The sequence below is a fragment of the Panicum hallii genome, chromosome 8, assembly GCF_002211085.1.
Source record: "Panicum hallii strain FIL2 chromosome 8, PHallii_v3.1, whole genome shotgun sequence".
NCBI lineage: Eukaryota > Viridiplantae > Streptophyta > Magnoliopsida > Poales > Poaceae > Panicum > Panicum hallii.
The window spans coordinates 44,844,623-44,913,651 of record NC_038049.1 but is presented as its reverse complement, the minus strand read 5'-3'; the positions used below and the strand labels follow the sequence as shown (position 1 = coordinate 44,913,651).

General features: G+C 46.9%; 8 protein-coding genes and 1 long non-coding RNA gene across 10 annotated transcripts in view; 4 read left to right on the top strand and 5 right to left on the bottom strand.

The window, feature by feature from the left end:
- Positions 1 to 3,772, bottom strand: part of LOC112901891 (GDSL esterase/lipase CPRD49) — a 6,335-nt gene extending 2,563 nt beyond the window's left edge. Inside the window, exons 1-2 of one of the 2 annotated variants that reach the window (XM_025970755.1) lie at positions 3,337 to 3,772; positions 2,016 to 2,093 (exon numbers count right to left, since the gene is read on the bottom strand). In XM_025970755.1, the coding sequence (XP_025826540.1) occupies positions 2,016 to 2,093; positions 3,337 to 3,444 (186 nt within the window). In that variant the 5' untranslated portion in view covers positions 3,445 to 3,772. The remainder of the gene's footprint in view (positions 1 to 2,015; positions 2,094 to 3,336) is intronic. The other variant, XM_025970754.1, reaches the window with a different exon arrangement.
- Positions 3,773 to 15,763: 11,991 nt separating this feature from the next.
- On the bottom strand, positions 15,764 to 16,502 carry LOC112901892. Its single transcript, XR_003230416.1, has 3 exons — positions 16,467 to 16,502; positions 16,044 to 16,085; positions 15,764 to 15,948 (listed from the first exon to the last, which is right to left on the bottom strand). It is a non-coding gene; the product is annotated as an uncharacterized LOC112901892 (long non-coding RNA).
- Positions 16,503 to 25,007: 8,505 nt separating this feature from the next.
- LOC112872432 (laccase-22-like) lies at positions 25,008 to 38,539 on the bottom strand. The gene is given in 11 exon segments (XM_025935501.1): positions 25,008 to 25,070; positions 25,415 to 25,595; positions 26,115 to 26,223; positions 36,377 to 36,440; positions 36,442 to 36,678; positions 36,680 to 36,794; positions 36,796 to 37,162; positions 37,442 to 37,573; positions 37,687 to 37,931; positions 38,127 to 38,278; positions 38,459 to 38,539. Coding segments are annotated over 11 exon segments (1,731 nt in total). The 5' UTR covers positions 38,525 to 38,539.
- Positions 38,540 to 53,092: 14,553 nt separating this feature from the next.
- LOC112872431 lies at positions 53,093 to 54,478 on the top strand. The gene has a single exon (XM_025935500.1). The coding sequence runs from the start codon at positions 53,093 to 53,095 to the stop codon at positions 54,476 to 54,478; it is 1,386 nt and encodes a 461-aa protein (XP_025791285.1).
- Positions 54,479 to 55,655: 1,177 nt separating this feature from the next.
- LOC112903001 (acyl-coenzyme A thioesterase 13-like) lies at positions 55,656 to 56,415 on the top strand. The gene has a single exon (XM_025972207.1). It carries the CDS (start codon positions 55,741 to 55,743, stop codon positions 56,269 to 56,271), a length of 531 nt encoding a protein of 176 aa, XP_025827992.1. The 5' UTR covers positions 55,656 to 55,740; the 3' UTR covers positions 56,272 to 56,415.
- A 48-nt stretch (positions 56,416 to 56,463) lies between these two features.
- LOC112902999 (mitochondrial uncoupling protein 1) lies at positions 56,464 to 59,446 on the bottom strand. Its single transcript, XM_025972205.1, has 9 exons — positions 59,236 to 59,446; positions 58,840 to 59,064; positions 58,683 to 58,761; positions 58,441 to 58,574; positions 58,249 to 58,347; positions 58,048 to 58,152; positions 57,661 to 57,735; positions 57,013 to 57,099; positions 56,464 to 56,874 (listed from the first exon to the last, which is right to left on the bottom strand). The coding sequence occupies exons 1-9, from the start codon at positions 59,314 to 59,316 to the stop codon at positions 56,839 to 56,841; spliced, it is 921 nt and encodes a 306-aa protein (XP_025827990.1). The 5' UTR covers positions 59,317 to 59,446; the 3' UTR covers positions 56,464 to 56,838.
- A 572-nt stretch (positions 59,447 to 60,018) lies between these two features.
- Positions 60,019 to 62,403, top strand: LOC112903003 (elongin-C-like). The gene is made up of 3 exons (XM_025972208.1): positions 60,019 to 60,301; positions 60,396 to 60,501; positions 61,981 to 62,403. The coding sequence occupies exons 1-3, from the start codon at positions 60,139 to 60,141 to the stop codon at positions 62,060 to 62,062; spliced, it is 351 nt and encodes a 116-aa protein (XP_025827993.1). The 5' UTR covers positions 60,019 to 60,138; the 3' UTR covers positions 62,063 to 62,403.
- A 330-nt stretch (positions 62,404 to 62,733) lies between these two features.
- On the top strand, positions 62,734 to 65,609 carry LOC112903000 (methylsterol monooxygenase 2-2-like). The gene is made up of 7 exons (XM_025972206.1): positions 62,734 to 62,879; positions 62,979 to 63,116; positions 64,239 to 64,384; positions 64,498 to 64,617; positions 64,723 to 64,935; positions 65,073 to 65,153; positions 65,258 to 65,609. The coding sequence occupies exons 1-7, from the start codon at positions 62,850 to 62,852 to the stop codon at positions 65,331 to 65,333; spliced, it is 804 nt and encodes a 267-aa protein (XP_025827991.1). The 5' UTR covers positions 62,734 to 62,849; the 3' UTR covers positions 65,334 to 65,609.
- A 120-nt stretch (positions 65,610 to 65,729) lies between these two features.
- On the bottom strand, positions 65,730 to 66,773 carry LOC112903004 (tropinone reductase homolog At5g06060-like). Its single transcript, XM_025972209.1, has 2 exons — positions 66,603 to 66,773; positions 65,730 to 66,487 (listed from the first exon to the last, which is right to left on the bottom strand). Exons 1-2 carry the CDS (start codon positions 66,767 to 66,769, stop codon positions 65,752 to 65,754), a joined length of 903 nt encoding a protein of 300 aa, XP_025827994.1. The 5' UTR covers positions 66,770 to 66,773; the 3' UTR covers positions 65,730 to 65,751.
- Positions 66,774 to 69,029: the final 2,256 nt, after the last annotated feature.

Below are 69,029 nucleotides of genomic sequence, written 5' to 3'. Positions count from 1 at the left end.
ATGACCTTTATCAACGGCTAGGTACGAAGGAAGGAGAGAAGGACATTTATAGGATCGCTAGGACCCGCGAGAGGAAGACAAGGGACATAAACCAAATCAAATGCATCAAGGATAGGACATATCGACTTCTGGTGAAGGATGAGGAGATCAAGGACAGATGGCGAGAATACTTCGACAAGTTGTTTAATAGGGAAAATGAGGGTCCTACCTTCAAGTTGGATGACTCATTTGATGATATCAACAAACGCTTTGTGAGGAGGATTCAGGAGACAGAAATCGGGGAGGCTTTGAAGAGGATGAAGGGAGGTAAAACGATGGGTCTTGATGGCATCCCCATTGAGGTGTGGAGATGCCTAGGCGAGAGGGCGGTAGTATGATTAACTAAGCTTTTTAACCTAATTTTCCGGTCAAACAAGATGCCGAAGGAATGGAGGAGAAGTATATTAGTACCGATATTCAAGAACAAGGGAGATGTTCAAAGTTGTACTAACTACCGGGGGATTAAGCTGATGAGCCATACGATGAAGCTTTGGGAGAGGGTTATCGAGCATCGCCTAAGAAGATTGCCAAGAGTGACCCAAAACCAGTTTGGGTTCATTCCTGGGAGGTCGACCATGGAGGCGATTTTCTTAGTACGACAGTTGATGGAGAGATATAGAGAGGAGGAGAAGGACTTACACATGGTCTTTATTGACCTAGAAAAGACGTATGACAAAGTACCGAGAGACGTCATGTGATGGGCCTTGGAAAAACACAAAGTCCCAACTAAGTATATTACCCTCATCAAGGATATGTACAAGGATGCGATGACTTGTGTTCGAACGTGTGATGGCGATACCAGTGACTTTCCAATTAAAATAGGACTACATCAGGGGTCAGCATTGAGCCCTTATCTATTTGCTTTGGTGATGGATGAGGTCACAAGGGACATACAGGGTGATATCCCTTGGTGTATGCTCTTTGCTGATGATGTGGTGCTAGTTGACGAGAGTAGGGCAGAGGTTAATACGAAGTTAGAGCTGTGGAGGCACACGTTAGAGTCGAGGGGGTTCAGACTGAGTAGGACCAAGACCGAGTATATGATGTGCGACTTTAGCCCAACTAGGCATGAGGATGGGGACGTTAGCCTCGAAGGTCAAGTGGTGGCCAAGAGGGATACTTTTCGGTATCTAGAATCAATGCTTCAGAATGATGGAGACATTGATGAAGATGTTAGGCATAGAATTTCAGCCGGTTGGTTGAAGTGGCGGCAGGCTTCTGACGTCCTCTGTGACAAGAATGTGCCACAGAGGCTAAAAGGTAAGTTCTATAGGATGGCGATTCGCCCGGCGATGCTATACGGTGCTGAATGTTGACCTACAAAAAGGCGACATGTCCAGCAACTGAGTGTAGCAGAGATGCGTATGCTGCGTTGGTTCTGCGGGCATACGAGAAGGGATAGAGTCCGGAACGAAGAGATTCGAGATAGGGTCGGGGTGGCACCTATCGAGGAGAAGTTGATTCAACATCGGTTGAGATGGTTTGGACATGTACAACGGAGGCCTCCCGAGGCGCCGGTGCGTAGTGGAGTTTTAAAGCGGGGCGATAATGTAAAGAGAGATAGAGGTAGACCTAGACTAACTTGGGACGAGACAGTTAAGAGAGACCTTAAGGAGTGGAATATCGCTAAGGAATTAGCTATGGATAGGAGCGCTCGTACCTGAACCGTGATCTTTGTTACTTTTTGTCTAACCCCTAACTCTTCCTTTGGCTTGTGCCCTTTTTGTGTTTTTTGTGTTTCTTATTCTTGTTTTCTGTGGGTTTCATCTCTAGCCTACCCCAACTTGCTTGGGACAAAAGGCTAAGTTGTTGTTGTTGTTGGATGGTACTGCTTAAGTCCAAACGGCAGAAGAGTCACAGGGGAGAAACAGAAACGATATAAGATAATGCACTAAGTCCACGCATTCCATGGATTCTCTACCACTTCATCCATCCGATCTTAAGGAGGCCATGGGGATTCCAGAAAACGGCCATACCTTAGGAAACACTTTGTCCATGACTTGAAGGGCCCGCCTTGTGTTCCAGCCGATATATCCTCTAAGCAAGATATCAGCCTGAATGATTGGCAGACAGACACAAGTGTTAGTGAAGTAAAAATGTTGCCAGGTAGTTTCATAAACCAACAAATAAATTGACCCAAAATCTCAATCTGACCTATGTTCCTCAAGTCTCATGTCACAGGAAAACACACCAGAATGATACCACATATTAAAGTTCCATGAACCAATAAGTTAACCAAGAGCTTAAGCTACTGGAAAAAAAATGAAAAATAGTGCAATATACTCATATATTTTTTGTCCATTGTATGCTTCCAGTTTAAGTCGTTTTCTTTTGCTTCTTTTTACAAAGTGTTCTAGGCTGTTCTATAAAAATAAAAAATAGAGGACCACCGAGTTTATCAGTTGCCCGCCCTAGTAGCATGTGCTTTGCAGCTTTGTTGCCTATAAAAACCAAGACACAATTGTAATTATATCATGACAGATAGTATTTATCCAAAATTTGCAGCACACAAACAAGAGTATGCTAGCCAGGACCCATTCCAATTTCATTTCCATGCATAAACTAGTTGGTTAAAGATTTACATAGATTTTCCTTGTCTGGATATTTTGATTAAATTTCCATTGTATGCTTCCAAATATATGTTTCAATAATGTTTGGTCCTTGACTTTGATGCCAAGTGTGACGATTTGTGGATACTCCAAGATTTGCTTTGCAACTTTTGCTGATGATTCCATCTCAATCATTCCTAGTCTTAAAACATCACATCCCACATTAAAAACAAACCAATTGACACTATTATGAATAGTTCTGAAAGTAGACATAAATAGTGATAAAAAATTACTTGCTGAACGCCACAGGTATTTAATTGCCTGGTTCTAATATGGCAGGTCCCATATTAAAATGGGAATGGACAGTATAGAGTAAACATAATAACATATTGGGATAAATCTTGATATGTCACAGCACATTCATACATGTTGTCAATATTCTGACTTAGTTGTAGGCCACTGGAGCAGGCCAACAGATAGAAAGTGATCTAGCGCAGCAAACTGTGTTTCAAATATGTGTGTTTGCCCCCAAAGGTAACTTAGCCTTGTGATGTTTATTCAATTTCTATATACCCAGATCAAAGTCCTATGAGCACTATCCGTAAAATCTGCAGAAAATCATAGCTAGATTCCTCTTCAAAGAAAGAAAATGAACAGAAGAAACAAACCAAGCCATTGCAACTGCATAGGAGAGGAACTACTACTCCTGAATAGGCGGGCCGAGCTTGAAATCACAAATCATGCGTACCTTGCGGGCGTAGATGTCGGCGAGCGCGGCGCCCCATCCGCCGTTGCTGAAGCTGTACTGCACGATGGAGGAGCCGAACAGCACGAACACCGGCCGGCCTCCGAGCATCCTCCGATCCGGACGCCTTGGTTTGGTTTGATTCCTTGGTCTTCCTCCTCCGCTCCTCAGGCGCCTCTCGATCTGCCCTGCTCTCTCTCCGCTGCTATGCCTATGCTACCTGCCTGATCCAAGTGAAGAAGAAGAAGAAGAGAAAGTAGCTGGGGAAGTGCAGTGGCTAGCTGCTACTCGCCTACTCCATTCGCTTGCTTTATTGCAGCCGGGGCCGGGGCCGTCGGCTAGTGAATGGATGTGCATTGGAGCTCCCTGCAGCCTCCTAGGAAACTTAACCACCACAGATCGAGCCGCGGCCGAATGGGGGCCGCCGCCGCTGGCACGGCTGGCCGCTCGTACAGCATAGCTCTAGGCCGGCGGCCACTAGCGCGCAGCAGTTGGTTGTCTCGCCCCCGTATTGATTCCCCTGCCAAACTTGGCCAACGGCCTCATTACTCCACACCAGAGAGCGAACAAGGAAAACGTACGCAGCAGTACAAGACGTCAAAGCCTTGCCGGTGGCCCCGCTCCCGACTCCAATTTTACGTATTCAAAATATACTTAATAAATACAGTGCTTCCTCAGTTTCAATTCATATATCTATATACTTTTTGCAAAACAAGACATTCACACATGCCTTAATATAGTACTACAATCAGCGGTCAGCGGTATTATCATCATCTCATACAGGACCACGTATGAATGGAGAAAAGAATAATGCGAGATGAGAGAACGAGGTGATTGTTTTACGAAGAAACTACCTCATAAGTTAAAATATATAGAAGTATGAGATCACTTTCTTAGCATTTTCTTAGCATTGTATGAACTATTATTGCTGTGATGCTCATAATCTTTCTCGTTTTCTATTACACAAATTAAGAGATTGCGCAATCTCTACGAGATAACTTAAAATACAAACTATTATAACTTAAAATACAAATTATTATAAGAGTTGTCTGCTACATTATCAAAAGGTTATATATCAATGCATGAGATCATCTATTAGGCAACATCAACGTACTTGTCTTGATTAGTTGGAGAACCATGCAAAATATTTAGGGATACACTTAGGCTAGTCTCGATGGAAGTTTTATGAAGAGTTTCGTGGCATTATATTCTATGCTAGTTCATCAATCTTGCTGACATGACGAGAAGAGAGAAAGAGTGAGTTTCATAGGATGGAACATATGGTACATAGTTTTTAGTCTTGATAATTCTGCTATGAAATTATACGCTGAAACTGGTCTTAACCATCTATTACTGTTTTAACAAAAATTGCCAACAAAAAGCTAGCTCCAAATAAATCGGCCAATGCAACCACTCCGTCGTCAGCCCATCACTCATCAGTGCTTGTGCTTCATCGCCATGCATTCAATTCCAAACATACTAGTAGTTGCAGCTGCTTCACCATTACCTACTCTGCTACCGTACCTCTGCCACGCATGCATCCTCACCATGTATCAAATTTAATTCACCAATTCATTGCACCGATTCAATTGCACTGATGGCCGGGAACTGTGGGGTTCGATGTATGCATCTCCAATTCTCTCTCCCTCTCCCCGTGTCTCTTGAATAATAAACATCTTCCCATTATCCAATTTTCTGAGGCTTATTTTAAGTCCTATCACATCGAATATATCACATCGAACGTTTCAGTGCCAATTAGAAAAAGTAAACATAATGAAACTAACTGCAAAAGCCTAGAGCTTATTCATAAGACGAATCTATTAAGCCTAATTAATTCATGATTAGCACATGTTTACTGTAGCATCACATGGGTTAATCACGGACTAATTAGGTTTAATAGATTCATCTCGCGAATAAACCTAGAGGTTATGGAATTTATTTTATCATTAGTCTATGTTTAATACTCGTAATTGACATCCAAACATCCGATGTGATGGGGCTTAAAATAAGCTTAGGGGAAGCAAACACCCCCTTATTCCTTGATATTGTAGGAAGTGTACTGAGTTCTTTCTTAATGCACATCTTGTTGGGGCCTTCTATGTATAGATGGCCAGATGGGCGGCATGGCCCAACAAGGCACGAGCCCCTATGGGCAAGGCACGGTTTTGGCCCAGCATGATGAGGCATGGCCGGCTAACCGTGCCGGCACGCCGCGTGCCGCGGCCGTGGCCCAGGCATGGTATGCGCGTAGTCGTGCTATGCCGGCACGATGGGCACAGCGCTCGGCGGCGGCAGCGGCGGCGCCGAGCAATGTGGGGTGGCCGGTGGTGGCGACGGCAGTGGCCGCAGTGTCGGTGAGGGGAGGCCGCGCGTGGCGCCGTGGGTGAGGGAAGGCCACACGCGGTTGTACTGTCGGTGAGGGAAGGCCGCGCGCGGCGGTGGCGGTGACCGGGGAGGTGAGGGCGTGGCGCGCAGGTGTAGGATTAAGGATACCGACTAGAAAGCGGTGAATAGGCGGTTTTAACTAAAATCACATACACTTTTCAAATTGAATTAGTAACACAAGTGAGCTCTTATTTCTACCAAAATCTATCACTAGCGAGGGTTTGCAATTTAGGGTGATAAGAAGCAATTCAATCTCTAAGAACGTAAAGTGCTCAAAATAAATTGCAAGAATGAAATTGAGCAAAGAAATAACCAGGCACATGATACGAATTTTTCCCGTTGTTGATGAAAAAACCTGCTATCGGCTTTCTACGTGGCCACACGCGAGAACCTAGGAGATTTGCCTTACTCCGGCGCAGGCTCCAAAATAACTTCGCGTAGGTGCTAGACTTGCCGGTCAAATTGATTTGCAATTGACAACGAATAAGATAAAGTCAAATACTAGAATGTATTTGCTGGTGTTCCAAATCGTTCCACAAAGAGTATCAGCCAAAACGTCCGATACAAACCAATAGGCAATCGGCTAGAATCAGGCGATTTCAGAAAGCAAGCAGTATTAATGTTACTTAATAATGCTTGTGAGAACACTTAGATGTAGATCCAATCAGCTAAACTTAATAGATTGAAACAGTAAAAACTGCAGTAAAAACCGATAGATAACTTGGATCTAAGCTGGATAACTGTGATAAAAGATAAGCTAAGCGAGATTAAACAAGTCAATCTAACAAAGACTAGCAAATATCAATATCCGGTGAGTAAACAGATCGAGAAAAAAGTGATGCGCCGTCAATCAAAGATCTAATTTTCTCAGTAAACACAGAACTTACCAGCAAGCCAAAGATCGAAGCGATGCAGCCCTGCTAACCGGAAGAACTCACTGAAGGAAAAGAGAAAAATCTACAAAACTAGGGTTTGGCAAAGTCGCCGATAAATAAGAAAAGGTATTTTGTTGTTGTATTGATGATTGAGGTTTGATTACAGGCCCGTAGGTCAATATTTATAGCCTAAGCTAACAAACCCTAGTCGATCACTACACAATATAACTTGACCAAAAAGAAAACAGACTTTCTATAACTAATCAACTAGTACACGACTCGGACTCTACATGACATCTTGCTGACGTAAACCATCAGCGCCAACTCTGCCCCATCGGCTGCCACATCACATCGGCCAGATGGCCCTGCATCCATCGGCTATCTTCCTTGCCTCAGTATCGACCAGACATGTGTCAAAAAAGGTGTCAACACATGCCCCCTAATTTTGGAATAAAATATTTTTTGCTCCAAAATTCTCTCCGGTCATGATTGCCTTTCTGATTCCGCGCGTGCACACACAGTGTTCAAACACCCCCCTTGCTCTCCGTGCGGGCGGCGCTTCAATTTCCATTTCTACCCCTGAGTGCAGAAACTATATAGTCTCATCCGCCGCGATCCTTCTTCTTCCTAGCCAACTCCTCTCGAGCATTCTCTCTCCTCAAGAACAAATCTCCATTTTTCCTCCGCGAGCGACTCACAGACGGCTACCCCCATCAAATCTTCAGCACCTACTGTGCCGGTGGAGTCCATCCTCAACAACCGGGGCACAGATCTGATCTGCATTAATGGCTTCTCTCTCCAATATCCCCACGGTACTAGATCTAATTGTTCCGTTGTATCTTTCGCTCCATCTCATAGATTTTCCTTTACGCTTGTAGAATGTTAGAGATAGAATCACCATAGCCATGGAAGATAAACCAGGACTATCTGTTTGGGTCCAATGGGAAATTCGGATCCTACAGATTTGATCAACATGGAAATAGTTTGCATCGCACTCAAACACTCTAACATGAATGTGCAAGATTGGAACGACGTCTTTAGATCCTGGCCAAATGTAACCCCTAGGTGGAGAAATTGGTACCTCAGAATGGCTGCTTCTAAAAGAACAATCTGGGATGAGTATGACATCGTCCAGTGCACTAATCTTTCCTTATCAAATATAGCCATAAATGAATCCATACTCATTACAACCTCACATTTTTGGTCAGACTCCCTTAATGCATTCCTATTTGGTCACGGTCCGATGACCCCTACCCTAGCTGATGTCCTCATGCTGATAGGCCTTAACATTTCGGCCCCAGACTTAGCTTATAATCTTTTGCCCAAGACCACACACAAATTAGAGACGAAGAATATCGGCGGCTGGAAAGGTTATATTGATCACCATGCACGAAAAGGGGTGATAAGCGACAGGGAGCATATGGCCTTTTTAAACATGTGGCTAGAGAAATTCATATTTTGGAGAAAGACCATCGGGCCGACCACAAACATGCAAGCCATAGCCGAGTCTTTAGCTACAGGACATCTGATCCCTTTTGGCAAGCATCCTCTGGGTCCAGTTTTCTCCCTGCTGCACCAAATCTCTGTTAGACTATTAGCTGGACAGCCAATTGGGAATCTCGGCGGCCCTTGATGATTTAACAATTTATGGTTGAACTTGTATATGCATAAAGTCCTGGGCCATAAACTCCATAAAATGAGTTTCCCATCGGACCACATAGAAGAGGAAAAACCCAGAACACGCTGATGCATGTCATATGGTGAAGCAGCATCGGCATCCCCTTGTGACAGGTTGGCTCTTTCAGAAGTGGCCACCTTTTTCAGATGTTTCTACAATGGCTTTACCCAGGAAAAAACAATATGGTATGCTTATCACGATGAAAACAATGCGTTCAAACTGCCCATCAAATTTACCTTTGAATCCATCAACACCGATGCCAAAAGCATGGAGAGTTTCGGGGAGGCAACTATCCCAAGAATCCTCCCTGTTAACTTCTTCACCGGCCGAAGTCAAAAACCATCATACGAATTCTATTATCCATCTGTGGCAGCCCGCCAGCTTGGTTTTGGTCAAGTACCAGTTCATCTCTTCTTCGCCGACTGAGTAAAACCAAGAGAAACTGTTAATAGTTGCGTGGAATATGATCGGCTAAAGAACCTGATACTCGATGCTGAAAATGTTGACCTGGAGGGTTGGATTATCTGTTCTTTCACTACCAGGCCTTTCAAACAATGGTGGTCAGAGTGGAGTCTTCATCTCTTCTGCGCATCGGCCAAAATATACTGCCATAAGTTTGATCCCTCCTCTGTGCCAAATGATGAGGTGATATACCCTTTGTTGTCTTATCAATTCCATTTTAGAATATTACTTGACATTCTTTTCTATTATGGATCCATGATGTTGGTACTACTCCTCCAGAGATCAGTAATACCAACCGGCCGATTAACTACGCCCCTCCTTCAGAGACACCATACATCAGCCGCGTCGTACCATTTCTCAAGGATGTGGCTGAAGGCTGACTCCCTAAGCGCAAGGCAACGAGCACCAAGAAGCTTGCGCGTAAGAGGCTGGCCAAGGGAATATTCTCATCGGCTCATCCGGTTGATCCCGTAGAGGCACCGCGACTGCTAGCATCGTCTTTCCAGGTAAGTTAATCTGATTATAATTGAGCAATTAATCGTGATATCCCTACTAAGAGAATTCATCTTTGTCAACACAGGTTCCACCAACATGGGCATCAACTCCACCATCTACTGATCTGTAGACAATCAATCCCCTACCAACAACATTGATCACTCCAGCAGTGGAAGTCTTGTCTGATTCATCATCCCCATCTGAACCACCTCCTCAGGTAACACAATTCTTCGAAAAATCTCAAGGCAATCATTGATACTTATAATTTCCCCGATGTTTCACCAGACACCAGCCACTATCATCCAAGCACAACCACGAGATGCTACTGCGTTAGTTCAACCGAGCGCCCTCCCAGAAGAACTAGAAACTCAATCGCAAAGGGCCGATGCACTTATTATTCCAACAACTGTCCCGACATCGGTTGGGCTAACAGGGGAGCAACTTTCTTCGATGCCCACTCAATTTAATGAGATCAACTTGAAATAGGTAAACACCTTGCAACTTAGTCAACTTATTTATTATACCACCATTATTGACTTGGTTCATCCATGTAGGCTCAAGATAATCCAGATAATAGCCTCTTTTCATATCAAATTGGAGACCTTACAGAAGATGAGGAAGTAAGATCAAGAACCGTAGCACTGGGAGAAGCTTCTGATGAAGTAAAAGCCAAGCTACAAGACATTCTCTAGCTCCTGAATCAAGACATCGGTTCACTAGTTCAAGATGCGAAAGGAATAAGGAGGATATTCCGCCATCTGAAGGGCCAATTACCGGTCGATGTCGAAGCCGTCTTGCTCCCAGCTTGCTCAGCAGCGTTTGTCTTACCGTGCCATGCAAGAACAACTGATCCATCAAAAGGAAACCAACCGATCAAGAGCGAAAGACATTAGGGCTAGGGTGGAAATCCTTGAGAATTCTCGACCTACCATCGTAGGTGAAATCAATCGGCTGAAGGCCAGAAGGGCTATGCTAAGGAAGGAACTAGAGGCAGTCAATCTTGCTTTGGCTGAAGAGGAAAACTAGCTTGAACAACTCCTCAATGTCATCGAGAAAATGAGAGAAGACATGAAAGCGCCGGTTCGTGAAGCCATCCACCTCCACAAATCAATCAAGCCGATCCCAGGGTCGGCTGAGGATGATCAAAAAGAAATCAACAAAAAGAAATCGACGAGGTTGACCAAATTCGTCTGTGCGCAATTCAGGCAATCCAGAACTTCCTTGGATCGATGTAATGAACTCGATTTCTATCTGCTGTCTCATACCTTGAAGTTGTCATGATGATGTAAATACTCTTTTGTTGTAAAATATTTTTGCACTAAGGGTAACACATGGCGTGTCGGCCATGAAGTAACCGATAATAGCTAATCACCATCGGTTAAAAATACATCTAGTTTGTGTATTCCTCTTTCTGATCATACGTTTTATGCTAAAGGCGATACCTCTTGTATCGGCTGTAACCTTGTCCGACTTAACTCTTGTTTACATTCCAGATCCAACTTAAACTGATGAACACGTCAGCCTTGATTTGTTACTGTCAACATGTTTTTATTCATAGGCCGATGTAAATCTGTGCCTCAGCTCGCTTCCAACATCTAGCAGGAAGTCATTCATTAGGATGACTCTTCTGAGCCGACTTCTTGGATCGGCTTTAGCCCGAAATTGGATATCTTCAGGAAATCATGTTCCCAGACCTTACCCGAGATGCATCCATGCCATCATACCCGCAGATTTGAGGATCGGTTGTTGCATTACTGAGTGACGAATCCGCAGGTACTACTTTGACAGTATCCTCCAGCCACTAGATGAGACATTGATGCATAGTGGATTGAATGCAGCAGTTGGCATGGATCCAATCATGTCCTAAGAGAAAATTATATGAACCTTTGCCATTGATGACGAAGGAAGTAGTAGAGAGTCTTACTTCCGATCGTCAGTTCAACGTTGATTGCCCCCCCGAGCTGGTGAGGTCTTGCCTTCAAAGTCCTTGAGCACCATATCGGTCTTGATCAGATCTTCTTCACCTTTCCTAAGCTTCCGATATGTTGCATATGGCATTACATTAACAGCTGACCCACCATCGACCATTATTTTGGTCATCGGCCGGCAGTCAACGTGACCCTTGATGTACAAAGGCCTCAGATGTTGGCGCTCTTTCTCTTTTGGCTTGTCAAACGTGGCTTGCACTGGATCTAGCGTCAATTGCGCCGTCGCCGGTTGCTCTACTTCTTCATCATCGGCTGGGGCCTTGAACTCCATCGGCAGGATGAAAACCATGTTAACCGAAGCTGACGGGGTAGCAGTCTCATCGGTCGTTTGCCTAACACGCCACACCTGGAATTTCACTTGTTTCTCCCCTCGAGCATGTTCTTCTTCCTGCTCCCGGTGGCGCAACCTCTAAACCCTCCTTCTCTGAGACTTGGTCAACCCTCCGGGCACCACTAGGGATAAGTCTCTGGATCATAGCTATAGTTGCGCTAATGTTCAATCTCACGATTAAAGGGCTCTTCGTCTGGTACCCTATCGTTGGCCTCATCTTCCAGCTGATCTTGGGTACTAACTCTTCCTCCTAGACGATCATGAATGGAAACACGCCTCTTCATGGGCCTGTTCCTGCTAATCGGCTGATGATCATGGTCATCGTGGCACTACCTCTTGAACGAGCGGTGATCTTCTCGCGACCCGCTGCACTCAGGACAGTTGTCAGTCGACGGCAGTCTCAACCCTTCGTTCCATCAAAAAATGAAGAAGAGGCATCGCCAATGATCTTCATCGCGTCGGCACCTTTCCTCCTGCAGGCGCCTTTCCCTATCTTGTTGACGTTGGTATTTGGCCAACAACATCTAGGACGTAGCAACTCTTTGTGGACCTCTGGAACTTTGGCCTTGTTCGCATCAGCTCTGATTCTTCAACTCATCAGCCGACACTTGCACCTTAGGATCTACAGTTCCTGTCTGCTTGGCTCGTTTTGAAGTCAACACTTTTTATTTTCCCTTGATGTCTTGGCCGTTGACTTCCACCATGTTGGTAGGGAAAGGGTGCCTGTCAATCTTCATTGGCTTTGTAGGATTTTTGAATTTAATTCTCCGCTGCTCAACACCTTACGCTTGTTGGTGTTATGGGACACATGCTGTGCCACTTGCAATATTCGCAATTCTTCAATTCTTCGGCTGTCAGGGTTGTGTGATAGCGAGACAATTTGATTTGCCCCTCCTATATCAGCAGATCAAAGATCTTGTCGACCTTGTTGATGTCAAACCCGTACTTCTCAGTATCCTTTTTAGCGAACAAGCATGAAACCGGTTCTTTCTTCTTAGTCCACTCTGCCAAGCCGATTTCAGCCTCTCCTTCAGAATCAAAAGAGTACTCGACGTTGTTAATCTTCTTCTAAAAGGTACTTCCCCTAGGATTGTGCACGCAAACCTCAGCATTTGACAACCTCTGTGCAAGATGACTTAAGCTGTCAAACTCTTGCTTGGAGAACCTCTCCTTGAACTGAGGTAGTAACCCCTGAAAAGCCAATTTAGCTAACTGGCTATCATTGAGCGTCAAGCTGTTGCAACGGCTCTTGATGTTTCTGAACCTTTGGACGAAATCAAGGACTGGTTCATCGTTTCTCTGCTTCACAGCCGTCAGATCTGTGAGCTTCATCTCTTGGACTCTAGCAAAGAAGTATTTGTGGAATAGCTTTTCTAGATTGGCCCAAGTGATGATGGAGTTAGCAGGCAGCAAAGAAAACCATGCGAAAGCCAATCCAGAAAGAGAGAGCGGAAACAACCGAATCTTCAAAGCATCATTGCCGGATGCTTCTCCACACTGGAATAAGAATTTACTGATGTGTTCAATTGTTGTTATATTATGTTGCCCAGAGAATTTGGAGAAATCTGGCACGGTATCGATGAGGCAAAGCAATCTGATCATAAGCTTCAGGGTAAGGTCTTCGATACATATAAGTTGGCTCTTTGGGCTTCAAGCCAAACTGATTTCTGATCACATCGGCTATTTTGCTGGCCCAATCAATGTTCTGGAGGCCACTATCTTGTTGCTAGACCACTTGTTGCGTCTGCTGCACCAATGGTTGAGGTTGGTATACCATGTGCGGCTGAACAGGTACTATTGATGATAGGATAGCTATGGCAGAACCAACCTGAATTACACCGGCTCAAGTGCACCGATCCTTTTACGGAAGTCAGTAAAGGCTCGACTGCACTTCAAACGGTATAATTCCGTGGTCTGTCGGGTAAAGTCCTGATAAAACCACCTAACTCAGGATCAAAACAAGGTACCTCGCACGAAGGCGAGTCCAGAGATACAAACGCCAACCATTTTTACATCACAGATATAATATTACATGGTATACATCCATAGTATAAAAACTTAACTAGTATGAATTTATACAAAACTATTAAGTTTTAATTATCTGCAGCGGAAAGTAGAACGCGACACTACCAAACGTCACGCAATTGATGTTGAGCAAAGCCCAAGCTCAACATCACTCGGAGGGACCTGTGTTTGCCGGGGACGGATCCCACTCCACGGACCAACCATCGGGAAGAGCATAAGGCCATGGTACAGGTAGAGCAGAGTCCTCAGGGGGATTACCTGAACAAAAGTCATAATGCAAGGCTGAGTATCCTAATACTCAGCAAGGCTTACCCGTTTCATGGTATACTTAGCCATGTAGCTAAACTTATGAAGGCTTTTAACGGTTCTGGGTATAGTTTCAGCTGAAAAGCAACAAAGAGTAGATTCTTAATTTCAAATTTTAGCTTTCAAGTTCTAGTTGATTATCCATTCTAGGTAAGCAACTATAACTATTCAAGCATGGTAGAATCTTTTAAACAAACATTATCTTTGATAACCATAAGGTTGCTCTTGTTACTCTATGTGGCAAAGGGATCAAATAGTCTCAATCTCTATGAGAAACGGACGATTCTGAATCGAATTTCACAGCCTTGCAAGGCAAACCTAACTCATACGCTTGGAACATCCAACGATTGTTCCGAAGCAACCGTTTGCCTTTCATTCTGACTCGTGGATCAGATCCACCACAAGCGACTGCAGGACCATACGCACATCCAACGTGCAGGACGATAGACTTCGGCATACTTCTTAGCAATATAAGTTGTATGCACGGTAAGAAAATGAGCGGTTTTGGTAAGTCTATCAACGATTACCCAAATAGAGTCATGTTTTTGAGATGTGTTGGGAAGACCAACGATGAAATCCATACTAATGTCTTCCCACTTCCACGATGGGATAGACAGGGGTTGGAGTGTACCATATATCTTTAGATGACTGGCTTTGACTCTCTGGCATGTATCACATTCGGATACATCCTTAGCAATTTCTCTTTTCATCCTGATCCACCAAAAGTTTTGTCTAAGATCTTGATACATTTTAGTACTACCAGGATGAATAGAAAACTTGGATAGATGTGCTTCATCAAGGATTTGTTTACGAAGTTGATGATTCTTAGGTACAATAATACGATTGTTGAACCATAGAATTCCTTGATGATCAGTGTGGAAACATCTATATTTGGCTTCTCCTTGAGATAGCTTCTATTTGATAATTTTGATACCTTCATCATGTAATTGCGACATGATGATTCTATCTTGAAGAGTAGATTCGATAGATATGAGATTCAGGCTACCTTGAGGAATGATCTCCAAATTGAGTTTCCTTATTTGATAACAGAGAGTTTCACTGAAGATTTCTATGGATAAGCAATGACAATATGCCTTGCGGCTTAGGGTCCGTTTGGTTGGGGAACCGCGTTGAATGGAACGGTTCCATTCCAGTTTCTGAGGATGGAGCCGTTCCATTCTACGTTTGGTAAGGAGAACGGAGCCGTTCCATTTTCTGTTTGGTTGGAGAGTGCGCTAGAGTAGAACCGTTCCATTCTGTGTTTGTTTGGAGAGTCAGGTGAGTGAGGTTACCTCCTCCTTTATTGGGGGTGAGGTTACCACCATACACAAAAAATGGAATATAAACTGAGTTTCAACATGACATAATATGCAATATAATTAACTGAGTTTCAACATAACATAATATGCAATATAATTAACTGAGTTTAGGAACAGAGGCCCGCACGTGTGTGCCATCTATTGCTCCAATACAATCCTATTATACAATTAGAATGGAAATAATATCAGAAATTACAATCTGAACTCCACCCTTAAAATGAAGGGGAGATAGGCTTCACACCTTAAAGTAAGGATCCCATCTTGGGTTTCCTGCAATTTTAGCTGGAGTTGAGGTCGACGGTGGTGTAATGAAGTCGTTTTGTAGCTCTCCAATAGCATGCATTACTTTGTTGAAATACCGACTAACAGTTTCACCGGACCTATCAAAATTGGTGCCAACTAACCTATTTCAAATATTGTGACCTACTGTGTTTAAAAACATTGCAACCTGCTGCTCAACACACAAATGTATGGTGTCTTGCAAAAGGCCCCGGTCCCTAAAAAGCTTACAAAATCGGAAAAAAGATGCTCTATTAAGTCTAAGCATATTGACACAAATTACATCATTCTTCCATATCTTATTATTCAGATACTCAATTCTCATTCTATCCCTCTCCTCAATTGGAGCATAGGTAATTGGTTCTACAGGTTCACGGCGTTTTCTTTTTCTAGATTGAATAATCATGGCCATCATCGAAAGTAACGTATACGCTGCAGCTGTGTAAATGAAAAGTTGCTGCTTCTTATCCATCTAAATTATACAGAAACAAGATAAAATCAATAAATTTTTAAGGCTTAACAAGTAATCACACAAAAGCATATATTCAGTAAGACGTAACGTTCTACCTTCCGAGGCGTGCACGCTGCCTTCCAAATTTCTCCTGCGAGCTGCCAAAATCAGAGACAAAGATCAAGACTGTGCACACATAATGCAAGCTTTGAATCAGAAAAGAATACAGCAAGCTATCAGGAAGAAACATCTATGACCAAGAACCAGGACAGGGCGCGGGGGGGGGGGGGGGGGCTCCAGGCCGGCCGGCGGCAGATCCACCAGGGCGCGTGCCGGGGGAGGGGGCCTCCAGCGGCGGCGCGCGGGGGCTCCAGGCCGGCGCGGCAGATCTGCCCGGGCGCGCGACGGGGGGGGGGGGGCTCCAGGGGCGGCGCGCGGGGGCCTCCAGGGCGCGCGCGGGGGGGGGGGGGGAGGGGGGGCCTCCAGCGGCGGCGGCGCCGCCCGGGGGGGGGCGGGGGGGCTCCAGGGGCGGCGCTCACCTGCGTGCGGATGGGAGACGAGCGGGCGGTGACGGGCAGCAGGACTCCAGCGCGCGTGGGAGGCGAGCGCTCGCGTCCGCTCGTTTTCACAGAGCGAGCTTGTTCCGAATCTACACCGAATATTCCTACGCGGGAGCGCTCCCGCTCCACTCCGCTCCACCGTCCTCCAACCAAACGCGTGCAAAAATGGAACCGCTCCGCTCCGCTCCCCCTCGTTCTGCCAACCAAACACACCCTTAGAGCATCCGTAACCACATTGGCCTTGCCGGGATGGTAGTGTGCCTCAAGATCATAATCCTTGATTAGTTCTAACCAACGCCTTTGCCTTATATTCAGGTCAGCTTGAGTAAAAATGTATTTGAGGCTCTTATGGTCAGTGTAAATGTTACACTTGGTGCCCATAAGATGATGTCTCCAAATCTTGAGAGCGTGAATAACAACTGCTAACTCAAGATCATGGGTTGATAGTTTTATTCATGATTCCGGAGTGCTTTGGAAGCATAAGCAATAACTCGGTTGTTTTGCATAAGCACACAACCAAGTCCGGTTCCAGAAGCATCACAATAGACATCAAAAGGCTTGGTACTATCTGGCTGAGCTAGCACTGGAGCAGTCGTTAGAAGCTTTCTCAATGTGTGAAATTCTTCTTCACACTTATCATTCCAATGGAATTTAACCTCTTTCTTGAGTAGCTCAGTCATGGGTTTGGCTATTTTGGAGAAGTCTGGAATGAATCGGCGATAATATCCTGCCAATCCAGAAAAACTACGGATTTGATGGACTGAAGTTGGAGGCTTCCAATCCATAACTTCCTGAACTTTGGTTGGATCAACCGATATGCCTTCACTGGAGATACTATGTCCCAAAAATTTCACACTATCAAGCTAGAATTCACATTTAGAGAATTTGGCATAAAGACGGTGATCACGTAGTCGTTGAAGAACGACACGTATATGATTAGCATGATCTTCTTCAGTCTTAGAGTATATCAAAATATCATCAATGAAAACCACGACGAATTTATCAAGCTCCGGCATGAAGACTGAATTCATGAGATACATAAAGTATGCCGGTGCATTAGTGAGTCCAAAAGACATAACCAGATATTCATATAGTCCATATCTGGTCGAGAAAGCCATTTTTGGAATATCACTAGGCTTGATTTTGATCTGATGATAACCAGAGCATAGATCGATCTTAGAGAAGACTTTGGCTCCAGCTAGTTGGTCGCATAAGATATCAATGCGGGGAAAAGGGTACTTATTTTTTATAGTGACCGCATTGAGTGGACGATAATCGACACATAGCCTTAAGCTATTGTACTTTTTCTTTAAAAAAGAGCGGGGCATCCCAAAGGTGAAGCACTTGGGCGTATAAAATCCTTGTCCAGAAGATCTTGAAGTTGGATTTTTAGCTCGGCCAGTTCATTGGGCGAGTGTAGTCGAATCTACATGATATGCAATGATTTGATTTAGATGGTTCTTGAGTTAAAAGTTTTACTTCACAATAAAGTTGCAATCCAACAATTTGAGGAACACAATGTCACAAAATAAGAAAGTTGCATTCAAACCTATCATTTGTATCTCAATTCAATTATCCTAACCAATGGGATTAATTGAATGAAATTAACAAGATGGATTTTTATTCTAAAATTTATAAAAGTTATGGTCTTGAATTTTTGTGGGTAAACTTGTTTCTAACAGAGGTGTTTACTATGAATTTTTCATAATTTTCTAAAAACAAACACTAAAGCATATGAATTTAGTTCAAATGTTAAGTTTAAATTCAAACATTAGGTAAAATAGTGCCATAAATTCTTGAAATATTTATTATGAACTACTTAAATACAGAACACTACATGATAAAAAGATCTAGGCATGAAAACCTTAATATCATGTTTAAATGAACTTTAACCAATTCAAGCTTGATTTGTATAAATTTAAATTTGTTCAAGCTAGAGTGCATAAATTAAGGTGAAATTTTTACACAATCTTTCATATACCTTAAACATGCTGCATAACAAAAATCACATGAAAGTAAGCTAAAATGCACAAGTTACATACAAGATACCCCTTTTGCTTATCATTAGAATAATACAAAAGGTGTTTGGTTTTAAACTGAACTCTAGTAACAAAAGTTGTACAATTTTGTTCAAGGATTTCAGCAAAACTGTTTTGATATTTTCTACAAATTTCTACAAATTTCTAAAGATCACTGATTTTGAAATGAGGGGAGGGACTGGAATCTTGCAGCCAGGCCCTTGGGAAGATTCAAATCAACGCAATCGGGCCCTTGCTCATCGGGACAGAGAAGTTGCAACTCGCCAGCCGAATTCTGGCGACGGCGATCGCCGGCGGCGAGGGGGAACCGGCCGGGGAGGATCAGGGGACTAAGGCGGTCCTTTCTAGGGGTGATGTGTAGGTCGGGGGTGACCGGAGGGGGCAGAACAGCGGTGAACCGAGGCGGTGGCGATGGAGCTCAACCACGGCGACGATGTTCCGGCGTGATGGCTCATCGGCGGTGGGTTAGAGGTGGGGAAAAAGCTCCAGGGAAGCAGGATGGTTCGGTTAAGCACCTTGGCGAGGGTCAGGATGGTCGGGAAGGTAGATCTCCACGGTAGACCGAGGCAGCAGCGGAGAGGTCAGCGGCAACGGTGATGTTCCAGTGATTGACGGCGGCAAAGGTCCTGCGCATGAGCATCAGTGAGCCATGAGGGATGCATTGCCGCATACGATCGAAGCTAACCGCTACGGGCCGAAGGTGATCGACGGCAATTGTGACGACGATAGAAGAGAAGCTCACCGGCGATTGTTGGGGCAGCTAAATTGGAGCTCAAGGAAGTCAATTGAAGGGTGGGTGAGCTTCACAGGATCCAGGCGAAACTATTGTGGGGGCTGTTGTGGTCTGAGAAGGAGCGGAGCGAGCTGAAGATGGCGCGATGGTCGGCGGCAGAAGGTGGGCGCGGCGGTGATCCAGTGGGAAAGAAGTCAAGCAAAGCGAAAAACGGCCGTGCGAGCGGGTATAAGTAGTCAATGTGAGTTTCTGGGCATGCTGTGGAACTTAGTAAGAGGTGCGGTGAGCAATAGCTGCTGCTGGCAGTCGGTGGAGCATCGTGGCGGCCTGGCGGCGCTCGGGCAGAGGCGAGGCGGCGTGGCACGCGCGGGGGAAGAGCCAGAGGGGAGGAGCTAGAGCGGTGGCCGGTCTAGAGGCGACATAGAGGAGCTATTGAAGTAGAGAATTGTGCCGGCAGAGCGGCAGCGACGGCGAGCAGCGGCGGCCTGCAGTGGCAGAGAGGAGGCAGCTCGGGCGGACGGTAGGGCATCGTGGCATGCTCGGGGAGGGCCAGCAGAGAGGAGCTAAGGCGGCGGGCGAGCTCAGGGGCGACGCGTGGAGCGGCGCTGGGGCAGTAACGGGCCTTGGGCGGCGCGGCAACGGCAGCGAGCGGCGGCGCTGTCGCGCGGCAGAGGAGGCAGAGGAGGAAGAAGAAGGGGAGGGGGTGCCAGGGACTGATTTGTGAACTTCAAAAGCTCCAGGGACTTCTCTGTTAATCAAAATTCCCCACTGCTCTAAAGCTCAAATGAAAAGATGGTCAACATGAAAGTTGTAGAACTTTTCAAACCCTACCTCTTTTATTTAGGGTTCATATTCAAAAACTCAAAGAATAGAACTTTATTTAAAAACTTTGGTCTCAAATCAAACTTTCCAAAGTATTTGTCCTTAGTTAGATAAATTTCATATAACTTTGGACTTAAGTGCAAGTTCAGGTAATGTAATTTAAACATTTTACACAAAAGGACTCATATTTTTGAACTAATTACACACAAGTCCTTATTTTCACATATGCACCCAAATTCACACATTCATCCAATTTTATTTAATTCAATGTATTTACATTTCAGATTCTTTCTAATATTTTACAATTTTGACACCTAGGGTGTCACAATAGCCTCCTTAATCAGTCGTTTGATTCGCCATTGGCTAGTGATCCGATGAGCCTTGCTGATAACCATTCGCCTATGTCTGGTACGGAACCATCTGCTGTGAAGCCGATGCTGGCGAAAGGGGTCCACCGGTCTGTACTGGGGAAACAAGCAGTTGATTGGAGTGTGCTTGTGGCTGCGGCCTCATAGCTATGGTGTACATACCCTGGACTGAGCCCTCTGCACTTGGAATCCGATGAGTCTGCGCAGGTGCCTCCGTGCCAGTTGGAACCACGAATTCAGGAGGCATTCCTAGCGACGGGTTGTGGATGAAACCAGCAGGGATGCTGAATGCGCCACCGCGTGCTGATGATGCTATCATCGGCGAGGTAGGTATGAACACCAGTGCCTTTTTGGACTGGAGACATCATCTACTGATACATCTACTTCTGGAACATGTACAGCGGCATTGGGTATCCCTCAACGGTCGGCATCACCATGCTGAGTGGTGGTGGTTGGGTGCCAAATCCTGCCATAGCAGCGCTCCCCGCTCCTGATGCTGCTGCAGCCGATGACTCTGGCTGAGAGTAACACGACCCTTTGTAATCCATTTGCAAGACGCTGGCCATAGTTTCCCTGACAACATTTTGAATCGAATTCATCATGACGTTCAACTAGTTTATCGTTGCGTGGTGCATAGCCTAGTCGAACATCTCTTGAAACTTGACCACATCTTCAGTGATCGCGTTTCACACAGCTTAGGGAAGGCATTCTTCTGTATGGCCTCTCCTCTCTTGGTGACACTGTAAGTTCCAAGGCAGGCCTTCTTGTAATCTTCCACTACCTTTTCCAGTAGCTGCTTCTGGGCGACGTTGAGATCTTCCTCGGTGACCCTAAGGATGTTGGCACCGTCCACCTCCTCCGGTATCGGGATGGACATGGTAAAGTCGTTCTCTTATCCCACCGGGCGTGCCAAAAGCATGTTGACGTAAAAAACAAGTTATCGGCTTTCTACGCCACACGCGAGGACTTGTGAGATTTGCTTCATTCTTGTGCCGGCTCCAAAATAGCTTCGCGTAGGTGCTAGGCGTGCCAGTCAATTTGACCTGCAATTGACAAGGAATAAGACAAAGTCAAATACCGGAACGTATCGGCTGGTGTTCCGAATCATTCCATAGAGAGTATCGATCAAAACGTCCGATACAAACCAACAAGCAATCGGCTAGAATGAGGTGATTTCAAAAAGCAAGCAGTATTAATGTTACTTAATAATGCTTGTGAGAACACTTAGATCTAGGTCCAATCGGCTAAACTTAATATAGTAGATTGAAACAGTAAAAACTGCAGTAAAAACCGATAGATAACTTGGATCCAAGCTGGATAACCATGATAAAGGTAAGCTAAGCGACATTAAACTACTCAATCTAACAAAGACTAGCAAATATCGATAACTGGTGAGTAAACAGATTGAGAAAGAAGCGATGCGCCATCAATCAAAGATCTAATTCGGTAAACATAGAACTTACCAACAAGCCGAAGATCAAAGCAATGCAGCCCTACGAACAGGAAGAACTTATTGAAGGAAAAGAGAAAAAAGCCACGAAACTAGGGTTTGGCAAAGTCGCCGACAAATAAGAAAAGGGTTTTGTTGTTGTATTGATAATTGATGTTTGATTACAGGTCCGTAGGTCAATATTTGTACCCTAAGCTAACAAATCCTAGTCGATCAGGACACAATATAACTTGACCAAAAAGAAAAGAGACTTCCTATAACTAATCAACTAGTATACAACTCGGACTCTACGTGACATCTTGATGACGTAAACCATCAGCGCCAACTCCACCCCATCGACTGCGACATCACATCGCCCAAATGGCACTGCTTCCATCGGCTATCTTCCTTGCCTCAATATCAGCCAAACACATGTCAAAAAATGGTATCAACACCCGTGATGTCAATGACTTTCCCGTCGGCTCTAATCAACGTTGAGGTGGATTCAAAGCTTCAACTGCTGCTCTATCAAGAAACTCTCTTGATCTTGAGCCGGCTCGAATCAATGAACCTCTCCAAACCTCAATTCCACTAGAGTTGCTCTTCACCACTCCAGCGAGGTGAGCACAAGAACCTCTCACAAACCAAACCGGGGCACCTTCACAATCTTCTTGAAGGGTGTCAGACCTGGGACTACGGGAATGTGTACATAACGTAGTTCATACAGGAATATGGGATAGGACGTGTCCTATACCTTATCTGTGTTGTATTCTACTCGCATACGAAGCAGGACTAGCCGATACAGAAGGAAGCTACCAAGAGCCAATGGTCAAGTCGAGAGGGCGAACGGCATGATAATCAAGGGCCTCAAGAAAAGACTCTATGATGAAAACAGCAAGAAAGGCGGAAAGTGGATACACGAGTTGCCACATGTCGTCTGGGGGCTCAGGACTCAGCCGTCCAAAGCCACAGGACAAACACCGTTCTTTTCTGTCTATGGCTCTGAAGCAATCTTACCGGCTGACATCATATGGAAATCCCCAAGGGTTGAAATGTACAATGAAGGCGAGACGGACGAAGCAAGGTAGCTAGAGCTTGACTCTGTCGAAGAGGCTCGCTGCACTGCTCTCGTTCAGTCAGCAGGATACCTACAGGGGATTCGACGATATCACAACCGCAATGTCAGAGAACGGTCGTTTAGTATAGGCAATTTGGTCCTACGCCGCATCCAAGATGAGTCAGGGTTACACAAGCTCAATTCGAGGTGGGAAGGACCATTCGTCGTCAAGCAGATTACAAGATCGGGGTCTTATCGACTACACTACTCCGAGGGCCAAGACGTCCCAAATTCCTGGAACGTACAGAACCTACGCAAGTTTTACCCATAAGAAGACACGCAGTGATAGCTGTTCTTCGAGCACCAAGGCGGTTTCTTTTCGATTCAATTTGGAGGCCATGTGCCACAGAATCAGGAATGTAAATTTTCTATTAAAAATACGGAGGCTATAGCCACGTTCAAGTTTTATATAAATTGACTTCTTGCCATGAGCATGGCTGTCGTTGCGATGATGATCGCGTTTTTCCAAATGGGTTAGATCTGCTCGATCGGATTCTATCTAACTTGTTTGACGGGCTCACTTGAGGAGCTATATCGACTACTCCCAGTGTCACTGCACTTGGGGTAGTATTGACTACTTGCTACGAGCATGATAGTCATTACGATGATGATTGCATTTTTCCAAACAGGTTAGTTCCGCTCGATCGAATTCTATCTAACTTGTTTGACGGGCTCACTTGAGGAGCTATATCGACTACTTCCAGAGTCGCTGCACTCGGGGTAGTATCGACTACTTGCTACGAGCATGATAGTCGTTGCAATGATAATAGCATTTTTTCTAACAGGTTAGATCCGCTCGATCGGATTCTAACTAACTTGTTTGACGGGCCCACTTGAGGAGCTATATCGACTACTCCCAGGGTCGTTGCACCCGGTGTAGTGTCTACTACTTAGCCTATGAACGTGGATGGCAATCCAGAAATCATAAGGCAATGATAGTATGGACAACATTGACAGATATATTACAAGGAGAAGAGTACTTGTCTTTACAATAACTCAATCATGTTCTATACTCTCTACTATTTTTTCAGCTACAGGCCTGGCCTCTAGAAGGTACTCGCTGAACTGCTCTTCAGAGCAGTCTGCAGCTACACCCTGTGCGAGTACTTCTAGTCGAGCCTTTGGCCAAAATGACTTCACAAGACCTAAGGCATGGCTAACATAAGTGGTGGGGGCCTCGGCGATGAAGCTCAGGACTTTCTGCGGAGCTCCGCGGAGTCGATCCAGCACGGATCGCCCGTCTGCTGCACCGTCATCCTGCGGATCCACCACTTCAACCAGCTGTTGGGCGGCCACCCTTAAGTCCTCCAGCTCTTTTTGGCATTGTTCCTTCTCTTCACCTAGCGTCTTGATCTGCTGAAGGCACTCGACGAACTGCTGTTCAGTATCGGCGATCACCTTCTGCAGCTTCTCGACGTCATCTGTACGGAGATACAGCATATTCTTCACATCAGTAAGTAACTATTCTTTATGAGTTAAGAGTTTCTTAACCTCTGCGGTGAAGACAATGTTTCAGAACACAAGACCAACTGCTAGAGAAAGTATTCGAGCAAGGAAAGGACTTGCCTTGATGCGCTTTTTTCTGCTCCTTGCGCTGATCTTGGAGCTCGGAGTTGGACTTCTCAAGATTACGGATGTCATTCTTGAGCAGCCATGTTTCCCGTATCTGCTCTTGCTTTAGCTTGTCGAGCTCCATGTGAAGATAGATGTTCTCTCGGAGTTCTTCTTTGATGCGTTGATCCTTCGCCTGGAGCTCCTGGAGGCCACTCTCGACTGCTTTCAGCTTCTCAGATATTTCTTGAGAGCGATTGGCCACATCCTGTACAAGGGGGAAGACTGAGAAGAGAGAACAACTCGACAAAATATAATGGCAGAAGAGCAGTCATGCCTTACCAGGGTAAATTTGTACATCTCCTTGGAGATCTTCTAAAAATACCGTATGTTGTCGATCGTGAGGAGAGGATCATCCAACAGATCTTTGGTGATGATGTTCTTTTATCCTCTCCCGGACATCAGCAGAGCTCCAGGGCCGCCAGAAGTACCCGTAGCCTCTTCAGTTGATGGCTGCGGGGCACCTGCAAGTCAAAAACGCATCCAATACACGAAGTCTGCGATCTAAGCAGTTAGCCGCAGGGGGTCAGACACTTACCTGTGCCATCCGCAGGAGCGGCATTGGTGGCCTTGACTTGTTCACCACCACCAGCGCTGGATTCGAGTTGTTGGGGCTCGGGAGGTGGTGGGTCGGGCAGCGTCGCGTCCTTATCCTCGGGGGCTGGCGGCTCGGGGGCTGGAGTAGCCGAGATAGGCTCTGGCTCATCCAACCCCAAAGCAGATGAAGTCCTAACAAAGCAGAGTCAGATATATCATCAAACAAGTCAAAAGAATAAATGATACATTATGAACAAGGAGCTGCACTTACAGAGAGGATTTCCTTATGCTGGATTTCTTCAGTCTCAGTGCCCGTGGTTTTAAAACCACGGTACTCATTGCCGGTGGAGGGGTCACACCAGCCGAGGGCGCGGGATGCCCCGGCGAGGTACCCACCATGGCAATAGTCACGACTCCTGCAGATGTAGCCGACGGGTCCGTCCCAGCAGTTTCTGCAGAACCACCTGCTGGAACATCATCCCCAGCAAACGCGGTCCCGACCACCTTTCGGCGCTTGGTGTCGGGAGGAGAAGAAGAAGGACTGCAACATAGATAAAGTAAGCATCCAATAACCACAAAACTTGATAATTCTACAAGACGGCGGCCCTATACCTGGTGGGTTCGACTACGTTTGCTTTGCGCTTGCGTACCACCCGACGACCCCGAGGGACTGATGGCAAGGCTTCCACCAACACCACGGATGATCCGGGGGAGTTGTTCTTGTTCGCCTTCCCTTCAGTTGCCTTCTCCGCCGGGGGGATCTTGCTTTCAGTTGTCTCGCCGCTAGACAGATCATCAGACAATTGAGCCCTTTTTGCTTTAGCTGCGGCGCTGGGAAGAAGGTGGTATGGTCGGGGGATGTCGGCTTGTGGCGGATAACTCCGGTACAATGCCGTGTGTCCCTGCAGAGGATTCTCAGTCAATGGAAGTTCCAGAACAACAGAAATTATTCCAAATAGTCGAAACCTTACCGGTTCTGGAGGATTTTGTGCGGAGAATAGCTCCGGGACGTAGGGCACCGTGTTGACATCAGCAGCACCCGCTTGACCCGGATGAGCGCGGCATCATCAGTCAGTTCCTCTGCGCACATCCGAGACGGGTCTTCAGCACTCATGGGTCTAGCGTATGGCGTTGCTGGATTGGTTGGATTCGGCATTTGAAGAATGAAAACATTACTAACGCAAAAAGAACCCTAGGTTTTTGAAATTACCCTAATCCAAATACATTTTGCAAAAACAACCCTAGGTTTTTTTATAATTACAAAAATACCCCTTTTTACTTGCACTTTAAATTTTCAAAAGCTTCACGCAAACACACACAAGCTTTACACAAACAAACACATACTTCACACTAACAAATTATATGCCTAGTTTACAAATACATGAACTGTCACAGCCTTCCCCCCTAAAAAGAATCTCGTCCCGAGATTCGGACGAAAGACTCCAAAGGGAAGAGAAGTAAATCACCCATCAAAAGTGGCAAAAAGCAATCACACCAGAGAAGATTGAGGTTGATGACGAGAGCATGGCGAGATGAGTATAACGAGAGTATGAAGAGATTGTACATAGATGAGTTTGGCAAGATAAGAGATTGTACATGAGGACGATAAATGTCGGTGACATTCATCACAAAACTCATGGATAACAAGTAAGGATAGTACAAGGGATTGACAAAGTGATGTTTGAAATATTCTTGCTCAGACTTTATTACCTGAATAATTTTAGATGATGTTGATTGTAAAGCATGCCTATTTATATACCGATGCAGTCAAGGAATAATGACAAAATGCTCCAACCATGAACGTGATGCACTGTTTGAGATGTATGATTACAATGATGGTGCAACACGAGAATGAGGAATCCCATGCACGACTGAGATGATGCATATGACACAATGCAATTACCATGATGTTGACCAAATGATGCATACACCATGATGCAAGGACAATGATGCTTGTGATGTATGCTCATAAGAAATGCATATAGTATGATGCATACCCTCATGAGTTGATGATGCATATGACTCGCACTCTACAACCGTTCTCTCGTAACGAACACCTGGGTAGGTCTATATCCTTGGGCGAGGATCAAAAGTTAGGACACTAGTAAGGTTGCATAAGAAGAGATTGCAGTGGGGTTACGTCACATGTACTAGTCACCAGTGCGCTCCTAATGGCTCAATCATGTGACTGCAGTGCACATGAGGCCTTAGGTTCCGACACGGCATCATGGTCATGTGATTAAACACCACCACAAAAGAGGAATAGCAACCTTGTAGTGCCAACAGCAACAACAAAGACTTAGGAAACCGAAGGCAACCCAAAGTTGTACTGGAGACACACCCGTTAGTTAGTCTACGGGTTTTCGATGATGATGCAAAACCATGCACTGACCAAAGATGGTATATGTTATGATGCATGACTTTTGCTGGGAGAATTGTATTCAAAAAGTAATTATTGCCATAAATCGTTTTTAATTTATCCAAAATCATCTGAGCAAAAATTGAAGGTACAACTTTCAGATGTTGTAACCAGAATAGCCAACAATATAGGGTACAACATCATGAAAGGATCGATGAATCACTGAATGATGGATTGAAGGGTTTGCTGATGATTATCAAGGTTTAACCATCAAAGGAAAAGCTCAGTGCTTCTGCCGAAACAGATTCAAAGCACGATCAAAGGTTTGATTTGGCTATCAAGCTAAGATTGGCGATAAGGTTCAAACATGACCCGGCTCACTTGAGTCACAAAAGATCTTCTCAACTCCAGGTTAGCCTAGCAGATTACGTTGGCTCCTACCACACGAAGTCAAAACAGGCATTCAGATACAAGCACATATTTCAGTACATCAACGTAACAACCAAGGCAATCAGGTCAATCCAAGATGTCATGATGTATGCACGTTCTACACGTCCTCACAAACAAAAATAACTGCCAAGTAATCTTGGTCTTACGTGGTTAATTACGGTGGCATCATATAAATACGTCTCTCCCTATATTATCTAGTCGTTCTTACGTTCAAGCTTACGCAACGAGGTTAGCGTACCTGCAGAAAACACAATATGTATATATATACCGAACCTTTCATGCCAGCATGTCATGAAAGCGTCCTAATCATTACTGTTCACTATAGAAACAGCATCTGTACAATTATCGCCGTACAGACAACGTTAACATACGTCATCGAAACAACGTATTCACAGGGGTACCGCAAAATACGGTGGTGTTGCTGTTCATACCCCGTACCTAACTATATACTCCCAATGTAGTCAACCGAAGTTGGTACATTGGCAGCATCTCAAGTAGGCCACTGCTTGAGAAATAACGTTCGGTTCGCATCACCGACGGGAAGGCCAAGCTCTCTCAGTTGGCTGAGGATCCTTACCTCCTTACCTCATCGTCGAAGGTGTCGTTATAGAAAGTAACATTGTATTGTGCATGAATTTAAGTTTTAACAGAAAAGTAATGCTGGTAGTTAGGGTTATATATATATATACTATAGCCACCTCTATTTCCCTCATAAGCATTACCCTAGGGCTTTACGTACTAAGCACAATCCTTAACGAATCCAACGCGGTTTTGCCAAACATTTTGTTGGTCAAACTTTTATATTGAAAGCATTTTTAAGGTAAAATGTATCTCCAGAGTAACCTTATAGCTCTGATACCAGCTGTGGCAGAACCAACCTGAATTATACCGGTTCAAGTACGCAAGTCCATTCCAGAGGGCTCTAACGTACTTCAAACGGTATAATCCCTTGGCCTGTCGGGTAACGTCCCGATAAACCACCGATACAGGATCGAATAAGGTTACCTCACACGAAAGTGAGTCCAGAGATACAGTCACCATCATATTTTACACCATAAGGAATTACATACAAGAGTTTCTAAAAGCAGTATGAAGTTTCAAACTTAGATAACACATTACAAACTGTAAAGCTATAGTTTCTGGCAGCGGAAAACATACGCGATGATTTACAACACGTCGTCAAGGTGGATGTCATGCTAAGCCCGGGCACGACATCACACGGTATCATCAATGTTGGCCGGGGACGGATCCCATTCCACGGACCAACCATCTGGATGAGCACAGGGCCAAAACAGGGGAAGAGTAGGATCTTCAAAGGCTTTACCTGAAAAACATAAAACTAGCAAGGCTGAGTATACTAATACTCAGCAAGGCTTACCCGGGTTTGGGTATACTTTAGCCCATAAATAGACTCATGAAGGCATTTCAAGGGTTCTGGGTTTATTTTCAGCTGAAAAGCAACAAAGAGTATGAACTACTTTCAAATTTTAGCTTTCACATTCTAGTTGATTATCCATTCTAGGTTAGCACCTACACTAAGCAAGCAAGTTAGAGATTATCATCCATCAAGATTATTTTATCAACAATTACACTTTTTACTCTATGTGGCAGAAGGAATAAGCAGTCTCAATCCTCGTGAGAGGCGGACGATCCGAATCGAATTTAACCCTTGCAAGGTAAACCTAACACACACGCCTGGAATGCCAACAGGGCGTTCCGAAGCAACCGTTTCCCTCATATTCCGGGTTATGGATCGGGGCCACCACAAGCGACTGCAGGACCGTACGCACACCAATTGTGCAGGACATACGTCTGTAGCGCGACTACAAAACCCGTATTCCTGTCTACCATGCAGAACGTACTCCCACACGTCGGTGCGTGTAAACATAAAATAAAAGTCGAGTGGTGGAGACGCGTTCCATTTGCCGGGCCAATCGGGTACTAGGCTTACCGCTTACCATATTTCGCGGTATGTGGCTAGTACTTTCAAACGCTTAGCCACCACTACCACATGCTGCGACCTTAACCACTTTTAACAAAACAGACAGGGTAAACCTTTAGGTCACGATACAACACATGACCCTGTCCATCATCCTTATACTGGTTACAGGAATGTAAACATTACAACTCCTATATCGCGCGAGTGACAGGAAATCACCCGACTTTTACCGGTCCTATTTAGCAGAGCATCTAAGCGATAAGGACTCGGGTTCAATACATTGGATTCCTAAGAGATTATGCAACTAGGGTTTCATCTCAACTCCTAGACGTAATGCAAGATATATAATATAATAATGAAATTGTAATAACTTAAAATATTGGGATGTGCACCGGGGCTTGCCTTTACTGGTGGGACTGAAGTTAGAGATGTCAATATCTTCCGAACTTTGGTTCGGGGCTTCAGTTAATCCCTTGGTGACATTCACTTAGTCTTCAGGAACATCCTCTGCAGACTCCTGGGAGATCTTGTAGGTACCGTCTACAGAAGTAGTCGTATCTACATGCAATGCAACATTACATTCAAAGTGTGCACACATAAAACTATCTTACTTCACAATAAAGTTGCAATCCAACACTCATTTAACATACTACTCACCTAACAACCAAAAAGATCTAAAACTAAACTTAGACAGAGCTTTAGGGGAACAACTAATTAGAATCGGCTACTTGTTGAAGATTACAACAAAGCCGATTGGAACAACAGGAGTTTAGTCGATTAAAAGGTGCATCGGTTTCCTAATTGATCGATAAAAGCATCGATTACTTTAGTAGAAGGATGATTCCTAAAGCAGTTGTGTCTTAACTGAAATGCGCTTAAGTGTTATTCTAGGTAACTAGGTGTGGTTGTGTCGGCTCGATTACGTCAGCACAACAATTGAGTGACGTACAGCCGATTGGAGTGGGGTTAAGGGTATGTGACCGATAGATACATATAGCTGATAAATTAGCTGATAGAAGTGTGTGGCTAAGGATGGGAAAACTAAGGATTGATCGGCCATAACCGATATGGAAGACATCTAGAATCGAGAACCTTAAGATCGTGTGTGCATCTCCGATGCATCGACTATGTGCAGTCGATGTAGGACAGAACAAAAGAATTGTATCGGCAATAGCCGACATTAGAAGGGTAACAACCGGATCAGCTAACCAGCCGATGGTAGAAGCATATCAGAAGAAGTGCATTGGCAGACAGCTGTTACATAGAAACACCTTAGATTCAAAGGAAACGAAGGCTTAGCGACTGAGCTGATAGTCGACGCTGAAGCATAGCTGCATAGCGTATTGGATAAGCAGCAGATGTACATGAACTAACAAAGATTCTTATATGAAAAGGACCTTAAGAAGACTGAAATCAAGACAAGGACAATGTCTTGATGGCAGAGATAGGAACACTCGTGTGAAAGGATTAACTAGACCTCACACCTTTCTGCCTAAGACATTTATCCTATGATTAACCCTTTAGCTACAATACATGCATACAATTCAAGGTATAAATAAAGCATTCATTTCCTAGTATTCAACCTAGATCACAAATCAAAGATTTCAATTCAAGATCATAACATAAAACTTGTAAACGTTCATTGATTTGAAATAAAGAAAGCTTGGAAAATTTTACAAAGAACACCCTAGAACTTTCTAAAACATAGCAATCAAGTCCCTGGTTCAGGAAAACAGATAACAGGAAGTTAACGACGATATTCTGGCAAAGGAATCGCCGGCATTAAGAAGATTCAGTGAATCAGGGTAAACCTTGGGGTAGCCTTGGTTATGAAGGAGAACACGCGGAAAGTGAATTCCCGCGGTGAACGGAATCGGCGATGAGAAGAGCTCGATGAGAGGGTTCACGAGCTTTCTTGAGGTGTTGTGGTCTTGCTCGGACGATCGACGAGGAATAGGAACTGCTGGATGTCATGGATCTTTGGGACGAGACAATGGAGCCAAATGGGTTCGCTATACTGATTTCTCCGCGAACCCTAGGGTTTTCCTGCTCACGAGCTAAACCTTCTTTTGCCTACGCACGTGTGCCACTGAAACACGGCGGCACACCCGCGTAGCTCCCTGCAGGACTGCCGTGTTTGGTTGCATCGAGGCTCTGCCGAGCTCATCACGCCTGACTGCCACCTTCGCTCCACAACTTCTCCTTCCGACTTGCCGCGCCATAAGCGCTTCTCCGCCTCCACACATCATCGCTCTGCACGTCATCGCCCTGCATGGTTATTCTTCTTCCTCCTGTTGCCGGGCCCGCATTCGCCTCGGCCTTGCCGTGTCGCAGATCCCTCCGCGATCGTCCTTGCCAAGGTACTGCCGTGCGCGACCTCGTTGCCCTTCGTGCGGGTCCGTCCCGAGCCGCCACGCCTCACCTCCATTCGCGCACACCCGAACCGCGCGCGTCCTTGGCCCGCATCGCGCTGCTGCTCACGCGTCTGAATCCGCTCTGCGCGCCATTGCTTGCTCCGGGCCGCCTAAAACCTGCACACACTACCAGCTTCCGCGCGTCACTGCGCGCACGCTCGCGCGACCCGCTCGGCGCCGCCCACGTTCCTGTCGCTCCAGCACCTGCACCGGCTCTCCAACACACGAGCTCCTGCATCGCCTAAGCCATGTCGCTCCCGCTCCCGTGCTCGCTTGACGCCAGTGGCCGCACACGCCTGTTCCCGCGTCGCGCGCGCTCACTCCGAGCCGCAAACGCACGCCTACACTGGCCCAGTGCTACTGCTCCACCTCTGCGTTCCGCGCTGCACGGGGCCGCCAGCGCCGCGCTTCACCTGCACAAGCCTCCCACGCGGCCGCCTGGCACAATGCCCGCGCGCGCTCCGCACATCATCCTCCAGCGCCTGCCTCCGCCTGTGCCGTTCCACATCCGCGCTCTGCCAGCTCTTAGGCGCCGCTCACCCAGCTCCTACCGCGGCCGCCTCTTCTGCTTGTGCCGGCCCTCGCCTGCTCCAGTCCCGGGCCGCCTGCTCCCGCGCGCTTCGCCGCTCCGGCTCGCCCAGCTCACGCGCTAGCGCCCAGCGCTGCCCCCTGCCGCGCGCCTCCACGTCTCCTGCGCCTGCCACGGTCCGCACCAGCCGCTGCCCCCGCCTACGCCCAGCAACTGTCGCTCGCTCCTATGCGCCTGGCGCCTGCGCGTGCTCGCGCTCGCCCAGCCGCTCGGGCCGCCAGCTACCCGAGCCCGCGCACCGCTCGCCTGGACCGCACTCCGCCTGCGCGCCGCCCTGGCTCGGCGCTCGCCGTGCGCGCCCGCCTGGGCCCGCCAGTCCGCGCGTCCCGCGCGCCGCGAGCCGCCGCTCCTCCCGCGGCCGGCCGCCCGAGCCGCGCCGCCGGCCGCGCAGCGCCCCGCGTGGGGCCGCCCACCAGCGCGCGCCGCTTGACCTGCCGCTCGGGCCCTTGGCTGCTGGATCCCGAGCGCCTGTGAGTGGAGGAGGGATTCAACGGAAGGAAGAACAGAGGGAGGAGGAGGAAGAAAAGAACCACTCGGATGCTGCTGCCGCCGGTGAAAGAAAAGAATGGGCGCCAGAGAAAAGAAACAGAGGAGAAGGGGAAAAGTGATTTCCCAAGGACTTATGCGTAATTACAGAAAATTGCAAGGACCTGTCTGTAAAATAAAATTTTCCGTTGATTTAAAACCCAAATGAAGAAATGCCCAAAACGAAAGTTGGAGAGTTTTTCAAACTCTACAACATTGCTTTAGGGCTCAAATTTGAAAACTCAAAATTTTATCTTTACACGGGAATTTTCGAACAAAAGTCGGATTTGTATTGCTTTTGTCCTAAAGAATGTAACTTTATAAAATTCAGGACCTAAATGCAAGCATTTATGACACGTCATGATGACGGGATAGACTCGTCATAATGGTTGGATAGACATGTCATGATGACTTGCACTTTTACACTTTAGTCCTAAGTAATTTTGAAAGTTACTTTTGTAAATCAAACATTTGCATAAAAGGACTTGTACTTTTATAAAATTACACAAACACCCTTATTTTCACCACTTTACCCAGAATTTTTACACACTTCAACATACACATTTCAAATTAAACTTTGAATAAATATATATTTTTACAAGACATAAAGTAAGAAAAACATATTTCACTTATTTTGAAATTACCCTAATCCAAATACATTTTGCAAAAATAACCCTAGGTTTTTCTGTAATTACAAAAATACCCCTTTTTACTTGCACTTTAAATTTTTAAAAGCTTCACGCAAACACACACAAGCTTTACACAAACAAACACATACTTCACACTAACAAATTATATGCCTAGTTTACAAATACATGAACTGTCACAAAGGCTCGGGGGCTACGGGATACGTGACATCGACTACTTATTTTTCGAATATATAGAGTAAGCAAGGAATATTCAAGACTAATGTGACCCTCAGCCTGATTGTTCGATTCAACCTAAGGCTCGGGGGCTACTCCATATGGAGTGCGACTTTCCATCGCACACCATACCAAAGAAGTAATTTGGGGCATGAGCACCTCATAGCTTCGATGCAGCCAAGGAAGTACTCGAAGAAGAGCTTCAGGACAGAGCTTCAAAAGAAGCCGAAGACTACTTCGAAAGTATTCGAGGAGCCTGCAGTACTCAGCTATGAAGAGCTCGAGGGCTTGTCGGACCCGGAATTATGGAACTGTGTACATAACATAGTTCATACAGGAATAGGGGATAGAACATGTCATATACCTTATCTGTGTTGTATTCTACTCGCAAGCGAAGTAGGACTAGCCGATACAGAAGGAAGCTATTTGAGTTGTACTCGAGTACGATTCCTAGGCTAGTGTCGAACTAGGATTCATGTAACTCTATCCTCCCGGATATATAAGGGCGGGCAGGGACCCCCTCAAAACACATCAACACCCAAGGCAATACAAACCACCAAACAAGACGTAGGGTATCACGCACATCGCGGCCCAAACCTGTCTAAACCTTGTGTTGCTTGCACCTTCGAGTTGCTGATCTCGGCGTCACCCTACCTAAAACTCACCACCTCGGGTATACCCCTCGGTGGGCAGGCGGTAAAACACCAACAAAGGGATCAACGGTTTCACTTTCTCCAAGATGTCTAGGGAGCGGCAACTCCCAAGAGTAACAAATTGATGACGCTTGCTTGAAGACTCTCTAGTGCCACAAAGCTCAAACTCTTGATGCAATGCACTAGGATGCTCTCATACTCACAAGAATGCAATCCAAAGCAAAGAGTGAGAGAGAGAGAGAGGAAGAGGTGGCTGGCTCAAGAATGTCAAGAAAGCTTTCCAAAGTGCAAACCACGGCCAAGTATGGGGTATATATTGCTAGCCCCTCGAAATCCAACTGTTACACTTAAATCCCGTGGAAACAGAGTTTTTGCGGACTGTTCATCTCATACAGACCGGACCGTCCACTATTCAAATCCAACGGCTAGAAATGCAATAAATGCGTGCTAGAGTCGACGATTTTAGCCTTGGTGGACTGTCCACTTTACAAGGAGCGGACCGTCCGCAGTTCAAACAATTCAAACACACAAAACTGCAAAAGTTCTGTCTGGGTCCAAGTATTAGCCGGCAGACTATCCGCACCCTATGGGCAGACCGTCCGCCGTTCAAGAAAAATTCCCACCAGAACCCAAGAAGATTCTATCTTGAACTTCGTTTATACCTACGGACAGTCCGCCACCAGGGCCCGGAAATCCCAAGTTTCTGTCCACAGTTTTGCAAAGGTTGCGGACCGTCCACCCCTCTGAGCCCGACTATCCGTCTAAATAAGTCAGCACACATTTTGAAACACGAGTTGCCATTTTCCATATGTAGTTAGCCCTCGTACATGCAATGCAAGTGTTTGAGAAAAATGGCACTATAGAGTCATTCGACGATGACGCCTCCCCCCCCCCCCCCCGGCATCTTTCTCACCGACCGGTTTCTTCTCCTTCTTCACCTGCCGCCTCGAGTCTTCTGGCCGTTGGTCCTTGGGCGTCAGGTCCTCCTTCCCATGGAGACCCTCTTCGCCCTGGATCAGCTTCTTGCTCTCCCTCGAGCCATGCCTCACCCAACGGGTTTCTTGGATGGAGATATTAATCCAACGGATACTTAACCTAGGCTTTGATACCAATTGTTGAAAACCCACCACCTACCGAGTGGTTTCTCAGGCACAACCGAGTGGTTTGCCTACACTAGGAGAAGATGAACACACTCACACTTTTGAGGTTGTCTGCTCTAGGGTTCCAACTGGATTCCCGGTAGCTGTTGTGAGCTTTGATTTAAGTAGAAGTCTCAAGGGGACAAGTTACAGTAAAGGGACGCTGGATAAAGGACCAGATGCAAGTTCAGCTTTGATGCATGGGCTGCATGCAAGCAGTAAATGCAGCGTGTGCTACCTACGACTAGTCAATTTGGTATAGGTACTGCCTACAAAAGGGTTAAAACCCCAACATCCGGTACCCCTCCCGACCACTAAATAATTGAAACCATGCAAATGGATCGGGTGGCTTTCAGGTGCTATATATGATCCCTGTGTCCTGGAGTACAACCTGCACCGAAGCGTTGTATGGCAGCCTATAAACCCTCGTTCCATTCATCGTTTGAAGGTTTTTGGGGCTGCTTCCTGTATAGTTGAACTTGTGTGGAGCTGTTGATGGGAAATCATCGGTGAAGACCCCTGAGATGTTATAATAATGGGCTTGTAGAATTGGTGTGGATGGCAAAATGAACGTCGCATTGTTGATTGTTCCAACCAACCTTACTTGTCGCGTTAATGCATTTTGCACATGGATTGACACCCACGCCAATAGTAAAGAGAAGGGAGTGGTCTACTGTCTGTGGCACATTGGCTGGGTACTCTTCAGAATTGAGGCTACGGCCTCGACGAATTTTGAGAGAACAGTGGTGGCCTGATGAGAGTGAGCGGTGATGTGGCAGAGATAGTGTTAGCATAATGCAAGGTAGCAGTGCCTGTTTTGTTGTCAACTTGCACGGGGGCATCCATGAAGGGAGAAACTGAGAAAAGGTAGCGGCCAGCAGTTCGATCAGCAGTGAGGAGGACGTTGGTGGTCTGGCCTGGAGTGATGAGCAGGGTGCCAGTGTTAAATGGCTTGGAATAGATTGCATCAACCTCAACCACAGTGAATTTGTGCCCGGCAATCTTGAAGAATAGGTCATCATTCAGAGCAGCGTTGATGATCCGGAGCATGTACGTCTTGCCATTTTCAACATTTAGCTTGAATCCATCTGTCCAGTCAATTTTGAACATGCATGCATCAGAAGGCATGCAGAAGGCCTCTTTTATTTGGCATCCTAGTCAAGGTTTTAAATGGCCGGCTATAGCTGCCGCTACAGTCAGCTACAGCTAGAAAGGGTGGCCGCTATGGTATTTAGCCCGCTAAAACCGGTTATAACCCGGTAAATACCGGTTATAGCTCGCTAAACGTCGTAACGGAAGCCCTGCCGCTGAACGTGTTAGCCGGCAATTTAAAACCATAATTCTAGTAGCTAAGACTGGACAAGTACCTTGTGAGGAGGCACAATCAGACAGTGGACCAGGGTGGCCGTTGATGGTGTGTGAATTGGAAACATTAGGTCCTACTCCTTGTTGCATGGCCTGGTTGATTACCACTTCCGTGTCCGCTTTCCACCATTCTCCTGCATGCAAAACATCACAAAGAATTACTTACTGCTCATTGGTAATTGTGGTACGGTATATATGCTAGATTATGAACCGGCCGGATGAGGGACCATTATATTAATTCAGATACCTAACACAACAATGACCTCCTTGTGAGGAGTGGGGAAGGGATAGGGCACACCAAGCTTGGGAAGGATGATAATGGCACCATGGACGGTAGCCCTCAGCCAGTTGATGTGGGCATACCAGAGGAGCGTACCTCGTTGGCCACTAATGGTGAAGTTATACAGAAAACTGCTGTCCGGCTGGATTGGACACTGTGTGATGTATGCTGGACCATCAGACCACCCGGTCCGGATCTGCCTTACTCCATGCCTGATTATGATTTATGGCCCAGTTAATTAGCAAGCTATACATATATGGATGAATATTTGACTAAGATGAAATGCAAGTACAAAGCTATGTTTACACTTGTTTAACTAACATGACATTGACTTGTTTCTCTTGATTGGTTGCAGAAAAAAGAGCTGAAATCTGGGCTCGTCGAACTTCACAGCGCTAGCTGCTTACCAGTGGATGGTGACGTTGCGAGTTACATGATTGACGACCTTGACAAGAACATTATCACCCTCTCTTGCATAGAGGGTTGGTCCTGGGAACTTGCCATTCACAGTGAGGATGGGCTTGGTCGAGCAAAGGCTTGTCACGTTCCTCATAACCACCTGCACAAACTCAAAGCATGCTATCAGCAGTGAGATGATCTACCATCATGTTGCTGGTCAGTTAGTAGCTTTGCTCTAGCTGCAGAGTGCAGCACAAGAAAATTAAAGAAGCGATGGATGCTGCTGCTGGTAAGCTAATTAATTAAGCTGGGATATATGCAGCATGCATGCGGTCCTCACATCGAACTTGTAATGGCGGGTAATGGCGTGGGCGCTGAGAGCCTGAAACAGGACGCAGCTGCCCATCAGGAGCAGCCGCACGAGACGCCCTGCAGGTGTCCCAGGCCAGGCCTCTGTTGCCTCGGTTGATCGATCAGCCGCAGATCAGGAAGGGGATTAATTGAAGAGATATTCGACTGTGTGCATGGCAGTGTCCCGTGTGCATGGAGAGACCGGGCAACACATGCTTATAATGGCCTTTGGGAGGTATTGCGTTTGCAGCTGCCATGTCGTTTTTAATTTTAGGTCGCCAAGGCTACCGGCTGCAGCTGGACTGCGCGCGGTAGGAAATGTGTTAACACCACCACAGCTGCAGCTGCGGCTGCCAGTGATTTCCTCCAACTAGAAATGTAAATGTAAGTTGTATATATTTTAGTCATTGGTTCGACCATAAAAGTCGCTAAAATAAACTATAATAGTATTTTACGTAAATAATTTAGAAGGAGAAATAACTGGAGCAACATGCCATCGTAATTAACTAGCTGACCCAAAAAATACTATTACGTACCCAATTGCATCCTTACCTCCAACCTATAATTCACTCTTTCAATTTCATTTTACATGCAGTTACATACACATCACAAGTCCCTTTTCTTCCACAGGTTGATGGCTTGGGTTGGCTTTGCTTTGCCGACGACACAGCTAAGGGGTTGTTTGGTTCTAGAGAAAATCTAGTCCTCATCGTATCGAATCTTCGGATGCTAAATAAAAGAACTAAACATAAGGTAATTATAAAACTAATTATACAGATGGAGGCTAATTCACGAGATAAAGCCTAATTAATCCATCATTAGTATATGTTTACTGTAGCATCATATTATCAAATCATGGAATATTACGCTTAATAAATTTATCTCGCAAATTAATCTCCATCTGTGCAGTTAGTTTTATAATTAGTTTATATTTAATACTTTTAATTAGTAATAAATATTCGATGCGACAGCTTGCACTAGTCTATCGATCTACGTGTAGTGTAGCCGCAGCAGGTCAGTCTTTTCGGCCCGGGGGGTTGGTTCCTTTATCCTCGATCTCACTCCCTACTAACAAAGTAACAAGAGCATTTGCTATTAAACTACCACCTCAGGGAAGCTAGCATGCACAGGTTAGGAGTAGAAATATCCATCACATTTCAGTGCACCTTTAAGTAACTTGCAGTTCACGTTGTCCTCGTGTCATAGCTGCAAACAACCACACCCATATCGTTTTGCTACTAACTTGACTTATGCTCACTATGGATATCCTGCAGAACTCCGAATCCTTTTGCCATTTATTAGAGCTAATCTAGTAATATTAGTTTTTATTTAGAAATACTACTCGGTTACATAAAGCCAAATCTGATAAAAGAAGTTAGCGCCGTACAAGACCCTAATTAGTCCTGTTTCCTCATTGCAAGACATGTATGTGTTTGTACTTCATATATAACGATTTCTTTGTGTGTGGTGCTATTTTTGTTTATTTTTTGTGCTAATTTATTCACAGTGTAGACTAAATTATTTATATGTAAGAATAATTTGTTAGCAGTATTGGCGTATTTGTTCTCCACATAGACTAAATTATCCGTGTGTAATAAGAACTTTGTTCATTTTGTAGACTAATTTATTTGCAATACTAAATCATTTATAGAAGTTAAATGTATGTTAGTGTTGACTGATTTGTTCGTGATGTTCAATTTTATTGTTTATCCTGTAAAAGTTAAATGTTTGTAATGCTAATTTTTTTGTTCACAATGTACTATTTTATTGTGTGACATCTTTAATATTTTGTTAGTAGAAAACAACCATTTATTTCTATTTGTTTGAGTATTTGTTTGCTATAGTCAAAATTATTTATTCTGTATTCAAGCGGGTCTTGTTTTGAAAATCTTATCATAAGAAATCCAAAAGTGCAATCGATTTTTAGTTTGAATGTTCACTTTGAGATTTGTAAATTTTTGTAGTTCCACTTGTGGATGTTTTTATGATGGCGACTAGTAAATTTATACCACGTGTACGCTCATATGGCCTAGCTCTTGAGGACTCAGGATTTATACTGGTTCATGCCCTAATGCCCTATGTCCAGTTTCGGTGGGATCGTATTCCCAAGCTTGAGGACTCAAAGTTTACAGTAGGGTAACAGGGGTTACAAACAGGTCGGCGAGAGGTTGAAGAAAGCCTTTTGCAGGAAGAAGTAATTGGAAAGTACCTATGGTTGAGAGAGAGAGATGTTGTTCCTTCTCATATGTCTCAAAGGAAGGCGGTGAAAGTCTAGGTGGGCCCCGATTGTCATCCTCCGACAGCTCCTCCTTCGTCATCTTGCGGTTGTCCAGGCACGGTAACACTAGTGTGAAACAGGGCACACACCTGCCCTCAGGAGCAGGTAAGCGTGTGGGTGGGCGCATGTTAGGCTTTCTCCAACAAGAATAGCCATTTTTGGCTAGGCATTTCTAGGAATGGCCATCGCCTGGGAGTGGGTTACGCCATGCAAATTCTGCAGTCTCCAATACGGATAGGCATAAGCAAATGCATCTGTACTGAACGGTATATTTTATCTAGTGGACGGTTGTTTTGGCGGCACAGGGCTCTCTTCCGCGTCGAAGGGGGAAGCTCTGGGTGCTGGCTGTTGGTCTGCGGCAGGATGCGTCGAGGAGAGAGGTTATCCATTTTTGCGTCGTCTCTCTCCTCCGAGCCAAAATGCCCTCTTCAAATGCACCCTCTGTTGGAGACGGATGCCTCTCGCTACAGTGCACCAGGACACGTATTTTTGCGTTTGCCTACCCGTTTGCCTGGACTGTTGAAGAAAGCCTTAGGCCTGCTCTTATGCTGCCGCATCCTATCAGCTTAGGTCATGCAGGGCTAAACTTCACCTCATCCCATCCTATTGTTCGAACGGATAGTAGCAGGAGGGCGAATGGGCTCAGTACGGCAGTAATGATGGTCGTTGAAGGCGGGGAAGGGGTGTTCACATGGGAGATCTGACCAGGCGAGACCTTATCTAGTGGTGGGGCCATTTTCCTAACCTCTCGGTTGGAGATGTTGGGCGCCCCCGCTTTCTAGCCCATGGGCCCTATTCACCAATCGGTTCTACGTCAATTCCTACCCATTGGAGGGTTTTGAGGATCGCCTGAGGCTTTCCTGCTTCACCTGCGCGCTCTCGAAGAAGATCGGTCAATGGGGGTGGAGCATCGACCAAATGATGGAAGGAGCCTAGTTGGCCTCATTCTAGGGAAGATCAGAGAGCCCAAGAAGGTGGGTCTGGTTGGCTCCAACATCTGTCAAGCTTTCATGGCTCACCACATCTAACCGCTCAAGGAGTGAGTGCACCCGTTGTGGCTGTACACTAGTTATAGGGACCCCACGCGGGAGTCGGACCAGTTGCTGGCGGACTTGGGGGTAGATGCAAGAATAAAGGTGTCGGTGTTTAACCGGCTGCCCACCGAGGGATATACCCAAGGTGGTAAGTTTTGGGTGAGGAGACGCCGAGATCAGGAACTCGAAGGTGCAAGGAACACAAGACTTAGACAGGTTCGGGCCGCACGGAGCGTAACACCCTACGTCCTGGTGGTTTGTATTCCCTTTGGTGTAGAATGACCTAGAGATCTTGTTTTGAGAAGGATCCCTGACCTCCCTTATATATCCGAGAGGCCAGAGTTACAAAGATGCTAACCAACCTCCGCTGAGGGATCATACCAGAACATATCTCGAGTAGATCCCCTCCGTGTTGGTTAGCTCTATCTCCTATTTAAACGGGATAAACAAGAGATAAACAAAATGAATAAGAGATAAGACGGACTTAATCTCTTAGATCTCTTTAAACTACGTTATGTGCCCAGCCCGGTGGCCCCGGGTCTGACAAAAGGGGGGGTCATCAGTCTTGCCAATGTCCTCTCCGTTTGAGCTCTACGACCATTCGCCAAGGATCATCCTCCAAATCTAATAAACAGATTCTTGTCTTCCTTGAATTCTTGTTTGCATCCATTTATTGCTTTAAGGTGGGCTTATGTCTAATCAATACGATTCTTCTCCCTACTAGGGCTTGGGCGGTGCAAGATCCTGACCACCCCTTCCCGAGGATGGGGCCCTGAGGGCTCAAGCTACGGTGGCTGAGGCAAAGAGGGCGGAGGCCTGCACGCTCAAGATCACCAAACGCTAATAAACGAACCCGACATCGAGTACTCGGATGAGTTCACCTCTTTGGGTGAGGACGAGGACATAGGTACAGTAGTTGTGATGGTAATGACCACGAGACACTATCGTACCGAGCCTTCCGACCCCAAGTAGACCCGGGTCAAGGGGGTGGAGCGTGCTAAGCCTGCTATGGACTCATCCAGACCCTTGATGTAGACCCATGTTGCCATTGGAGGCAGGTTGGTTTTGGCATCGGCCTAGATGAGGTCGTCGCTGGTTCAACCTTTTTTGGCGCCTTGCATCGTCTCCGGCTGGTAAGTTATCTTCTTATTCCTCTCGGCGTGTCTTTGCGAGTTTGCTTTCAACTTCATTCGCACGTTTAGTGCTTTGTGTCATGTAGGCCATTTGCAGGCCTGACAACGCCGCCGCCATTAGGATTGGTTCCAGTCATTGTTGGCGCGTCGTCGAGTCCGCCCTAGAGCGCGATGGCTCAGGGTGCCTCCGCATCGGCGTTGCCACTGCCGCAAAGTGGTGCGCCTAACTAGGGGCCGATCGAGCCCTGCTAGCGCCAGTAGTACATTGATGTGGAGGCTGATGGTGGGGAGGCCGAGATTATGGTGTTGGACCAGTTGTCGTCATGCCCCGAGGTCGACGCTACCACATCCAGTGATAACCAAGTGCCCTCTGCTGAGCTAATTGATGCCTTGATCAAGGATTTTGATGATGCCTGGTTGTCCGAGGTGAAGGTCATGGGGGAGGTCTGACAATCCCCCCTGTTGCTTTGGTTGTTAAAGCCAAGCCCCTGCCCGGCCGCATGACTTTGGGAGATGGTGCCTTGCCAAGTGATGGAGACCTGGCTCCACCACATGTCCCCTCATCAAGCGAGCCAGCAGTTGATTGCATTCTAGTCCAGATGACCACTCGGACCCTATCGAGCGGTGACATTCGGTGGTCGGACGTCTCTGGTGTTGTTGAGCAGGTGATATCATAACTACGCGCCGCTCTCTCCATTTTGGAGGAGGACGCCGCGCCACTTGAATGGGTAAGTTCAGGAGAATCACTATTTCTATTTACTGGATGGTCATCTTTTTTAAGGTTGCTTCAATAACTTGTGTTTCTATCATGAGAACTGGTGAAATATTCTTCCCGAGGAGGGTTGTCGCCACGAGTACTTTGCTAGGGAGCTTGAATCCGCGTGCAAGGAGCTTTCGCGATCTCGATCCTTGACAGACGCTCTTCATTCCAATCTTGTCAAGGCTGAGAGCAACTTTCTGGACCTCGCGGTCGCCACCAAGCGCGGAGATGCTGCTGCGGAGGCGAAGCTAAGGATGGCTGAGGCCTCGAGGGCTACCGCTCTATCGGATAGGGATTTGGATGTTGCAGAAGTGGACAGTGCCCGAGGTAAGTCCAGATTTGTTTCCAGCAGGTCGTGGAGGGATGTAGGTGCGTAATCCGCTACCCTCATGGAGATAGAATCTGACAGAGAAGGGTGCATTCGCTACGTCAATTCCCGTGCATGTGTGCAAGATGCATCCGTAGACCAAAAGGCATTTCCTCAAGAGGTATGTATGACTCACCTAGTGCTCAAGGTGTCAGTCATTGGAGAGTTGAGTGAAGATGTTCATGATCGCGTCGTAGAAGCGTTGCATCTCTTTCAGCTCTGGGTACTACTTGATGTAGTTCTCTGCGTGCCGGAGAAGAAGGTCAATGTCGAAATCAGCGAGCACCCTACCCTCAGGGGTGTGGCATGCGTTGATGCCCACACGGTCTAGCTAGGGCGGCTTGTGGAGCTACATACGACCGAGGGCATCGGCCTCGAAAAGCTTGGCCTAGGGCGAATGTTGTGAGAAGTCGCAGCTCCCTCAAGGTGGATGCGATGAACTCGAGACTTCCGAAGCAGATGGTGCTTCAGGGAGCCAGTCCGCCGGCACTAGTGGTTGATGAAGCCATACGGAGCTTGGTGGTTCGATGAGAACACGCAACGCTGTGACACCTAGAAAATTTCCAAATTAAACTACGCGTTAGAGTGTTCCGATCAAAAACTTATTCGTCGTCGAACCCTAGCCCTAACCCTCTCCGTTTCCCCGCCATCCTGACAGCCGACGCGAGCCGACCGCCGTCCCGTCCCGCACCGCTCGGTGGCCTGTCACTCACGCGTGACCGCCCGCCGTGATCAGCGCCGACGCGATTCCCTTTTTCTCCTTGCGCGAATGCCGCGCGCGTGGCCGACAGCCGCGGTCGCCGCCGCGATCGGCGCCGACGCAACCTCTCTCTCTCTCTCCTTTTCTTTTCTCTTTCTCCCCCTTTTCCATTTCTTTTTCTTCCCTTTTCTCCCTCTCTTTCTTTCTTTCTTCTTTCCCCCCTTCTCCTCTTCCCTTCCTCTGCTCCCGGGCGCTGCTTAGCCCGCGCCACCCCTCCTGCTTGGCTCCCGTACGCGCGCCTCGCCGCACCAGGTACCGGCCGCCTCCTCCCTCGCGCGCACCCTCGCCCCTGCGCTTGGCCGTGCACGCCCCGCGCGTGCACCACGCGCCGCACCGCCCGCCGTGCCGCCCGTCGCACGGCCGAGCCGTGACGCCGCGTCATCCGCCGCTCGCGCCCGGCCCAGCCACTGCTCCCACGTGCGCACGCCACGGGGTGCACCGCCCCGCCCCCTAGCCCGTGCCACGCCGCGCCGTGCGCGCACGCGCGCGCGCCAGGACCCGCGACGCCGCGCCGCCCGCCGCTGCCGCGTCCTCCCTCGCCACTCGCGCCATCGCCTGTGCCCGCACAGCCCCTCCCCCACGTGCTCAACGACGCCTCGACGACCCCGCCGCCCGCACACCACCCCACGACGACCGCAAGCGGCCGCACGCCATTAATGGCGCCCGCTGAGCCCAGAGACCGGCCACCGCACGGCCCCGCCTCCCCACCGCCTCATCCCACCTATAAATAGGCCCCCGCCCCGCTCCCTCTTCCCCCACGACCTTCACAGCCACCGCCCGCCGCTTCCCTAGCCCCCAGCGCCGCCACCGCCCGCGGCTTTGCCGTCGCCCGCCGCCCGCCGTCGTCCGGCCTCCACACGACAGCCCGGCCCGAGGTGAGGCCGGGAACCGGTTCCCCGTGCCCCTCTCTCTCTCATACCCCTTGCCCCGGGCTGCCCTTGGCCCTGGCCCGCCGGATTGGGCCACCGCCGGCGCCCCTACCCCCCCCCCCTCCTCTGTTCTGTGCGGGGAGAGGAGGAAGAAGGGGGCTTTTTGCCCAAATCCCCCCCCCTTCCTGTATTTCCCCTTTTCCAAAAGAACCCCCCCCCTTGTGCCACTTTTGTCTGCAGGCCCTTCTGCTCTTAATTAATTAGAAAAACAACCCCCACCGCGTACACCTAATATCAAATAAACCCCTACACCTTTCTAGCGTACCCCAAAATAGTTCTGGAAAATTATAATCAAGTCCTTTCTATAGCATAACTACTTACGAATAAGTCCCTGAACCCTGTTTAACCCTTGAACCCCCCCCCCCCGCCTTCACCCCGTCATTTTATGCGCCAAACGATCTCCGATCGACCCGAAACTTTACCACACCCTTTCTAGTATAGTTCTAACCATGCCATTACGAAACCACCCAAAAATATTACCCCTATCTCCATAACTAAATTATTTCCGATTTAAGCTCAACGATGAAAGCTTTTAGTCCGTTCGCTTGATTGTGTGTTTGTTTGTTTGCGTCGTAGGACACGGAGAGAACGAGGAGGGTCCTGACTGTGACCAAGTGAACGAAGACCAGTTCTGCGACCCCGAACCCGAGGGACAGTGCTTCGATCAGGACCTCCCGCAAGGGTTTGATGATGGCAAGTTCAATTCCGCCCTTTGATGCATGTTTCTGTCCTAGTTTTTACACAACCCAGTGGCCTGTTTTATAAAATTGCATGGTTTTGCTTACTGAAAACATGGTAGGATAGCCACCCTTGTTTGTGATAACCATACCTTGACCCCCCCCCCTCCTGGTTTTATAAAGAAAGTGTGTGTGTGAGTGGGAAGGGATAAAGTGTGGTTTTGAAAGATGAGTCAGACGGGATGGATGGCACTTCTGTGTGACTTGCCGTTGGTATGCTCGTACCTGTGTGGTTGAGCGAGAAAGGGAGGTATCCATCCTGTCACCCCTAAGGACCGAGTTGATGTGTTATTTCACCTAGCTTCCTGTCGTGCAAACCACTTGACCGTTGTATGGGCAACGGCTTAGCATAAACCCCACTAGTTAGTCTGATAGCCATCAGGAGAGCTGAGAGCAACGGGTGATCAAGGGAAAGGATAAGCTCTGTGTGACTTATGCCCCGGTTAAACCTCGGTGATAGGTCGAATGACCCCTTGATGGATCCTGTGGTGGCTAGTCAGGTCTAGCTAAGGTGGGTAATGGCTTTGTTGGGATCTGCACCGATACTAAGGTGATCGTGCTGTGGTACCCCACCTATGGGTAAAGTTGCACACCTCTGCAGAGTTAAAAATCTATTCGAATAGCCGCGCCCACGGTATTGGGCAAGTTACGGTGTGGTCACATAACTAGTGTTTCTTTCAGGGAATGGTTGGGCTGGTGTGAGTTGGTTGGTAAGTGTCCGGCAGTGGTGCCGTGTGCTGCGGCGGACGGGGAGTCCGGTAGCAGCTTAAAACTTGGATCCTGTGTGGACCAACATCATCATGTGCTTCTTGGTATTTAAAAACTTGTTTTGAAAATGTTTTTAAACGAACCTTTGCATATAACCGAGTTTTCCGCAAATAAACCCTAACCTTATCCTTAGATTGTCCAGTGCATGGATTTCTATTTATAACCCCCTCCGTGGGTGTGATTGGACTTGCTGAGTACGTTCGTACTCACCCCATTCTTACTTTTACAGTGGAAGATCCAGACTACAACCCCGAAGACGTCGAGTAGGGTTTCTTCCTGCACCCAGTCTTGCCTGTGGTCAGGGCCACCACCGGAGTTCCGCATGGCGCAAGACTCTGATGACTCTCTTTTCGTAGCCAGTGTAGTAGTGTGGGTTTTCGTTGTAATCCTCGCGATAGTGGCGCTTCACTGCCCATTACCGCGAAGAGTTGTACGGTGATGTACCATCTGATGTAATAAAAGTGTTATCAGCCTCCTGGGACTGATAAAGTAACACTTTTAAGTCTTCCCTGATGGGGGGACGCTTCAAACGCTCTCCTACCTGGTGTGCCAACTCTCAACGTTTTGCGACATCGCAACATGTATGCTCATATGGCCTAGCTCTCGAGGACTTAGAATTTATATTGGTTCAGACACTAATGCCTTATATCAAATTTCGGTCTGATCATATTCCTAACCTTGAGGGCTCAAAGTTTAATGGAGGGGTTACAAACGGTCAGTGAGAGGTTGAAGAAGGCCTCTCACAGGAAGAAGTGGAAAGTCTCTAGGGTTGAGAGAGATAGAGACCTACTCAACCTTCTTATATGTCTCAAAGGAAGGTAGGGGACAACGGTGTGGTGAAAGACAAGGTGGGTCTTTATCGTCATCCTTGGGCATCTTCTCCTTCATCATCTTGAGGTTGTGCATGCATGCCAACAATGGTGTGAAATGGGGCAGAAACCTACCCTCAGGAGCAGGTAAGTGTGCGGGCGGGCACGTGTAGGTCCAGTCTTATACCGCTGCATCCTATCTGCTTATGTCGTGTAGGGCTATGCTTCATCCCATCCCATCCTCATGTTCGAGCGGACACCAGCAAGAGGGTGCATGGTCTCGTTATGGCGGTAATGGTCGGTGGGGGCGTTCACATGAGAGATCTGACCAGGTGAAGCCTTATCCCGTGGTGGGTCCATTTTGCCAACCTTTCGGTTGGAGAGATCAGATACTCCGGCTATCTAGCCTATGAGCCCTATTCAACAATCGGGCGGGAACGAGCAGTAGAGGTCGGGGATCCGGCCTCGGCCGGATGCCCCTTGTCGGCGAGTCATCCGACCATCCTGGTAGGTGATCGGGCGCTCGTATCACTACCGGAAAAAAGATCTTTGCCGAGTGTCAAATGTTTTGCCGAGTGTTTTTTTCGGAACTCGGCAAATAGCTTCTTTGCCGAGTGCCGGTCTTTGCCGAGTGCCTTTTTTAGACACTCGGCAAAGAAGCTCTTTGCCGAGTGCCTTTTTTAAGACACTCGGCAAAGAAGCTCTTTGCCGAGTGCCTTTTTTAGACACTCGGCAAAGATAATTTTCAAATCATATTTTGAAGTAGTAAATTAATTTAAATAAAAATATTTTCAACTACAAAGTTGTATAACTCATCAAGATGCACAATTCTTATTTTGGACATTTCTTTATTTGACAAAATAAATGTATATTTGTTCACAAAACATATATATCTCTCTCGTAGTTTATGAAACTATAAGAGAGATATATAAGATTTGTGAACAATATTAGAATTATCATGTCAGATGAAGAAATGACAAAACAACCAAAATAAACTTTGTAGATCTTGAGAAGTTATAAGATTTTACAGTTGGCAACATTTTAATTTGAAGTCATCTTGTCAACAAAAACTACATCTGAATATAGAAAATTTAAAATTCGAATTTTGCAAATGACCTCGAATGGAAAAACCATCAAAATTAAAGTTGTAGATCTCAAAAAGTTATAAAAGTTTGTAGTTGACAACTTTTTAATTTGAAATCATTGTGTCATATTAAAATACGTTTGAAGTGTTCAAATTTGAAATTCAAATTTTGTAAACGATCTCGGATGAAGAAACTACCAAAATAAAAGTTGTAGATCTCGAAAAGTTATGCCACTTTGTAGTTAACAACTTTTTCATGTGAATTTATTTACTATCTCAAACAAATAATTTACACTCAGTTAATTATAATATGTGGAGAATAAAAACGTAATGTTGACACACTTGGTCCAATGGTGCAGTGGTAGAGGGAGTTGTTTGTGTGCAGGAGGTCGTGAGTTCGAAACCTATCATTGATAACTTATGAAAAATTGCTGAAATCCGAGTGTTACCTTTGCCGAGTGTAATCGGGGCTTTGCTGCAAAATCCCTGAATCCGGTAGCGGTATATGGTGGGCTTCGGCTACTTTTTTCCCTTAGTATTTTATACCTGTTCTATAGGCCCTCGGTACAACTTACTGCATGTGGGTGATGTCATCCATCCATCCATCATAATTCTGCATGCATGCGCAGGCACACCGATTCCTCTCTTGAGGCTAAACAGTTGATGACCCAAACAACAATCATAGCTTCCTCTTCGTCGGGCGCATGCTCTCCACTCTTGAGGCGACAAGTGGCGAATTTGTCACGTTCAGGGATGCATGATCACCCCCCAGTATTTGTGTGGTTCTGGTGCCGGTTTTCACTCAAAAAGCTAGGACTGTACTTGTATTTTTTTTCTTCTTGTAATAAACTTGTGGTGAGGATTTTGGCGTCTTTTCAGGAAAACAAAAACTATGTATACGCGTGTGGGTGCGACACTGTTTATATATATTGGTGTGGTAACCAACCATTTGTTTACAGTATAATTTGGTAATTTGATTTATTGTGTTGGTCAAGCTATGGAATTGCATTGCTTGCAGTCAAGTTTATCAGTAATATTGTTTAAGAATTGACAGGATGCAAGAGCTAATATTCATTCTTCCTTGCTTATCAGCTTAGGGAAAGGAAGAAACAGAGATGAAAAACTGGGCTGGGCCGGGGTGCCTCGGCTACTCAAGCAAGAGTCGTTTTCAGCTGCTGTCTTGTGTGACTAGTATCCGTGGACCATGGATGGATCCTTCTTGGATCTGGTAAGTGGCGCGTGCGCCTCGGTCCAAACACCTTTTCTTTTTTCCCTTTTTCTTTTCAGTTTTTGCCTTTAGTTAGTTTCTCTCCCCAGGAAGCACGTAGGATCTGAAGAATTTCTCGAAGAATGCACGATTATGCTAATGCAGCTTGCCTGCCGGCAAAGGCGTAGATGGATTTGGTTTCGAGGTAAACTAGATTAGATAGAGTAGTTGTGAGTGATGTGCCTGTCAAGGTTAGAGCATGATGCATACGGTGGATGCAATCTGCTTTCTAGTGAATTATTGACAAGAGTAGTACGTCTGATTTTGTGACGAATACAACAGTTGTAGCCAAATGGAACAGGAAATTAAAGGTAGAGTACTATAGATGTTAGAATTCAAAACAGTAGAAAAAGAAAGGGATCGACGCGAATCAATGCATGCATCGGTGCCGGACCGGAAGAAAACAATCGGAAAGAAAACCCTTGGAAATGGTGAAAGCAAAGGCGATCGGCAAATAAAGCAGCTAGCAGCTATAGTCATCATCAGTGAGATCGAATTGGTACTGTGGTTGGGCCTCGCTCCACGCAGATGCATGCAGAAATCGCAGATGATGCAGACGCAGCGCTGCGATCTATTCTTTCTATACGCACGCATTGTATTTTATACTATCATGTACAATACGACCTATTCTTAATTTCTTTCTCCTTTTCCCCCTTTTTAGAGATCCGGCTCCATTCTATTATGGTTCTGACTGGGGTCGATATCGATCTCTTCTTGCTATGAACTAGTACACTGATTGTAACAGTTTATCCGTCTGCTTAATAAAGCACTCTCTTTACCCGAAAAATAAACTATGAGCACATAGGTCTGGTATATCGACTGAGATTGTTGTGCATGACTGCAGGGCAACTGAGCTATATCATGCATATACAGGATCAGTGGTAATAGCTAGCTAGCTAGTAGCACCACAAGAATGTTGATGATGATGACGATGTTGAACAGCAACAGGCAACAGCAACAACAGCAAGCAAGTGTGGGTCGACAACAACATTACATTGGCTAAACCCTATGCATACATTGCATGCTACTAGATAGATAGATATATGTAGTCAAATTAATAAAGCAAGCAAGCATGCCTGCCAGAGGCCTGTCCCTGCCTTAGCTTGCATTGGAATGATAATAATGATATATAATTATCATCGCCGTTCATGATGCACATCCTGTAGTGTTCTTGCATTGGGAGTATTATCATCACCATCATTATTATACAGCATGCATGCATGGTTGGCTTGGCCACTCCTTGCCTTATTGCTAGCTAGCCATCAGGTCCACTCCATCCACACGTCTAAGAGTATGGCTAATAATTTAGGCTCCGCTTGGCGTAGCTTAGCTTCTCCTAAAACGGTCCTGAAGCAGCATCTTTGGTGAAGTTGGAGCTGTTTTTAAAATTATTTGGCGAAACGTGGGCCTGCAGAAAAAGCTGAGCGAATCTACGATTTACAGCATGCATGTGAAGCTGTGTTTCATTGATTTCTCCTCCCCAGTGTAAGTCGGAAATAGCTTCACCAGGTGCTTCATTGATGAAGCTGCTGGAAAAATACCTTTTTGGCACAGCTTCATGTGAAGCTATATTTTCTAAGCTCTTCATGAAGCTATGCTAAAGGAGCTCTTAGCTTGCTACGGATTTTATAATAGTGCCATATCACTTACAGTCCATCCAACAGACAACTCGGATAATAGTTCATTGTTGAAGTAGGTTCCATCGTTAATACATAGCCCATCTTCTCCACTCATAAAAGTATTTTGGAAGCTGTGTTTGAGCCGGCTGTAAGCTTACAGCCCACTTCACCTCTCTCTCGTCTCCTCTCTCCTCCACCTTAGTCGTCTTGAAGATAAACTAATCACATGAATGAGGGGGGGAGGGGAGATAGATATATATAATAAGAAATATAAAGGTAATATAAAAAAGGGAAAGGAAAAAGGGAGAGAAGACAAGATCAGAAGCAACGGAAAACCGGGTGTGTAGACAAGACAAGTGTTGTTAGCTGCTAAGCTAGCAGGTAGGGAGCTTGGCTATATACATGTGGCAGATAATACTAAATTGCTATTGCTGGAAGGAGCATTCTGAACAGTGCAGTACATTGTTTTGTTGTTCACCATGCAAGCTAAGGTGGTAGAGATGGGACATGCATCTGAATGAGGATGCATGGATCGAGTAGCAAAGCAAAAGCGAAAGCGTAAAGAAGGAAGCAGGGGAAAAAGGAAAAGAGGACAGCGGCAGCAGCTGCGAGAGCCTCTCTGTACGTGTGCGCGTGTGTGTCTGTCTAGCTGTCTAGCCCCTGCTACTAGCTCAGTCAGGCAGTGTCGACTGTGTCTCTCTCTCTTGGCTTCTCTTCACTCTACTTTTTTGCCTGCCCAGCATAGCAGCCGAGCTTCAGGAGAGCTCACTCAAAATTGGGGATCATCGGAGAAGGCAGCAGCAGCTAGCCCTCTATTCTTCTTCTTCTTCTTCTTCTTCCACCTGCAGCTCAGCTGGAGGCCTTCCATAGCAGACACACATACAGAGAGAGAGAGAGACAAGACAGCTAGTACCAGTAGATTCCTTTCCTCCACAGGAAGAAGAAGAAGACAGCTAGTAGCTAGCTTGCTTGCTTGCTTGTCCTCCGATCATATCCTCGCTGCCCACCATACTAACGGAGGATGATGAACTGGAGCGTTGATTATTGAGCGAAGAAAAACAAGAGTTAGTACGTAGGCATGGATATGATGGATCCTTCCGTCTGCCGCCTCCACCCGGGCGTCGCCGTCACCGGCTTCTGCCCCGCCTGCCTCCGCGACCGCCTCGCCGGCCTCCAACCGCCCTCCTCCGCCGACCTCCGCCGTTGCAAGTCCTTCTCCTATGCGCGCTCTGCCGCCGCGATGGAGCCGCAGCGCCGTTCCTGCGACCTCTTCCGCCACCAGCAGCCCATCGTGGCGGCGGTGCCGGAGGAGCACCTGGATTATTATCAGTATCAGGATGAGGCGGCCGCGCGGCCCCACGAACAAGACGCCTCCAGAAAGTCCTTGGGGGGCCTCCTGGGCAGGAAGCTGCAGCAATGGCGCCGCAAGAACAAGAAGGAGCCGGAGATGCCCAGCCGGCAGCGCCACCGGCCCTCCTGCGACGCCGACCCCCTGTCGGGACCGGTGCCGTCGCTGGGTCGCCTGCCCGCCACGTTGCTGTCCCTGTCCGTGGAAGAGGACGACGACATGGCGCCGCCGCCGGTCCCGCGCTCCGATGGGCAAATCCCCGTGGAGGAAGACTACTACTACGGCGACGGCTACGGCAATGCGGCGGCGGCGGTGCCCGGCGGCACCGCGCAGACGAGGGACTACTACCTGGACTCCTCCAGCTCCAGCAGGAGGCGGCGAAGCGTGGACCGCTCCACCACCTCTGGGCGCAACTCATTCTCCGACGCCAACCACGGCGGCGAGCTGCCCGCCACCAGCAGGGCGACGACGGCGACGAATGCCAACGGCAATGCCAGGGTCTCGCCGGCCATCGCCGCAGAGCGGCTATACCACCACCACTATCATCATGAGGCGCAGAGCGTGCTCGTCCACCACCAGTACTGCAGGGACGACGACTTCTCCGGGAGCTTCGGCTCGGCTCGGCATCCTCGTCAGAATCCGGCGAGCAAGCCGCCGCCTAACAAGAAGGGGATCAGAGGGTGGAGCATCTGGGGCCTCCTCATACACAAGAAGAGCAGCAGGAAGCAGCAGCAGCAGCAGCCTGAGGGGCCATTCTTCTCATCAGAAGCAGCAGCAGCAGGAGAGTACCCGTGGCCCGAGCTCCGCGCCAGGGGGTACAACGGGCAGATGCTCCGGTGCAACAGCAGCATGAGCGCCAGAAGCTCCTTCAGCGGCGGCGTGGCGGCGATGATCGGCGGCAGCGGGAGGAGGAGCATCTCCGGTGCGGACATGCGTGATGTCGTCAGAGATGGCGTCGAGAGGAGGACGAGGAGGGACGAGGTCCTGCTGGAGAGGACAAGGTCTTCTTCTTCCTACTCGAGATCCGGGCATGGCCTTGATCCCAACATTCCCAGGCGTTCCTCTTCCAAACATGAGTTGAATTCGATGCACAGGAGGAGCACGCTTGGACTCTAGCCACTCACACTCTGCTGGGTTGCTGGCTTGCTGCTTCCCATAGCCTAGCCACACACAGCATAGCTCATAGTTTCTTCTGGCTGACAAGGTGGGCCATATAGCTAGCTGGTCATTTGTTGTGTTGTTTTTAGTCTAGCAGCTGTTGCATTACATGTATAATACAGACACTCTTGTAGTCTAGTACTCTACATCTACACAGCAGGGCCTTAATTAGTTCCAAGCAGTGGGAAGTGGACATCATACATAACACAATGATATATATGCACGTGCATCCTCTGTTTTCTGCTTTATTTGTATCACATTCATAAAATCGTCATAATGGAAAGAAAGAGAGGATAGGATGCCTCAAATGATCACAAACAACTTTAGCAAAAAAAAAAAGTAATTAGCTAGCTTTTAAATGGATACATGCATCATACCCTCCGATCCCTCCATAGCAGATAAGCTTCTGACTCCTCTCCGCTAGCTCCCCAGCTGGCGACTAATATATCTAGCAGTGCAAGCAGCAGGGACGACTGCAAGTTAGGATGTAATAAGGCTAATCACAATACAATGGAGAGTTTTATATTCCTATTTTCAAAAATACCACATCAGTTTGGGGATGAATGAAATACTACGCCTCAATAAAAAATTTCACTGTTTCCAAAGCTAACCAGTGTAATTAAATGCTAGTTGATCTAGTGTGGCATGTATATTTATAACCAGTGTAATTAAATGCGCACGGGATCCTCATGAAACAACGGCGGTCACAGTGGTCATTTCACGCCACTTCCAATATCTTGGAAACGAAACGAGTTAGCAGAGTGTTGTGGGGATGAAACTGGTTCCTTCTGTTCCCTCGTTAAATCAGTACCACATCATCAAAAATGCTGACATGTCATGGTAATTAATGCTATGAAACTCGCCATGTGATTAGCCTTCGTAGTGTTAGGAGGTCCAATAACAAGATATATAAGAATAAGGATCAAGAAATAAAGTTAGTTGCAATCATTTCATGTCTTTAAGGGATAAATAAAGGAATTACCTTTCCGCGTGGTGCCTGTAGCTAGCTACTTGCATTGTGTGGAACAAGTTGTGTATGATGATGTACGAGGAGGGCCAGACAAGTTGACGCTGCTAGCAGCTTGGATAAGCAAGTAGGAAAGGGATCCAGGCACACAAAGGGCAAGGACAGGTGCCCCCTCTTCGACTCTTTGTGGTGGTGAGTGTGTCCAAGGCTCCAAACCAACCACCAGTCGTCAGGCAAGCAGCAGTCGCAGGCCATGGCCATGGGGGCTTCTGCTTCTGATGTGAAAGCGCTGCTGCAGGTGAGCGCCGAGGATGGCGCGCTGGTGGACGCGCTAGACCGGCGAGCCGCTGCCGCGCGTCGGGCGCTCCAAGCGGCGGCGGAGCCCAGCCCCAGCTTCTTCGAGGGGTTCGCGCTGCAGGGGATCCGCGTCGACAGCATCCACCCGGGGCGCATCCTCTGCTCCTTCACCGTGCCCACTCGCCTCACCGCCGGCGGCAACCACCTGGCCCCGGGCGCCGTGGTGGCCCTGGTGGACGAGATCGGCTCCGCCGCCGCCGTGGCCGACGGCCACCACCTCAAGGTCTCCGTCGACATGTCCGTCTCCTTCGTCGACCTCGCCGCCGCCGCGCCCGGGGACACCCTCCGCATCTCCGCCAGGGCGCTGGGCCACAGGGGCGCCTACTCCGGCACGCACGTCCTCGTCGCCAACGCCGCCACGGGCAAAGTCGTCGCCGAGGGGAGGCACTCGCTCTTCGGCAAGATGAAGATCAGAAGCAACATCTGAACCAATCCAACCCATCCTTGCTCTATTTCTGTGTTTACTATTAGACTTGGATGTGATGTGAGTTGCTCTGTATGTTTTGCTGCTGCCACTCTTATACTGTTTATTTATGAGTTTTATCTTACTAAAGCAAACACAACTACACAATCAAAGGTTCTCAGACCCATCACATAACAATCGAGCAAAGGCTCTCAGTTTCATCCTCAACAGAATCAAGCGTTATGCCCAGCAGCCATTTCAGTAAAAGTAAAAACATCGCCGCAGAGGCGACAGAAAACATTAGACATTCTACAGATGCTCATCACTGAACTACTGCAGTGTTTAAGTTCCTTCATTCACCCACCACACATTGTTTGAAGGAACACGCTATGACATCTGTTTGCTATTTCTGAATTTATTTGTTTGGGTATCATGCAAATGCCCCCTGTTATTTCTTCTTGCAATTGAGGTGTCAGATTTCTCCTCATTCCCCAATCCTCAAGGGGAAGGTGTCATCAAATTTTTTTTTTGGTAGAAGAAAAAAATGCGCGCACCATTGAACGCCACCCGACAGCAAAAGCTTCTCCATCTTCAGCTTGCCGGTTTCCTCACAAAAAACTTTTGAACCTGTCCAGGACAACAAACAAAGTGTTTATATTCGATGGAGCATGTTGCATATAACTTTTAACATGCTGAGAAGTCTTGTTTCTACGAAATGTGCAGAAAAATTCTAGTGAAAAAGAAAAAGGATTCAGTTTGTGTTACCTGCTCCAACGTCAAGAACATAATCACATTCCATGATCCCAATCTAGCAAAGTTTGGGAGGAAGCCTTTGTAAAATGCCAAAGGTCCCTGCAGAGTAAACGGCTATTAGCTAAGGCCCACCTCATTTGGAGCTCATTTTACATTAACCAGGTACCGTACAAGTGGGTTGCTAAAACATAAACTGATTACAGTTAGCAGTCTTTGCGACTAAAGTTGACAAATCACTTCTCAGAAAATTTTTAGCAGCTCTAAAAGGTGTATAATTGGTAATGAAGGGAAGCAAACCTTCAACATACTCTAAAGTTCAAAAAATTAGGTCCTATCAGCATAAAAGATGAACCCCACAGTCCTGCTGGGCCAGAAAAAAAGATGTATGGCACATGATGGCATAAGCTATTGTTCTACACTTCTACTCCCACATTTCATTATGAAGACAAATTCTCATTTAGTCCAAAAGGTAACAACTGAACATAAAACCTGCCTAAGAAAGCCCTGGGAAGCAAAACTAATTGCTGCTAGAGTTACGTTAAACTGGGGGCCTACCATATGGCTGTTGCCAAGAGAAGATGCAAAAAAGTTATATTCTAGCTACAAGCTCATCTAAATTTGAATCCAGAATCATGACATGAGTAGCAGTGTGGAACATACATCATTCTTTAGCGTCTTCACAAAACAATCAATGGTGCTTTTGTAGGCTGAGTCACCCATCATTCTTGATTTAACCTGCAAGAAGATGGTTCTTATCAGTCTCGGTTACACTAAAGGGGCAGGGGAGGGAGGGAGAGAACTTGGAGCCAACAATTCAGTAAAGAATCAATTTTCGATAGTCGGCAATATTTCAGGACACAATAAAGTGGGGAACTTCTGGAAACACGACCAGCGTCCATGCCCAAAAATTAGGATGCCCAGAAAGTGTGAACCTCCAACATGTAATAACAAAGGAAAATAAAAGTAGTATCTAAATTCTGACATCCAGTGACAGCCTAAGGTGAGTTTCCTGAAAACAGTGGCATATGGAAGCAGAGGACATCTCACCACATCAACCGGAGAACCAATACAAACAGCGAAGAAGCCAGCACCGAGACCAGAAAGGAGGTGGGTGACCGCATCATCTTTGAATCCAGGGAGTTTCAAAATCGTCTGCGCCAAAAAAAGGAACAGTTTGTATGGGCAATTGAAGGAAGGAGCCATGGAGCAATTCAGCAGAGAGAAGAAAACAAAGGGGGCACACAGCACCTGCTTGACTTGATCATAACTTGCCAACTCAGCAGCGTTGATGATAGCGTTGCGTGCTACATTTGGTCCTAGGCCGGTCCAGAGAGCGGTAAAGCCTTCCTGATGATACATACGTATGGGTGTGAGGCAGCTGATAATTCATTGAGGGGCAAACAGAGCAATCGATGAGTGTTAGTCGGGAGAAGATCAGACCTGCCTAGCAATCTTTGCATAAGCATCCATGGCGCCAGCATAGCGGCGTGGCGCACCGGGCGCAAGCTTGCCCTCAGCCTGGAGCCTGACCTTGACAAGGTCAGTGGGGTTGGCAACGGCGATAGCGATGGCACCTGACGACGATGAGTAGCAGCAGCCGGAGTGAGTTGCACACGTCTATATATGAGTATGACATAGAGGTTGAAGCGGAGGCTGGATGAACTCTGGTAGTGGTAGCATACCAGTGGTGAAGCCGGCGGCAATCTTCTTGGAGAGGGGCACATCCCCAACATGGTCTTGGCCGACGTAGAAGGACTTGACCTGCGCATAGCGAGTATGTAATGTGTTCGACGAAATGCAGCAACAGGAAGAGAGGAGAGAATAGAGTAGAAGACGTACGGGCTCGTAGAGGCCAATGCGTAGTCCTCCGTAGATGCACTGTCGGTGGAGGCCCGGTACGATTCCCTTCCAGAGCGCGGCGGCCCCTTCCTCCCTGGCTATAGTGGCGGCGGTGCCCAGCAGGCCGCGGTACTTGGGGAGCGCCGCCGGTGCTGTTGCGTCCCCAACGACGGTCTTCTGCAGCTGGAGGCGGACCTTGGCCGTGTCGAGGGGGATGGTGCATATCTGCGAGCGAGAAGAGGCATAGAGGGGGGATGATCGATGATATCGAATCTAATCTCTCGGGAAGGAAGCAGATCGATGAGATTTGGAGGTCCAGGTAGATCGATGGGCAGTTGGAGTTGAAGCCGTGGGTGGGGAGCGAAGGAAGTGGAGAGATACGGTACGGTACGGTACCTCGGCGAAGCATGCTGAGATGGCGCTGGCGGTGAAGCGGCCGGCGAAGGAGATGTCGCCCTTGGAGCCGTCCGCTGGCATGGCTGCTGGGCGAGGTCGAAGCAGCAAAGCAAAGAGGAGGGAGGGGGAGAGATGGAGGAGAAAGCGGCGAGACCCCTGGTCTGGAGAAGAGGAGTAGAGGGAGGGAGGGAGGGAGATGCGGCCTCGGTCCGGGTCAAGCAACTAGGCAACAAGCAAAGGAAGGAGACGGCAACGGCATTGGGTTGCTTCAGAATCTGCTGCAATGCAATGCAATCCAGATCACACGGATAGATAGACAGATAATGGCCATGACTCAGGATCTCTCTTAGCTTTTTCTTGTGAATTGTGATGGCCAACAAAACAAACAGGTCAGCCAACCCAAGAGAAGAGCATGCTGTCCAAGCTGACAACCACATCAGATGGGATTAGCAGCTTGCTCATTCTCATCAGCGATGTGGAGCATTAGTCAGCCCACCCACCCTCTCTCCCACCCCACAAATTTTTTATCATATAGGTGTATATGCGTATGCGTCGTCCATCACTAACTTTTTTTCTTTTGAGAGCCCTGAGTGGGATAACTAATCCGGCATATTAAAATTACTCAAACCTTTTGCCCCCAGGAGGAGGGCCCAACCCAACTTAAGCGCGCGGACGTTGCCATTGGGCCCAACCCAACCAACTAAGCTCTCTCTCTCTCGGCCCACTCGATCTTCCTTCTTCAGCCCGACCAGGCCCACTTAATCGTCGTCTTCCCCATCTCTCTGTTTCGTCCGCGAGCGGACGAAGGAAATCAAGGTGAGGGAGGTAGGGGGAAAAAAAAATCCAAATCCAAATCTAAAACCAGTCCAATCCCCCGCAGAGCAGAGCAGCGCAGCGCAGAGGATGGTGGGCAAGGGAGACGCCCCGGCTCCGCGCGAGCCCGAGGACGAGGAGGAGGACAACGGAGGTGTCGTCAAGCTCATCAGCGCCGAGGGCTTCGAGTTCGTCGTCGACAAGAAGGCAGCCGTGGTCTCCAACACTCTGCGCAACATGCTCACATCGCCAGGTACAATTAGCTGCTTTAGCTTTCGATTCGATTCCTCCACCATCACATTAACCTCATCTGATTTCCCCCCATCTCCGTCATGCCAATCATCCAGGAGGCTTCTCCGAGTCGCGCCAGGGCGAGGTCCGATTCCCGGAGATCTCCACCCACATCCTCGAGAAGATCTGCCGGTACTTCTACTGGTCGCTCCACTACTCCAGGTTACTCTTGCTGCCTAGTGCCTTTGCTCGGGTGTTTGCTTGTGTGCACCTCACCACCTGTCATGATTCATTGATTGACGGCCTTCGTACCATTATTAATGATTCATTGATGGCCCAGCTACAATCTGACACTACATTATTTACAATCTACTATACTACATGATATTATGTGTTTCAGTTCTCCCTTTACCCCCTTTATCATGTATATATCAGTATGTTCTGCCTATGTTCATCAACTTCTAGATTCTTGATATCCCGAGCTAAAGGGTCTGCTGCGATGGAGTATTTTCTCTCACTTATTATTACTTCAAATCACCGTAGTAAATTTTCACTTCAATAAAAACAAGCAACTTGTATCTAATCTAGTGGAAACTGGCAACATCGGCAGGCATCGGAATTTGAGTTTGAGGCATGGCCAATCAGGATAATGTCAAGTCCTTGCCAAGCCTTGCACACATGCATTTACCCTTGTGTCTTTTGTGTTAGTAATCTTGTGTCTTTTTGTGATTTTGAAATTTTATCTTCTAGCTACATTACATAATTTATTCTGCTTTTTAGTATGTTTATTTCCACCTTCTTTGACCTTCGTAAAGCAATGATACACACCGCTCTTGTTTGTTCGAGAGAAAAAAAGAATTTTTTTAAATCCATCTGGCTAATGGTGCACGAGTTGTTTAGTGTCTACATCTGCGCTACTTAGCTTGCTCAATACAGAGTATTGACAGCTATCATATTTTATTTTGTCCTGCTTTTTCCTTCTTCTGTATTGCCCTGCTTTTATTTTACATTACTTAGCTTGGTGATACGAATTTGTCCTAATTTACTGGTGGTATGATTGACCTGCCGTAAGAATTGATTGAACCTGAGCCTGGCAAGGTAAAGCTTGAGCTGTGTATAACCTCGCGTGTCGTAAGTTGCCCTAATTAGTTGGCTGGTTCGACTTGTCATCCCCTTCCCCAGTAAAGAGTTAAGACCTACCCATTTAGGTGAGCATCAATTGAAGCCGTGACCATGCTGCTGTCTTAATGGAAAGTTGGTAGTGTTGTCCTGCATAACAGTTGAGAATGTAGTCTTGCTGTTTTTAAACCTCGTCAATCGAAACTTGGCATCCTCGAGTTTGAAGGCAGGTAGTTGTTGTGTTTAGCAGTTTGGTTGTGTTATATCATCTGCAGTTTGTTCATCAAGGTATGACGGGCTTGATGAACAAACTTGTTGAGACTTTGGTGGTCCTTCCACTGAGCAGAGCAGATTTCAGTTTATGTCCGCCCCCTGTGTAGTAGAAAGAAACTTTGATGTGACTAGTAGACAGTACTCATCTCATAACTCTTGCTGCTTCTACTATTGAAATACTTGAACCGCAGAAGTTGGTACACTAGTGTGGCAAGGGAGGGATGGGTGATAGTATGCTCTGCAGCCGTTCCTTTCAGTTGCTCGTACCTTAGACTGAATGATTTGTTTTGGTTTGGTGTGGCTGTGCAGTGGGACGGAGTCGGCGGAGTTTGCAATTGATCCCGAGATAACCCTGGAGCTGATGATGGCCGCAAACTACCTGGACACTTGAGGAGGAAGCAGGTGGTTGTGCTGCAGCTTTAGGTGTATTGTTGTGAATGAGTGAATGAAACAAGTGAATTGACCCTCTCTCTTCATGTCTACATCTTTCTAGCATCCACCGGCTGTGCTGGGACGTTTATTATCCGTAGATGCGATCCGATCTGACCTGACCTGACCCGGTGTAGCTTAAAGAAGAAGTGTAAGCATGAGATGAGACATGTAACGTGTGTGCAAGTATTTTTCTAATCCACTAGACACTAGTTGTGTGTGGGTGCCGGTGCCCAAGCAAGACAAAGCAAAGACAAAAACAATCTGTAGCACCTTGTTTTGCTGTGAATCCTCCCTCTGTCCCTCCAGTTGGTATTGGTACCACTCTGGAGTTTTTTTTTTTGAAGTAATACTCTCTGGAGTTTTTGGAGCAGGAAGATGACATTCATTTCATTTCAATTGGATTGTCTATCTAGTCTTGTCTGGAGGAAACGATTCGTCAGTTACCTCTCGTCGTAGGAATAGGAAAGGAAGGGATTCTCCTCTCCTCGCAGGATCTAGGTAGAGACCATACCAGTACCACCATCCATCCCTCCCGTCTCCCTCCGTGTGGTTGGCGGCGGGGCAAGTGGCCGTGGCACGCGGAACACAAGACAGCTACAACTTAAACACAACAAGAAGAGGAGAGGAGAGGAGACCACCAACACCATCACTCCCATCACAGAAGGGGAGGGAGGGAGGGGGAGAGAGAGAGAGAGAGAGAGAGAGAGAGAGAGAGAGAGAGAGAGAGAGAGAGAGAGAGACCTACAATGGCGGCGGCCCTCGAGTCTGCCTGGCAGGTGCGTTCTCTCTTCGTCCGTCGTCTCACTCTCCAGCATCATCTCTCCCTCTGATACATGTCCGATCTCCGCTGGGGCCAAAATGTATGTCGCATGCAGGTCCTGATCGCCAACTTCACCGAGTTCCAGCTCGCCACCCTCTTCACCTTCCTGCTCCACGAGACCGTCTTCTTCCTCTCCGGCCTCCCCTCCCTCCTCTTCGAGCGCTTCGGACTCTTCGCCAAGTACAAGATTCAGGTACATTTGCTGTTTAATTCCTCTTCAGCCAACGCCAATCTATCTGATCTGATTCAATTCATTCGTCGATTATCAGTACTCACCCCTGCTGCTATGTTTAATTTGTGCTGAATGTTTCCTTTTCTCCGTCAAGGAAATACTACTGTATTACCTAGTATGCAGTAAGAATGTATATAGGACAATACAGGTCTTTTACCATATACCACTAAGTGATAGTACTGTGCGCTGTAAAAGAACTGAGCTCAGACAATAAGATTCAACTGGAGATAATGTCGAGAGAGGCAGGCAACTAACTAGTTTTTTTTTTCTTTTTACCTGTCAGTCAGTCATTGATTCGGTAACCGCTTTGCTTCCCCATCCATAGTGGTAATTGATCAATCCTCACAAATTAATTAAGCACGGGCTAGGAAAGATGATGACAGCGATAGATCAGATGCTTCTTGTTGTTTTCGCTTCTAGTATGGCCCAAAACAAGAGTAGGCAAACTCTCGCTTTCTTCTTCCTTGATCCTCCCACGCAACCATTCTGGCTCCGATCCTGCTGCGCTGCTATTGCTACAGTATCCAAATCAAAAGGAAGGCAAGTATGACAAGAATTTGCCCATCTTAAAATTGTGCCTGCACTATGGTAGGGCACCACCTTGGGCACTGCTTTATTGCTTCCTCACCTTGCAATAGTACATATTCTATTGTGCCAGCTCTTCACAAATCTAATTTTGCTTTCCCTAATACAGTAATTGCCACTGAGCTCATTGTTCCCTAAGAAAATGACTGCCACCCACCCAGGATTGACTCTTTAATTTGCAACAATAATTGCTGTGCCTATTTTCTTCTTCATATATGCTACCTACTTCCTTTTAAATTTTCTCTAGAATGCGATGCATGCATCCCCCTGTGAAATAGAACACTCCTGCCTGCTAAGGATTTTGTTCCCTGTTTCTAGTGTAGTTCAAGTAAAAAGTGGCTGATGATCTTTTCCCTCTCCCTCTTTTTTTTTGTGATACAATATTTTATCTGCCGGAGCTTAAGCAATTCAATGAGCACCTACCTATACGGCTATATACCTATCTTGCTGCTATATCTTGTTACCTTAACCAAAAAAGAAATGTGTGCATCTTTGCAGAAGAAGAGCAACACCTCTGCTTATCAAAACAGATGTGTCCTGCGTCTCATTCTCTACCATGTCTGTGTGAACTTGCCTGTCATGATTTTCTCCTACCCTGCCTTCAAATTCATGGGCCTTAGGAGCTCTCTTCCTCTGCCACACTGGTACGGTATCGATTCACTTCCTTCCTTCTCCTTTTACTCAGCCCACGTTATTATGCAAAGATCTAGCTTAACTGGAAGAAAAATGTTTGAGATGCTAGCTGTATTTTCCGCAGGACGGTTGTTGTATCTCAAGTTCTATTCTACTTCGTACTTGAGGATTTTGTATTCTATTGGGGACACCGGGCGCTGCACACCAAATGGCTATACAAGCATGTCCACAGCGTCCACCACGAGTACTTCACTACATCTATGATGATCAATCTTTAATTTACACAATGCATGCATCCCTTTTCTGGTCTATATATGATTGACACAGCTAGCAATGCAAATCCGTGCAGATATGCTACACCCTTCGGGTTAACTTCTGAATACGCCCACCCTGCTGAAATTTTGTTCCTGGGATTCGCCACAGTTGTTGGCCCTGCTCTTACTGGCCCTCATTTGTTCACCCTATGGCTTTGGATGGTGTTGAGGGTACTGGAGACAGTTGAAGCTCACAGCGGCTACCACTTCCCATGGAGCCCCTCAAATTTCCTGCCACTGTATGGCGGGTAAGTAAGCTAGCTAGCGCATTGTTGTTGACCTGAAAGTGGCCACCATATATGGTACAAGGATTGTAAGTGTACGTTTATTTAGTTGAAGTTTTGGAACTAACTGACACTGCTGAATTTCATCGTGAATATAATAGCTCGGACTTCCATGACTACCATCACCGTGTGCTCTACACCAAGTCAGGGAACTATGCCTCGACTTTTGTTTACATGGACTGGTGTGTTTATTTCCCATAAATGTATTGGCATTATTTCATCATGCAGAGGCTATGAACTACTATACCTTAATTAGCCCTTTTAATGGTTGTGTTCCTGCATGCAGGTTGTTTGGGACGGACAAGGATTACCGCAAGGTGAAGGCCATTGAGGAGAAGGAAGAAGGGAAGAAGAATATGTAGATCATGCATGGGAGCTGCCAGCGAGCGAAGACGTACAGGAGCAGCACGTACTGTGTACAATAATCGTACTATTGGTCGGTTGAGATCTTTGACTCCCCATGTTTAATTTGCTTGCTCTGATCATGAGATCCTGGGGGTTTGCATTGTGTTCCCTTAGACGGGATCGGATGTATATATACTTGGGACGGCGTGAACCATTTGGATCGGAGTAGCAAGATGATGAATTAATAATGTGAACAACAGATAAATAAAGCAAAAACTGTAGCCTGTTCATCAGCTGCATATATAAACAGACAGAGAGACAGGGCTTTAATTTGCATTGTTGGCCGTCGAGTTCAATTATATATTTGCAATAACTCATGATCTATCGATGACTGCAAAGCTCGCCTCCGGGCTGGAGCAGCAGTCATCTATCAGATCAGAGCTTTGCGGCGAGGGTGCGGCCGCCGTCGATGCAGATGACCTGGCCGGTTATGTAGGATGCGGCGGGCATGCAGAGGAAGGCGACGAGCGCGGCCACCTCCTGCGGCGAGCCCAAGCGGCGCATGGGCACCCGCGCCATCTCCATCTCGGCGAGCCTCCGCGCCCTGCCGGTGTCGCGCAGCGTGGCGCTGAACATGCCGGTGTCGATGGCTCCCGGCGCCACGCAGTTGACGCGCACGCCATGCGGCGCCCACTCGGCGGCGAGGCTCCTGGTGAGCGGGTGCAGGGCGCCCTTGCTGGTCGAGTAGGCGGACAGCGCCGGGTACGCGACGAAGGCGGCGACGGAGGACATGTGCACCACCACGCCGCCGCCGTCTGATGACCGCCGGAGGAGCGGGTGGGCGAGGCGGGTCAGGTGGAAGCAGGAGTCGAGGTTGGTGGCCATGAGGCGGGCGTAGTCGCCGGGCGTGGTGTCCGCGGCCGCCTTGTAGAGGGACTGGCCGGCGTTGTTGACGAGGATGTGGAGCTGGCCGTGGAAGAGGTCGCGCACCGTGGCGACGAGGCCCTCCCTGTCGCGCTGCGAGGACACGTCGCAGACGGAGGCGGTGATCGCGTCGGCAAGGAAGCCCTTGTCTGCCCAGCGGCGCCGGCATGCGTCCAGGTCGCCGGCGGTGCGGGAGCAGGTGTGCACCCTGGCGCCAAGGCCGGCCAGCTCCTCCACGATCGCAAGCCTGCCGTCACATATTATATGTATCGACATGAGATATATAGGTATATCTATATACGCTGCATGCCAAACACACACACATATACACAGTATATATAAGGTTGTTGGCAGGTTGGTACCCGATCCCTCTGGTTCCTCCGGTGACAAGCGCCGTCTTGCCGGCCAGGCTCCACCGTAATTCCTTTGCCGCCGCCATGAATAATGTTCGGAGGACTCGGGCGAGTGATCGATGGATGTATCGATCTGGTTCCTGCCACAGCTGGCATAATATAGCTGTAGCAGACATTCCATGGACCATTATTAATTATATATATACTCCGTAGATAATAACCTTCGGGCACTCCGTACATAATTTACATTGGAACCTTGGATTTGACGTCGTGGATTGCGTCATCAGGAGCTTGCATTGCATCGGCCAAATTAACCGGCTCACCCTCGTCAGTGACGGAGTCAGGATTTAGAAGTTGGGTATTCCCATGCATGCATGTATATTAGAAAAAGATATGTCTGATAAAAAACGCGCTTAAAGTTCAGAATGCTAGGAACCATTCAAACTAAAGTTGTTCCGTGCAATGAAGATAAGATAATTACAGTTGTTTCTCATTTCTCGTGTGCCAATTTCTAAATAATCCCCTTTCACATAAGTAATTCGACCTAAACAGTTAGTTTTATGCTTGAAAAAGTAGTAAACAAAATAGAATGCATCACCTAGCTCCACGAGGATTTCATATCACTGATTGCTATTCATTTCTCACATGCCATAAAAGTAAATAATATTAACGACAAGAAACTAAGAAGTTGCCCTGCTGCCGGCCTGGGAGAGTGGGGCACCAACTGCATGATAAGGTAGTAGCAGCAGGCATATTGGTATTGGGCACTGGGCCAGGCAGTCAGAGTGATCTGGTAGTAGCATAGCGCCCATCGTCCCATCTTGATATTTTCAAACATATACTGTAAGCACGTGATGTGATGGTCGATCGAGATATTTTCCGATGGAGCGAGCGATGGCCCATGTTTTGATTGATTGTATTGTATTGTATTTATTGTAGGCACGTACGATATAACAGTATATATAGCAAATTAGCTAGGTGCATATATGTATGTACGTACAGGTATAGCTGTGCGTGGATAGATAGATAGATGGATAGATGGATATGATACGATGTAATAGTAAATTTTATACGTGACGTTTCCATCTTAATTTTTGGTTTGATCCAACTTCTATCATTGACATGTGGATCTTAGTCCATCCCGTATGCGAGTTGGATCAGCCCTCCGTCCACGACCCGATCACGTAAATCTCTACAAATTAACGCACATGCAACTATAGCTATACGTATCCGATATTTATATAGTCTTTGTCTGTAGCAACGCACATGCATATTTGCCTAGTAATCTCTACTATTACATACAATGATTTCTTATCCATCCATCGAAGTTCTAATCGGAACCCGGGTGGTCCGTACATTGGGTTAAGGATACAAAACACTTAGAGTTAGCTCTTAGCGAGTAATAATAGAAAAAAGACCGAAGTTCTCGACAAACATGTGCTATATTATTATAAAATAAATATAATGTATAACATATATTTTATATGCTAATCAATATATTTATATAGTTTCCGTAGCAATGTACGGACATATTTGCTAGTAAATAAAAATAAAAATACAATATTTTCTGATTTGGATCGTCCGTAGCTTCCCATTATCATATGGAGCAAGTGCTCTCGCTGGCTGCTAGTTGGTGGAGCCCGCTTTCAGCTTGGAGACCTGGGTTTGAGGCATGCTTCCTTCTTCTCAAGGCGGGGAGGCAGCCGTCTAGTAGTCTTTTTAGCTTCTCTTTATCATAGGGACAGACCCTTTTGTATTGTGTAGAGGATGCATGTTTGCTGATTCCCAGCCAGAGTTTATCTCAAGAGTTTGACTAAATTGGCAAGTGTTTGTGGGTAGACAACTAAACTTCGGTAAGGTTATTATATTTTAGGCTCAACATGTCAAAGAATGCCTGCCATATTATTCTTGTGCTTTACACACTCGCCTAAAGTACATGTACAGCTGCGCCTGCGCTGAGCTGTTCACATGAACATGAACATAAACATGAACAATCAATAATCTCCCACTCCACAGTCCCAGTGTAAAGTATAGCTTTCATTTCATAGTACGTATATGCATCATGTGCTGTCGAGTATACGTACGTATATGCCTATGCATGTAGGGTCGTTATGCTAGGAGCTACGTACAAGCTAAGGACGACACGGTGGTGATGGGTGGCGTGTGTGATAGAGGATGAGACAAGCAAGCAAGAATCTTTGCTGGCTGGCTCATGTGATATGATCCATGTCCAGCCACCAGCACTCTGATCGATCGATTAAGAAAGAAACAAGCATCACAACAAGAACGAAGCAATCTGTCATAGTCTCAGATGATGAACATTTATATGCATGTACAGATCGATAATCCAAACAAATATCCCAGTTCAAATAACACTAGCTAGCTAGGTAGTAGTGGTGCAGAACGAAAAGGATCTGATGATATGCTTCGATGCTC

Coding starts and splice junctions, on each gene's coding strand:
- LOC112872431 (XM_025935500.1), top strand. CDS start 53,093: ATGGATATGATGGATCCTTCCGTCTGCCGCCTCCACCCGGGCGTCGCC.
- LOC112903001 (XM_025972207.1), top strand. CDS start 55,741: ATGGCCATGGGGGCTTCTGCTTCTGATGTGAAAGCGCTGCTGCAGGTG.
- LOC112902999 (XM_025972205.1), bottom strand. CDS start 59,316: ATGCCAGCGGACGGCTCCAAGGGCGACATCTCCTTCGCCGGCCGCTTC. Junction 59,065..59,235: donor TCTCAGCATGCTTCGCCGAG/GTACCGTACCGT, acceptor TCTCGCTCGCAG/ATATGCACCATCCCCCTCGA. Junction 58,575..58,682: donor TGCCGCCGGCTTCACCACTG/GTATGCTACCAC, acceptor CATCGTCGTCAG/GTGCCATCGCTATCGCCGTT.
- LOC112903003 (XM_025972208.1), top strand. CDS start 60,139: ATGGTGGGCAAGGGAGACGCCCCGGCTCCGCGCGAGCCCGAGGACGAG. Junction 60,302..60,395: donor CAACATGCTCACATCGCCAG/GTACAATTAGCT, acceptor CCAATCATCCAG/GAGGCTTCTCCGAGTCGCGC. Junction 60,502..61,980: donor TGGTCGCTCCACTACTCCAG/GTTACTCTTGCT, acceptor GTGGCTGTGCAG/TGGGACGGAGTCGGCGGAGT.
- LOC112903000 (XM_025972206.1), top strand. CDS start 62,850: ATGGCGGCGGCCCTCGAGTCTGCCTGGCAG. Junction 62,880..62,978: donor CCCTCGAGTCTGCCTGGCAG/GTGCGTTCTCTC, acceptor TGTCGCATGCAG/GTCCTGATCGCCAACTTCAC. Junction 64,385..64,497: donor TCTCTTCCTCTGCCACACTG/GTACGGTATCGA, acceptor TATTTTCCGCAG/GACGGTTGTTGTATCTCAAG.
- LOC112903004 (XM_025972209.1), bottom strand. CDS start 66,769: ATGTCTGCTACAGCTATATTATGCCAGCTGTGGCAGGAACCAGATCGA. Junction 66,488..66,602: donor GGAGGAACCAGAGGGATCGG/GTACCAACCTGC, acceptor ATGTGACGGCAG/GCTTGCGATCGTGGAGGAGC.